This window comes from Ipomoea nil, unplaced genomic scaffold (genome assembly GCF_001879475.1).
Source record: "Ipomoea nil cultivar Tokyo-kokei standard unplaced genomic scaffold, Asagao_1.1 scaffold2921, whole genome shotgun sequence".
Taxonomy (NCBI): domain Eukaryota; kingdom Viridiplantae; phylum Streptophyta; class Magnoliopsida; order Solanales; family Convolvulaceae; genus Ipomoea; species Ipomoea nil.
In genome coordinates this window covers 1,902,846-1,962,451 of record NW_017619349.1, presented here as the reverse complement: position 1 = coordinate 1,962,451, position 59,606 = coordinate 1,902,846, and the positions used below count along the sequence as shown (strand labels likewise).

The window sequence follows — 59,606 nt, the reverse complement described above, 5'->3', positions numbered from 1 at the left end:
ATGTACATAATTGTATAGTAGAATACACATAAACTCCTAACATAATATACATAAACCTTTAACATAATACATAATATACATAAACTCTTAACATAATACACATAAACTCTTAGAACGCACAATGCATTGTGCACCCTGGTGCATGATATAATTTGCTTAATTATACATAGTATTTACAAAAATTAGCCAAATTAAACTTCATTCGCACAATAATAAACAAGCAATGGAAGATCAACAAGTTAAACGGATCAAAAGTTTACATAATTTAAATATAGAAAAAAGTGTCAAGTAGATCATTAAACTTCTTGCTTGCTTTTGTATAATTGAATCATTAAACTTAGCAAGTGTACAATCGAACAATCAAACAAGCAAAATATATGAAAATGAGACATTTTTCAAATTTTTTTGTCAAAATTCGATCATATTGCTTACCTAATATGTACTAAGAGTTGTCATTTCTTCTGCCATACTTAATGGTGAATGACTACACGTCCGCACAGGGACGGAGCCAGAAATTCGACTGAGGGGAGGCGAAGAAGTAGGACAGATTCAGAAATTTTTTTCAATAAAAGCGAAACATTAAATACAAAAGAGATGATTTTAAAAAATATAAATAAATTACCTAAGAATTTTTTTTTTTTATTTTTATAACCATTACCTAAGAAATATAGTTGTAAATATTATTGGATATGTACGAAAAATAAAACACATCAAAACTTTATAAAAATGTTCATAACAAAATATGAACCATAATTAATTTGATAAAATAATTTGAATAGAAAACACATTATAAATTACACATATTAAATAAGTGACTGTGTTGAAGCCATAGGAGAAGAACTCAAAAATATGAAAACTATTTTAATGCAAGTATATTTGAACTAAAGACCTTTCCCATTACCAACCACATGCCTTACCAACTAATCTAACTGCTTACATGTTAACTTTTACTAATTTTTTTTTATACTAATATTAAAATCTATACTATATATACATATATACATACAAAAATTATATATGGGGTGGGGGTGGGGTGAGGGGGGCAGGTGCCTCCCCCCTTTGGTTCCGTCCCTACGTCCGCACCAAAAAGTCTGTTCGCAAGAATACACTGCAATGTCTCTGTAATCTTTTGATTTTTGATAGCATTCTATCAAATTAAAGATGGACAATAATGAAGAGAATTGGAAGAAAGAAAACAAAGAGAGAATATTAGAAAGTCTTGAGTACAACAAGAAAAGCACCGAATTCATGATCGGATTTTATGAAAGTCGGGTGATAGCCGGCAGCAGCTCAAGTCAAGAGCCGGTGCCGGCGAGAAAGATTGAAGAACTGCGTGCAAGGCTTGAGCAGCTGGAGAAGGAGATTGAAGAAGTCAAAAAATTATGAAAAAATAATTGATTTCAATATGTTATTTAATTAATTAGTTGTTTGGAATTATTATAGATATTCGTTAGTATTAGAAAGTTTAGTTTTAATCTTCTATTCTACTAGCTTAGGCATTATTCACGAATAAAAATTATTCTGGTTATCTTATCCTTCTATTTCTTTCTCCTTGCATTCGTTCAGGTAATCTTAGATTATCTAGGTAATGTAAGTCTGCTAATTAATGTTTACAGACCGAATATTACTTTGTTTGGTTCATGTTATAAAATAATTACGTGGTATTTTTATATTATTTTAAAGCTGTTGTGACTCATAATAATTACACAAGTTCAATCTTTTTAAGCTCATTTTGCACCCCCTCCACTTCTTGCTCGCGTGAAAGAAAGTTTCTATGTTAAGTAATTTAAATTCGTAAAAAAATTAGTAAATTGTATTTATACTAGTGCAAACTCACATCCCTTTCCAATGTGGACCAATGATATTTTAAAACTTTTTGAAACTCTACTTTTCCAACTTAATGAATAACACTTTGAGAGTTAATTTCTCCGTTTACTTAAAAACCTTTATGAACTCTATTTTCTCTAACTCATCAATGTATACACTTTGATAATCAATTGCTCATTCACCCTTTATTCATTTTGAGTGTATAATATATCAAATTCATCTTCTCAACTAAAATAATCTGAATTTACTTTGACTCAACCCAAATCAAAAGTACCAACTAGTTTTTTTTTTTTTTTTTTTTTCTTTTAGTACTACTGATTCTGTTACAATATAATATACTATATGTTCATAACTACTTTATCAACATATTAAAGCACAAAGAGTCAAAACTACCCCCACTAGGATTCGACCCATGACCTCTCATTTGGGAGAGTCACTTTACACCACAAGATCATTGATGTTCCCACTAAAATTATAAGAAAATTATATTTCCACCATCCTATTTCTATTTACAGCACCCATTTAATAGGTGTAATAGCTTTATAGGTGGTGCAAATAGAAAAGTGCTTATGACTAACGTGTAATATCTCAAAATTTCAATTTTAGTTAAACCTTCCAACAAATTTATGACTAATAAATGGTGTTGTTGATGCATATTACTTCATGTAATTATACCAATTGTTATATCGTGCACCAGGGCGCACAATGCATTGTGCGCCCTAAAAATTCTCTGTTTCAATTCTTATGTATATAATTGTGTAGTAGTATACACATAAACTCCTAACATAATATACATAAACCTTTAACGTAATACATAATATACATAAACTCTTAACATAATACACATAAACTCTTAGAACGCACAATGCATTGTGCACCCTGGTGTATGATATAATTTGCTTAATTATACATAGTATTTACAAAAATTAGCCAAATTAAACTTCATTCGCACAATAATAAACAAGCAATGGAAGATCAACAAGTTAAACGGATCAAATGTTTTACATAATTTAAATATAGAAAAAAGTGTCAAGTAGATCACTAAACTTCTTGCTTGCTTTTGTATAATTGAATCATTAAACTTAGCAAGTGTACAATCGAACAATCAAACAAGCCAAATATATGAAAATGAGACATTTTTCAAATTTTTTTGTCAAAATTCGATCATATTGCTTACCTAATATGTACTAAGAGTTGTCATTTCTTCTACCATACTTAATGGTGAATGACTACACGTCCGCACAGGAACGGAGCCAGAAATTCGACTGAGGGGAGGCGAAGAAGTAGGACAGATTCAGAAATTTTTTCCAGTAAAAGCGAAACATTAAATACAAAAGAGATGATTTTAAAAAATATAAATAAATTACCTTAGAATTTTTTTTTTATAACCATTACCTAAGAAATATAGTTGTAAATATTATTGGATATGTACGAAAAATAAAACACATCAAAACTTTATAAAAATGTTCATAACAAAATATGAACCATAATTAATTTGATAAAATAATTTGAATAGAAAACACATTATAAATTACACATATTAAATAAGTGACTGTGTTGAAGCCATAGGAGAAGAACTCAAAAATATGAAAACTATTTTAATGCAAGGATTTGAACTAAAGACCTTTCCCATTACTAACCACATGCCTTACCAACTAATCTAACTACTTACATGTTAACTTTTACTAGTTTTTTTTATACTAATATTAAAATCTATACTATATATACATATATACATACAAAAATTATATATGAGGTGGGGGTGGGGTGAGGGGGGCAGGTGCCTCCCCCCCTTTGGCTCCGTCCCTACGTCCGCACGAAAAGGTCTGTTCGCATGAGAACCAGACCCTATATATAAAAACACACAAATTTTAAAAAGAAACTATTATTGGTAGTATGTAATTATTTAACAAAAAAAGGTTTCTTAAAAAATTAAGAACTCTGTCTTATAGGTTTCCCCGACCTTATTTACTAAAACCATGCACCATAATTAAATATTATTATATAAATATAAGATACTTAATTGTAAAAGCCTACGTTTTAGCATCTTCCAATAATAGGATTAGGAAATTTTCTATATGCATTAAATTTTACTTATTAATTTACTAAAACCGTACACCATAATATAGTATAAATATAAGATACTTGTAAAGGACTAAAGGCACCGTAAATCTCTGTAATCTTTTGATTTTTGATAGCATTCTATCAAATTAAAGATGGACAATAATGAAGAGAATTGGAGGAAAGAAAACAAAGACAAAGAGAGAATATTAGAAATTCTTGAGTACAACAAGAAAAGCACCGAATTCATGATCGGATTTTATGAAAGTCGGGTGATAGCCGGCAGCAGCTCAAGTCAAGAGCCGGTGCCGGCGAGAAAGATTGAAGAACTGCGTGCAAGGCTTGAGCAGCTGGAGAAGGAGATTGAAGAAGTCAAAAAATTATGAAAAAATAATTGATTTCAATATGTTATTTAATTAATTAGTTGTTTGGAATTATTATAGATATTCGTTAGTATTAGAAAGTTTAGTTTTAATCTCATATTCTACTAGTTTAGACATTATTCAGGAATAAAAATTATTCTGGTTTATCTTATCTTTCTATTTCTTTCTCCTCGCATTGTTCAGGTAATCTTATATTATCTAGGTAATGTAAGTCTGCTAATTAATGTTTACGGACCGAGTATTACTTTGTTTGGTTCATGTTATAAAATAATTACCTGGTATTGTTATATTATCTTAAAGAATGTTCCAAATGTCCTATGAAAGTCATTGACTTGTTTGGAATGATTTTTTTCAATAGTTTTTCTTATGAATCTTCTTTCCTTCCGATGAACTTCGAACATCTTCCAGCTCAATGGATTCTGGTTAATTAACTTACAAATACAAAATAATTTATAGCAAAGTTTGAGGGGTTTACAAGGACTATACATTTAATTTAACATCATCAAAATATAGAAACATTTATTCCTACCAGTAGGTTATAATATTGTATACTTTATAAAGTTGTACATTGTGATTTGACATAGATATATAAGAAGAGAGTACAACTTGTAAAATATAAAGTACAACTTTGTAAAATATATACACTATAAGGTGCCCCTCTGTCCCATTTTGACTGTCATGTTTACTATTCATTGATCAATCCAACTTTTTCTTCATTGCTTATTTTCTTTGGTAATTTTTAATTATTTTTAAATTTAATTTTTTATGTTTAATAGTTCTTTTAATGTAGTTTCTAAATATATAAATTTTATATACTAAAAATAAACTTAATGTTATGAAAAATTGAATTAAAAATAGGTTCAGTCAAGCCTCGTTAACCGAACCGGACAAATAAAATGGGACGGAGGGAGTATCATTTATTGAGTTTTCGTTACTACACGTCTAACCAAACCCACGACGGGTATTATATATTTTATTTAAACTCAAGTATAAATTATTTAAACTTGTTTTTGAAAGATAAATTACATGAAATTATGGATGTCACTTTTAGCTTGATAAAAGATTAGCCCAATGATTCAAACGAGTTAGTCCGAAATTTAGTAGGTTAGCCCGATAATTTGAACAATTTAAGACTATTCGTTGTTTCACAAGTGATGTTGAACAAAATATACAAAGAATTTATATGTACGCACATTTTTACTAACTTTAATTATACAAAATAAAATATATTTTTATGTAAATAAATAATGAAAGATTAAAAAAATATTATAATTATTATTTATAATGTAAATATATTAATTATTTTTAGTTGAAATTTATAAATGAATGATATATAAGTTTAAATTTATTATTGTAAATACATTAATTTATTACAAGAACTCTAACCAAACTGTGATCAATTACATGAAATTACCCGACAGCCGCAGCAGCTCTCTCTTTCTATGCTCACAGCCTCACCTTGCGACACTACTGAAAATTCTGAAATTTCCGACCACCTGAAAGTGATCTTAAATCAAGTTGAAAGTCTTGTTTCCGACCACTTTTGATATCCGGAAAAACCTTTGCTGTTATTTCCGACCACTTTTTGCTTTCAACTTGATTTAAGATCACTTTCAGGTGGTCGGAATTTTCATAATTTCCAGTAGTGCGATTTACTGATTTAGCTTCCAAATCCCAAATCTTCAGCCTCAAAAGTGAGCACTCAAATTCTATTTTCTCCTACTTTTCACTGGTTTAGTGTTTTACCTGATTTGTGGTTTTATGATTGATTTGTTTTTGTAAATTGTATGCTTGTATGTGTAAATTTCTCTGTTTAAATTTCCGTTTTTGTTTGTTTGTCTTTTTGTTTTTTTTTTCAAAACTCTTTAAATCTTGCAAAATCCCTGAGAAGTACCAATGTGCCCTATGCCCCTTGGTAACATTGTATGCATTCCCTTTAATCCATCATTTTTTATACTGTTTCTTTGTCAAGGCTCCCCTTCATATCTTTGTTTTTGTAGCATCCATGTTGTACATTAGTGACCTTTTCTCTTGAGTTTTAATGTCTACTTTTGCTTGCAATTAGCTGCAACTATTCTAACTACATTCTCAACTCCCTTTGTCAGTTTATCGAGGATATATACATGTTTTCTTGGGCCATCTAGTTCGAGTTGATCCTTTACCAACTTATGAAGATTGTTGTCGGGCGAACAACTGTTCGTGCTATGATTTATCTCCTCAATTGATACAATCAAACACTGCAATATTTGATTAATGGTTTGGTGTAGGAGATTCAAAGTATTGGTGTGAATACTTTGATGTGGACTAAAATTGAGAGCTTTGTTACTAACTGATTTGTCTTGGAAGTATGTGAACAAATCAATAAGTTAATTTCAAGAATTGTAATATGAAAAGAAAATGATAATTATGGGGGGAAATTATGAATATGCAAGGAAAAAGTTTGTAGTTTTTTTTTTTTTTTTTTAATGTGGAAAAAAAAATTATAGGGGATGCTTACACGGATTCTCTCAATAAAAACACCAATATTACATATTGAAATTTAATGTGCAATGGAAGAAATCTTTCAAGTATGCTTCTAGCTCCAATTCGTATTTTAATTACGATAACTCTAAAAGAAAAAAAAAAACAAAACAAAACAAAACAACCAAAGAAAACGAAGAACTCTTCAATTGATTTCTAGATGCCTTTAACGATACATAGAATACCTTATATATAGTACCACACTTCCTAAATTAATGCGAATATAATATTAGAATGACTAATTATTTTCCTAGATACTGAATCAAATGAAGACAGGCCTTTTCGTGGGGCCATACGAATTGCTCCATTAGGTATGCACAAATGCACCACAAAAATGCAACACATGCTGGTGCATTTCTGAAGACATTGCAGTGTATTCTTGCATACTTAATGGTGACTGACCACACGTCTGCATGAAAAGGTCTGTTCGCATGAGAACCAGACCCTATATATAAAAACACACAAATTTTAAAAAGAAATTATTATTGGTAGTATGTAATTATTAAAAAAAAAAAGGTTTCTTAAAAAATTAAGAACTCTGTCTTATAGGTTTCCCTGACCTTATTTACTAAAACCATGCACCACAATTAAATACTAGTTTTTTTACGCACTTTGTGCGAATGCGATAATGCCCAATAATTATTTTTAAATAAGTATTCCAAAGTATATCAATGCAATATTTATATAGGAGATTTTCATGCATATGTAAATAATAGTTGATTTTTTTTTATTTAAATCGGTAATTTAAAGTATATAAATGCAAGATAATATATGAGAGATTGATTATAATTGTCACTAAAATAAATGTTTGCAACTTTGTAATAACGCTAGTCTAAATACTTAGTTTTAAAGCGATAGTCTAAATAAATACTACTTTTGGTTTAAATTTCTCTAATTCTTCTTAATTCTTTTTTGGGTAGCATTGTTATTGTTTTCATCTTCAGTACATGTCCTCTTTTTTTTCTTTTTTTTTTCTTTTTGTTTTCTTTTTATTGGTAGTGTTTCATGTGCAATTAGGTTACTGGTAGCAGCATAGAGGGATTCATCATGCAATGAGATTATGGTGTAGGAAGTTTTAAATTTACCTTGCTGTGTATATGACTGAGATTTTAGTTGTAATATGAACTCTTTAGCATACAAACACCTATTGATATTTAGTAGTGGTAGTTTTTTTCTACATGTTTCATGTGTTGTGAGATGTGTGTCGCAGGTTATCATGTGAAAGTATTGAACAAAATATTAATATTTATTATATTTGTATAAAATACTTGGTAAATAAATAAATAAATAAATATATATATATATATATATATATATATATATAACATGTTTTGTATTATAACTTTGATATTTAATTACAAGATAATGTAAAAAAGAAGACAATGAACAATGTAGTGAATATAATAAATTAATAAATTTGAAGGTAAGGAATCTTTGAATTGTAGAAAATAAAGATAATATAACTAATGAAATTAAATTTCTTTTAAATTTTTTTATAATGAATAATTTTTTTTTAAATAAAGCATTATAGACATCTAATTCTAAATTAATTAAATGCATATGTATTATTTTTTGTTGTAGCTACTAATTTATTTAATTAATAAGAGTAATAAAGTGTCGTACATACTTTTCTTCAACAATAATGAAATCAATGATTTTTTTTTAAATTTCCATTCCTTGTTGAGACAAATTGTTTTGTGAGTTTGTCCATAACAATTGCTACAATTGCTGTTAATAGAGGATGATAATAAATAATTCAAAATATATGGTTACAATAGATATTAATATAATGATATAGTAAAAATTAACTTACAAATTTTTTTAGAAGTTTTCATGCATTGATAAAATTTTGATGTGTAAACTTGTTTAATTGGAGCTAGTAGGATGTTAACATTGTCAATTATTTGAAAAATGTTCCTACCGTTTTAGAGTCCATGTGTAATTGTATTTATGATCAACAACTTTGTAGTTAGGCCGCGCAGGTCTGACAATGATGTAAGAACATTGTCCGATAAAAAAATAATAGTATAATATTAGTAATGTAATGTACAATTGTACCATTATAAAAAAAAAATACAAAAAAATATTAATACCATAATGGCCTAAATCATTCCAATAATGCAAAAGCATAATGGAAATATTAAGTTTTGTTCTAAATAATCAGAAGAAGATTAATTTTAAAAATAAAAAAAAAAAAAACTTAACATAAATTTGTTTTTTTTTTAATAAAAAAATTCAAGAAAATCAAATAATTTTAAAGTAGTTCCTGATTTATAATATTTGATGCTCAACTTTGAATGCTATGTATTTAGTCGAGCTAATTATTTGACCAAAGTTTATGTTAAATTTTATATTATATATTTTTTTAATACATTTTAACATATTCATAATATATGTTTAACAATTATGTCAATTATACTTGGGATGAGGTTCGAACCTAAGACCTTATATAAATTAAGAGTATGTTAAGAATAATAAATAGTTAACGGAATATATGTTTAACAATTATGTCAATTATACTTGGGATGAGGTTCGAACCTAAGACCTTATATAAATTAAGAGTATGTTAAGAATAATAAATAGTTAACGGAATATTCCGTTACAAAGTTTAAACTAACGGAATTTAGGGTTACTTAATGGAAGAAAATAATATAATAGAGGGTAAATAAGGAAAATCATTAAAAGATACTAAAATCAAAATAATATGAACCATTCATTTTAAGAAACAATTAGTACCGACATTTTTTTTGTTCCAGTTAAGGGCTTAACATTATTCGCTCTTATTAAATTTGTATTTGTAGATTTGTAGATTGTAGATAGATTTGTAGATGTAGATTATATAAATATAAGATACTTAATTGTAAAAGCCTAACTTTTAGCATCTTCCAATAATAGGATTAGGAAATTTTCTATATGCATTAAATTTTACTTATTAATTTACTAAAACCGTACACCATAATATAGTATAAATATAAGATACTTGTAAAGGACTAAAGGCACCGTAAATCTCTGTAATCTTTTGATTTCTGATAGCATTCTATCAAATTAAAGATGGACAATAGTGAAGAGAATTGGAAGAAAGAAAACAAAGAGAGAATATTAGAAAGCACCGAATTCATGACCGGATTTTATGAAAGTCGGGTGATAGTCGGCAGCAGCTCAAGTCAAGAGCCGGTGCCGGCGAGAAAGATTGAAGAACTGCGTGCAAGGCTTGAGCAGCTGGAGAAGGAGATTGAAGAAGTCAAAAAATTATGAAAAAATAATTGATTTCAATATGTTATTTAATTAATTAGTTGTTTGGAATTATTATAGATATTCGTTAGTATTAGAAAGTTTAGTTTTAATCTTCTATTCTACTAGCTTAGGCATTATTCACGAATAAAAATTATTCTGGTTATCTTATCCTTCTATTTCTTTCTCCTTGCATTCGTTCAGGTAATCTTAGATTATCTAGGTAATGTAAGTCTGTTAATTAATGTTTACAGACCGAATATTACTTTGTTTGGTTCATGTTATAAAATAATTACGTGGTATTGTTATATTATCTTAAAGCTGTTGTGACTCTTAATAATTACACAAGTTCAATCTTTTTAAGCTCATTTTGCACCCCCTCCACTTCTTGCTCGCGTGAAAGAAAGTTTCTATGTTAAGTAATTTAAATTCGTAAAAAAATTAGTAAATTGTATTTATACTAGTGCAAACTCACATCCCTTTCCAATGTGGACCAATGATATATATTTTAAAGCTTTCTGAAACTCTATTTTTCCAACTTAATGAATAACACTTTGAGAGTTAATTTCTCTGGTTACTTAAAAACCTTTATGAACTCTATTTTTTCTAACTCATCAATGTATACACTTTGATAATCAATTGCTCATTCACCCTTTATTCATTTTGAGTGTATAATATATCAAATTCATCTTCTCAACTAAAATAATCTGAATTTACTTTGACTCAACCCAAATCAAAAGTACCAACTAGTTTTTTTTTTCTTTTAGTACTACTGATTCTGTTACAATATAATATAGTATATGTTCATAACTACTTTATCAACATATTAAAGCACAAAGAGTCAAAACTGCCCCCACTAGGGTTCGACCCATGACCTCTCATTTGGGAGAGTCACTTTACACCACAAGATCATTGGTGTTCCCACTAAAATTATAAGAAAATTCTATTTCCACCACCCTATTTCTATTTACAGCACCCATTTAATAGGTGTAATAGCTTTATAGGTGGTGCAAATAGAAAAGTGCTTATGACTAACGTGTAATATCTCAAAATTTCAATTTTAGTTAAACCTTCCAACAAATTTATGACTAATAAATGGTGTTGTTGATGCATATTACTTCATGTAATTATACCAATTGTTATATCGTGTACCAGTGTTGTTTCCGACCACTTTTGATATCCGGAAAAACCTTTGCTGTTATTGTTGGAAAAAATAGCTTAAAATGGCATAAAATGACATGTTAAGTGGCTATTTTGTGGTACAATTATCAGTGGGGTCCACTTCCGATTTGGGTCGGGTCAAAGTGGATTCGGATTCTTCGTAGTGAGACGAAGAGATCGATATATTGTACGCTCAAAACGGATAATGGGTAAATGAGATATTGATTCTCAAAGTAGACCCATTTGAGTTGGAAAATGAAGGGAAAAAAGTGAGCTTTTTGTCCCACATTGCTTTGGAATGAAGATTTTCCCCCCTTATATACAAGAGCTCTTTTGAAGCTTGTAGAATTGTATAGCATAGAGGCTCTCTCGCGCGCGGGGGGGGGGGGGGGGGTGCAAATCAAATTCCAACTAGCAGAGATTGAGAAAGGCTTGATTCAAGCCCGAGCTCGTGTGCGCCGGCACCTGGGGGCACGAATGTCGTCCGGAAATCGGCTGGTATAGCCACTTGGTTCGGGTTCGGCCAGAACCGAACCGAGAGCACACCCACTCTCGTGCTACAAGAGAGCACGAGAGGTTGTGGTGCACCGAGAGCACGAAAGGTGCAAGGGCCGAAACTGGATGAGGTCGAAAGTTGAGACCGAACCCTGTACGCCAACGGTCAGGAACCCCTGACCCGAAAGTTCTGACTGTTGAGGGGATTGAATTCATCTGTTACGGAATTAATTGTCTATTAATTCCAATTTTGAATTCTGAATTCAATTCCCAGGTAGTGGCCTGCTGTTATAGCTGTTGGAGGGCAGCTTTAATGTCATTTTTAATTGCCATAATAAAGGCTATTGGCTCCTTCAACCCTATATAAGAGAGGGTAGAGGCAGTAGAGTTTTACACACAGCTTTACACAGCACGAAAGTATACTTTTCCACCTTCAAAAATCTCTGCTTCTACTCTTTCTTTAGCTATACTGTGTTCATAGCCATTGTCTTGCTCGCCGGATCCTTTGTTTGAATGCTCAAACATTGGATCATAGCAAGTTTTATCCTGGGAAGCCTAGGCCACAACGCTCCTAGCATCTACGGGAGGTGGCAAATAAGGTTTTAAGGAAAGAGTGATCACTCGACTCTTGCAAAAACCCAACACCAAACACTAGCCAAATTTCTTCATCTTTTCTTCCATTCTTTCCAGGAAAATAATAGTCAATTTTATTTGATTATTATTTGTTTTTCTACCAACGGTACCAACAGTTATTTCCGACCACTTTTTGCTTTCAACTTGGTTTAAGATCACTTTCAGGTGGTTGGAATTTTCATAATTTACAGTAGTGCGATTTACTGATTTAGCTTCCAAATCCCAAATCTTCAGCCTCAAAAGTGAGCACTCAAATTCTATTTTCTCCTACTTTTCACTGGTTTAGTGTTTTACCTGATTTGTGGTTTTATGATTGATTTGTTTTTGTAAATTGTATGCTTGTATGTGTAAATTTCTCTGTTTAAATTTCCGTTTTTGTTTGTTTGTCTTTTTGTTTTTTTTTTCAAAACTCTTTAAATCTTGCAAAATCCCTGAGAAGTACCAATGTGCCCTATGCCCCTTGGTAACATTGTATGCATTCCCTTTAATCCATCATTTTTTATACTGTTTCTTTGTCAAGGCTCCCCTTCATATCTTTGTTTTTGTAGCATCCATGTTGTACATTAGTGACCTTTTCTCTTGAGTTTTAATGTCTACTTTTGCTTGCAATTAGCTGCAACTATTCTAACTACATTCTCAACTCCCTTTGTCAGTTTATCGAGGATATATACATGTTTTCTTGGGCCATCTAGTTCGAGTTGATCCTTTACCAACTTATGAAGATTGTTGTCGGGCGAACAACTGTTCGTGCTATGATTTATCTCCTCAATTGATACAATCAAACACTGCAATATTTGATTAATGGTTTGGTGTAGGAGATTCAAAGTATTGGTGTGAATACTTTGATGTGGACTAAAATTGAGAGCTTTGTTACTAACTGATTTGTCTTGGAAGTATGTGAACAAATCAATAAGTTAATTTCAAGAATTGTAATATGAAGAGAAAATGATAATTATGGGGGGAAATTATGAAAATATGCAAGGAAAAAGTTTGTAGTTTTTTTTTTTTTATGTGGAAAAAAAAATTATAGGGGATGCTTACACGGATTCTCTCAATAAAAACACCAATATTACATATTGAAATTTAATGTGCAATGGAAGAAACCTTTCAAGTATGCTTCTAGCTCCAATTCGTATATTAGTTACGATAACTCTAAAAGAAAAAAAAAAAAAAAACAAAACAAAACAACCAAAGAATACGAAGAACTCTTCAATTGATTTCTAGATGCCTTTAACGATACATAGAATACCTTATATGTAGTACCACACTTCCTAAATTAATGCGAATATAATATTAGAATGACTAATTATTTTCCTAGATACTGAATCAAATGAAGACAGGCCTTTTCGTGCGGCCATACGAATTGCTCCATTAGGTATGCACAAATGCACCACAAAAATGCAACACATGCTGGTGCATTTCTGAAGACATTGCAGTGTATTCTTGCATACTTAATGGTGACTGACCACACGTCTGCATGTAAAGGTCTGTTCGCATGAGAACCAGACCCTATATATAAAAACACACAAATTTTAAAAAGAAATTATTATTGGTAGTATGTAATTATTAAAAAAAAAAGTTTCTTAAAAAATTAAGAACTCTGTCTTATAGGTTTCCCTGACCTTATTTACTAAAACCATGCACCATAATTAAATATTATATAAATATAAGATACTTAATTGTAAAAGCCTAAGTTTTAGCATCTTTACAATAATAGGATTAGGAAATTTTCTATATGCATTAAATTTTACTTATTAATTACTGAAATCGTACACCATAATATAGTATAAATATAAGATACTTGTAAAGGACTAAAGGCACCGTAAATCTCTGTAATCTTTTGATTTTTGATAGCATTCTATCAAATTAAAGATGGACAATAATGAAGAGAATTGGAAGAAAGAAAACAAAGAGAGAATATTAGAAAGTCTTGAGTACAACAAGAAAAGCACCGAATTCATGATCGGATTTTATGAAAGTCGGGTGATAGCCGGCAGCAGCTCAAGTCAAGAGCCGGTGCCGGCGAGAAAGATTGAAGAACTGCGTGCAAGGCTTGAGCAGCTGGAGAAGGAGATTGAAGAAGTCAAAAAATTATGAAAAAATAATTGATTTCAATATGTTATTTAATTAATTAGTTGTTTGGAATTATTATAGATATTCGTTAGTATTAGAAAGTTTAGTTTTAATCTCCTATTCTACTAGTTTAGACATTATTCAGGAATAAAAGTTATTTTGGTTTATCTTATCCTTCTATTTTTATCTCCTTGCATTCGTTTGGGTAATTTTAGATTTTCTAGGTAATGTAAGTCTGCTAATTAATATTTACGAACTGAGTATTACTTTGTTTGGTTCATGTTATAAAATAATTATATGGTATTGTTATATTATCTTAAAGCTGATGTGACTCTTAATTCAGTTGGTCTGGTGCAAACGAGAATTTAAAAGTGTCTCATATATTTATGGCATACTCAAGACACCTCGTAGTTTAAAAAATAAATAAATAAATAATCGACCATATATGATACATATACATTGTGTTGAAGTTTATCACAATATAATGTTGAAGTTTATGTAATTATTTCCTAGTTAAGTTGGTCAAGTTGATAACTTGGTAACCATACGGTTACAAGTTTGACTCTTACTAGTGGGAACGACCTATTGCTTAGGTTAGGTTGTCGTACACACAAGTTCAAGCTTTTTGATCTCATTTTGCACCCCCTGCCTCCACTTCTTGCCTCGCTTGAAAGAAGGTCTCTATGTTAAATAATATAAATTCGTACAAAAATTAGTAAATTGTATTTATACTAGTGCAAACTCGCATCTCTTTTCAATGTGGACCAATGATATTTTAGAACTTTCTGAAACTCTATTTTTCCAACTTAATGGATAACACTTTGAGAATTAATTTCTCCGGCTACTTAAAAACCTTTATGAACTCTTTTTTTTTTTTTAAACTCATCAATGTGTACACTTTGATAATCAATTGCTCATTCACCCCTTATTCATTTTGAGTGTATAATATATCAAATTCATCTTCTCAACTAAAATAATATGAATTTACTTTGACCCAACCCTAATCTAAAGTGTCAACTAGTTTTTTTTTTTTTAAGTGCTACTAATTCTGTTACAATATAGTATCTGTTCATAACTACTTTCTCAACATATTGTGAAGCGTAATGAGTCAAAACTGCCCCCACTAAAATTCGACCCATGACCTTTCATTTGGGAGAGTCACTAATGCCACAGACCACAAGGTCATTTGCGTCGTCCCCACTAAAATTATATCTCGAAATTTCACTTTTAGTTAAACTTTCCAACAAATTTATGACTAATAAATGGTGTTGTTGATGCATATTATTTCATGTAATCATACTAATCGTTATATCGTGCAATAGAGCACACAATGTATTGTGCACCCTAAAAATTTCATGTTTCAATTCGTATGCACACAATTATATAGTAGAATACACATAAACTTCTAACATAATATACAAAACTCTTAACATAATACATAATATACATAAACTCTTAACATAATACACATAAACTTTTAACATAATATATAACTCTTAGGATGCACAATGCATTGTGCACCCCTAGTGCACGATATAATTTGCTTAATTATACATAGTATTTACAAAAATTAGCCAAATTAAACTTCATTCGCACAATAATAAACAAGCAATGGAAGATCAACAAGTTAAACGGATCAAAAGTTTCCATAATTTAAATATAGGAAAAAAGTATCAAGTAGATCATTGAACTTCTTGTTTGTTTTTGTATAATTGAGTCATTAAATTTAGAAAGTGTGCAATCGAACAATCAAACAAGCAAAATATATGAAAATGATACATTTTTCAATTTTTTTGGTCAAAATTTGATCATATTGCATACCTAATATGTACTAAGAGTTGTCATTTCTTCTGTCATTCTAGTTTATTTTTAACCCAAATTGCATTAAAAGAAATTTTAAAAAAATGTATGTGGAGGCGGCTACTGCTGCTACGGGTACGGCGGCTACTGCTGCTGCCTCGGACTGTGGCGGCAGCTGTTGCAGTCATTGCATTCCTCTGCCATACTAGTTTATTTTTAACCTAAATTTCATTAAAAGAAATTTAAAAAAAAAAAAAAAAGTTTCAGTTCAATGACCTAGTTACTCAAAAATGATAAATTTAGTGAATTCGGAGATTAAATAACATTCTAAGAACTTATTTGGGATAAGAGTTCAAAAGGAGATTAAAAAACATTCTAAAACTCATTGGGATAAAATTTTTCAAAATGTGGAAAAGGGCCTTACTGGTGACCTCTTGATCTGCAGTCAAATGGTAGGATAAAGTTTTTCAAAACGTGGAAAAGGGTTTTACCGTTGACCTCTTGATCTGCAGTTAAATGCTCTACCACTGAGCTAAGGACCCCTATTCAACTTTTTTTTTTTTTGCCAATATATTTTATTCCAATTTTAATCCTATACTGAAAATATCACACCAATATCATTTTCCCCCTTTTGCATATAAGTTTTATATATATATATATATATATATATATATATATATATATATATATATATATATATATATATAACAAAATAAATCAGCCATCGGCTGTCCGCACCGGAGAGCCGGTGGCTGTCACAAACAGTCGTGCCTGTCCGACTGTCCTAGCCGCTGCCCTCGTTCTAAACGGCCCTGACCGTCTAAAAAAAATTCGACGTCAATGGCCTTTTCCAATGTCTATACTGTTATATCTTCCCTTCTATTATGGACAAGAAAAATGCTCATTTCTCATCAAATTATTTATTTCCATAGATTTTGATGCCCTTTCTTATTGACAGGTTGATAAGGAGATTCAAATTATTGGTTGACAGGTTGATAAGGAGATTCAAATTATTGGTGTGAATAGTTTGATGGTGGACTAAAACTGAGAGCTTTGTTATTAACAGATTTGTCATGGTAGTATGTGAACATATCAATTAAGTTAATTTCAATCATTTTAATATGAAGAGAAAATGATAGTTATGGGGGGAAATTATGAATACGCAACGAAAGAGTTTGTAGTTTGTTTTTTTTTTTTTTAATGTGGAAAAAAAGAATAAATTTTATAGGAGATGCTTACACGGATTCTCTCAATAAAAACACCAATATTACATACTGAAATTTAGTGTGCAATGGAAGAAACCTTTCAAGTATGCCTCTAGCTCTAATCCGTATTTTAGTTACGATAACTTTAAAAGAAACAAACAAAATAACGAAAGAAAACGAAGAACTCTTCAATTGATTTCTAGATGTCTTTAGCGATACATAGAATACCTTATATATAGTACCATACTTCCTAAATTAATGTGAATATTATATTAGAATGACTAATTATTCTCTTAGATACTGAATCAAATGCGGAGAGGCCCTTTCGGCCGTACAAATTGTTCCATTAAGTATGCATAAATGCATCAAGATTGCATTAGGGTGAAATGCACAAATGCACCACAAAAATGTAACACGCGCTGGTGTATTTCTGAAGACGTTGTGGTGTATTCTTAAATACCAAATGGTGAATGACTACACGTCCGCACGGAAAGATTTATTCGCATGAGAACCAGACCCTATATATAGAAACACTTAAATTTTAAAAGGAAACTATTAGTGGTAGTATGTAATTAGTAAAAAAAAATAAAGGTTTCTTAAAAAATTAAGAACTCTGTCTTATAGGATTATTATTGCTGATTAATATAAAGCATTGCTAATACTTAATAAAGTTCCCTGGTCTTATTTACTAAAACCATGCACCATAATGAAATATTATATAAATATAAGATACTTAATTGTAAAAGCCTAAGTTTTAGCATCTTCCAATAATAGGATTAGGAAAATTTCTATATGCATTAAATTTTACTTATTAATTACTAAAACTGTACACCATAATATAGTATAAATATAAGATACTTGTAAAGGACTTAAGGCACCATAAATCTCTGTAATCTTTTGATTTTTGATAGCATTCTATCAAATTAAAGATGGACAATAATAATGAGAATTGGAAGAAAGAAAAGAAAGAGATAATATTAGATGGTCTTGAGTACAACAAGAAAAGCATCGAATTCATGATCGAATTTTATGAAAGTCGGGTGACAGCCGGCAGCAGCTCAAGGCAAGACCCGGTGCCCGCGAGAAAGGTTGAAGAACTGCGTACAAAGCTTGAGCAGGTGGAGAAAGAGATTGAAGAAGTCAAAAAGTTAGAAAAAATAATTGATTTCAATATGTTATTTAATTAATTAGTTGTTTGGAATTATTATAGATATTCGTTAGTATTAGAAAGTTTAGTTTTAATCTCCTATTCTACTAGTTTAGACATTATTCAGGAATAAAAATTATTTCGGTTTATCTTATCCTTCTATTTCTTTATCCTCGCATTCGTTCGAGTAATCTTAGATTATCTAGGTAATGTAAGTTTGCTAATTAATGTTTACGGACCGAGTATTACTTTGTTTGGTTCATGTTATAATTACTTGCTATTGTTATATTATCTTAAAACTGATGTGACTCTTAATTAGGCCGGTCTGGTGCAAACGGGAATTTAAAAGTGTCTCATATATTTAAGGCATACTCAAGACACCTCGTGGTTTTTTAAAAATAAAAAATAAAAAATAAAAAATTGACCATATATGATACATGTACATTGTGTTGAAGTTTATCACAATATAATGTTGAAGTCTATGTAATTATTTTCTAGTTAAGTTGGTCAAGTTGATAACTTGTTAATTACCATAAAGTTACAAGTTTGAGTCTTACTAGTGGGAACGACCTATTGCTTAGGTTAGGTTGTCGTACATACAAGTTCAAGTTTTTTGAGCTCATTTTGCACACACCCCCCCCCCCCCCCCTCCACTTCTTGCTCACGTGAAAGAAAGTCTCTATGTTAAGTAATTTAAACTCGTAAAAAAATTAGTAAATTGTATTTATACTAATCCCTTTCCAATGTGGACCAATGATATTTTAAAACTTTCCAAAACTTTTATTTTTCCAACTTAATGGATAACACTTCGAGAATTAATTTCCGGCTACTTTAAAACTTTTATGAACTCAATTTTTTTCTAAAAACCTTTATGAACTCAATGTTTGACACTCTAAACTTAAATTGAGAAATTTACTATTTTGAATAGTTGCATTTTGTTATACTCCACTCTAATCTAAATGGCCCATATTACTTGCAATGTTAATCTTCAATCATTATTTTTATAGACCATGGTCCACATAATTATTTTCTAATCATTATTGTGTGGATTATGGTCCACACAAGTTGTGTAGCCCATATTTTGTTTACTGTAAAATAATGTACATTTAGTACAAAAATAATGTACATTCAGTACAAAAGTAATGTATATTGTATTTAGGGGATGTACATTATTTTTGTTCTGAGTGTACATTATACTATATAATGTACATTCAATACAAAAATAATGTACATTTAGTTTATAAAAAATGTACTTTTTGTTATGATCCACATAACATTGTGTGAGCCATGGTCCACACAATAATTTGTCATTATTTTCTTCTCCCAAAAGGTTTAATTCTAATCTCAAGGGACCCTCACGCGGTGCCCTCAAGGGACCCTCACCCACACGGTGCCCTCAAGGGACCCTCACACGGTGATCCTCACACTGCCGCTGCTGAGGTTCAAACATTGATCTCTTCTCTCAAATACTATCTAATGAACCAGTGAGTTAAGTCCGTACAAACCTACACAATTATTTTTTATATACTAAAAGTGCATTATTTAAGTATTGAAAGTACATTATTTATTTATATTGTATATTATCAAATGTACATTCAGTGCAAAAATAATGTACTTTTAATATATTAAAATATATCTTATATTCCTGATCCACACAACTATGTGGACCATAGTTCACCTAAAATTTTGCCGTTTATAAGTTAATTTTGATAAAAGGTAGTATACAATATTTATTATGATCAGAGTTAATACCATTTTTTATACCCAAAAAAAAAAAAAAGAGTAGAAAACCAGAGGCTGCAAATTGTTCTGTCAGGAAACAGCAGCTACTAATTGGTAAGTGAGAAAATGGCAGAAAACCATTCTTCCATTCTCAACATAGTACATACATTCACATGGCACAAAACCAAGTTCTAGTTTACTAAGAAAATTAAAGAAATAACAACTCTATCAAGGGGGATCGAGCGAAAATACGAAAGAAATTATACTCCTTGTCATCTAAAAACAAAAACGAACCATCCCGCTTTCAAGAATTCGAAACTGACAACCTGAAATACAGCTATGATTGACAGACAAGCTTCGAGGCTAGAGGGTGTTCATCTTCTAACCTGGAATCAGCTTTAGTATGTGTGTGTGAGAGGGAGAGAGAGAGAGATTACTTATCCCCACCACCAAACATGCCCATCATATCCTTGGCAGAACCCATTTGTTTCATCAAGTTTTGCAAGCCACCCATGCCGCCTATCTGTTTCAACATCTGCGGGGGAAGAACTTTGCTCATGTGCTGTGCATTCATGTTTCGGGACAAGGCACTCATATCTCCCTTCTTTGGGATTTTAAGTCCCTTCATCTTGCTCCATATCTTGGCCAATCGCTTGTACTCTTCCATCATTTCCATCACTTCATGCACCAAACGACCAGATCCCCTTGCTATCCTCATGATGCGCGATTCAGTCATAAGCTTCGGGTTTGTGCTGTCCAATTCTGCGAAATATGCGTGAAATGAAATCAGAATAATAGACGATGACTAGATATTCGAGAACCAAACTAAACATCAGTGTGTTACTGTAGCCCACTTGCCTTCATTCGTCATCGAATCCATCATTGTCATATAACGTTTAATTTTTGTCTGGCTTTCCTTCTCACGCCCTTTTGGCATTAGTTCTTGACTAAATCCCGGAAGCATAGAGAAGACCTGAACAACAAAAAGAAAGGTTAAACTAGTTTGGTTGGCGTGAGTGGCCGTGCACTCTCGTCCCTTAACTGAGGTCGGGAGTTCGAACCCCCTCTCGTATGGAAAAATCAATCTGGCCAGCACTTTGCCCCTTAATTGGGCCGGCCCGGTGCGAACGGGGATTAGTCTGAGTATGGTACGGGCTTAAAGGTGCCTCCTACCGTTAGGGCCTGCTCAGGACACCTCGTGGTCTGACAAAAAAAAACCAGCTTGATTGGCGTGAGTGGCCGTGCACCCTCACCCCTTAAGAGAGGTCGGGAGTTCAAAACCCCCTCTCGTATGGATAAATCATTATAGCCAGCACTTTGCCCCTTAATTGGGACGGGCCGGTGCGAACAGGGATTAGTCTAAGTATGATACGGGCTTAAAGGTGCTTCCTATAGTTAGAGCCTACACAGGCCACCTCGTGGTCTAACAAAAAAACAAACAAACAACTAAAATAAAGGTTCACACCAGTAAGGAAAACTGCTCAAGTTGTTTATTGATTCATTGTAAAGTAAAATGTGGATGTACATGTGGAAATGACTATAAGTAGCAAGAACAAAAAGTTGAGCACGAAGAGAATAACCCCAGAACTAATGCCCAACCACACAAATAATTCACAATGAGCGTTTAAACATAAATAAATATATAAGAGGTAAGTGGCAAACCTGCCCAATGGGACCCATTTTAAGTATATTTTGGAATTGTTCATACATAATCCTCAAGGTAAAATTTCCCTCGGAGAGTTTTTGAAGAAGCTCAGGCTGTTGATCCATAGGAACAACCTCATGTATCTTGTCCATGAACCCAGACCAATCACCCATGCCTGAAGAAGATAGGACACGTATAAAGCCAAAAGGCAGTCAAAGACAAGAAATTTCCCAAGTTCTTGCTAAGGGGGCACAGACCTAGAAGTCGGCTGACAAACGGTTTAACATCAAAAACTTCAAACTCGTCCATGTGTTCTCCAGTACCAATGAAGATGACAGGACTTTTTGTAGCGGCAACTCTGCACGTGAACAAATTAAATTTTCATATAGCCATCCATCAATCACAACAATTGTCAAATAAAAAATATTAATCCAAAATAAATGCTATATTGTGGTTTTAATGCTTATGAGACTTACGCACTAAGAGCACCACCACCCTTTGCATGGCCATCCATTTTAGTAACTATTACAGCCCCAACTGCAACACTTTGCTTGAATGCTTGAGCTTGATCGAAAGCGGCTTGACCAATACTACTATCCATAACAAATATCACAAGATCTGGTTTCTAGAAAACCCAGCAAAAAGATAAGACTATGGTAATATAGTAATTAAATGCTGTTTACAAAAATGAAAAATTAATTACATGCTAAGCATACAAGCACATACCGTAGCTTCAGAGACTTGACGCATCTCTTCAAAGAGGGCAGCTTCTTGTTTGTGGCGTCCACTGGTGTCAACAATAATGAGATCACAATTTTCCTTCTTGAATCTTTCAACACCTTCCACTGCTATTTTCACAGGATCAGACTCTGTGTAGCTGTTGCAGAAATATATCATGTACATTAGATGCCAAACGGTAGTGATGGTAAGAAACCAATTCTTTTCCAGGAAAAAGACTGATATACAATACTTATATAGATAGTCTGTGGTGTATAGCAAAGAGCACCCAGATTCTGTACTAGATGGTTGCCAGAAAAATATGCAGTCTTTGTTACACTTAATCCTCTTATTTGGCAAACCCATGAAGAAGAACGTTGACATAACTGGAAATTTTTTATTTTGATTTTAGACAAATAAGCTTTAAGATGATAAAACATATCTTCGCCATAACATCTTGACCAGTGCCTTTTGACATTAAGAAAAGTTAACATTCAACTAGATTAAGAGTAGAGCATATGCCCCATGGTTTAGATTGAAGAATCACTTCAAATCTTCAATGGAACAGCTCCTTTGATCTTCTAGAGTTTTCATGAAATAAAAAACATAACTTTGGAAAATAGATAATAATAGTTCGATTTACAAAATTTATACCTCCCATAGAAAGGTATTTTAGCTTTGGTTGCATTCTGTTTCAGTTGATCAAAAGCACCAGCTCTGAATGTATCTGCACAAACTAGAGCTGGTTTCCAGCCCTTCCTCTGGTGGTAGTAGGCATATTTTGTACAAGTTGTTGTTTTCCCGGAACCTGTGACACAATAAAATCCAAAATAAGAGGGAGAAGGAAAGTGGGAAATAATGAGACTATTAATTTGAAAAACTCAACATTAAGCAAAATGATATGGCAGAATTATCTTATGCTCATCCTAGCTCATAAAAGTGAAAATATAATAATAAATAAATAAAAATTCCAGATATTACTTCTCTTGCAAAATAGAAAGACTGTTAGTCCAAAAATAAAAGAGATTACTTGCCTTGCAACCCTACAAACATGACAACACTAGGCTTCCCTTTCTTTGGTGTGAATGATGGTTTTCCAGGATCCAAAATCTTGCAAAGCTCGTTAAATACAGCCTAAAGCAATTAATAAATAGTGTCACTGTAGATCATGCAAACAAAAACTGACAATTAAACCTTCATCAAGAAGTAATTATCAGGGACATTGGTTCTTCAAGGCTTGCAATGTACTATAGAAACAGGAAAACAGTCAGTTTTCTTGATATTATACATCTAGCCATGTTGGTTGCACTCAAAACTACAAATAAAGCTGAAATATGCATTTATCACATTCTTATTAGTTAGTCAGGCATATGTTCAAGAGGAATATACTTTAAAAACTTCTGCCTCCAGCCATTTTTTCATTGATAATGAATTTTTTAGGTTGTTCACTTGACAGTTAACAGTTCCAACTGGGAGTCAAGGTGTCTGGGACTGACTACCACATCATATAAGCATTTGAAGCCAAGAACTCTCTGTTATACTTTACACAATCTCCCGGTATCTTCATCACCTCTCGCTTTCATATTCTCCTTTCTTTGTTTCATAATATCCATGCATTGCATTACAAGAACTTGCTTTTCATTGAGGTGTTGAACAATGGAATTAGCAAGTTGCTTTGAATAAACTATACATGCTAGCTAGTGCCATCAGGACCACGGCATTCATAATTACACCAAACAAAACCAAAAATACATCACAACCTACTGACAAAGAAAACCTTTACCTTTTCTATTACTAAATCTTTTCTCCTTTATTTTTTTAAAATAAGATCCACAAATTTTCAAATGAACCAGGAAATGTACGGTGTTAAATTCACTCCTAAGTCCTAAAGTTCTCACATTTAAACAATTCCAAATTCAATATTCAAGGTAAAATAATTGAATACCACAGCAGCTAATATTATCACGGATTCAGCCAAAAACCAACAAATTAAATTCAAACTTTACAAAAAGTGAAGAACTAACAAACCTGTTGGATGATCTTACGCTTGTTGTGTCCAGCAGCTAGGTCATCAAGGTTGACAATCCGCTTGATATTGGTCTGCATATCACGGACTAGCTTGAACTGAACATCAGACTGGAGAAGAGCGCGAGTGATCTCGTTGAGGCATTCATTGAGAACCTTCTCGTCAATGATTGTCGCATTGCTCATCTGCTGGAGAGCACGCGAAATGCTCCCTCCTAACTGTGCCAACACCATCTTGAAGAATGTTGAAATTCAGAGTCTGATGATAAGAGAATTTGATTGAAGAATTTCCAGCGAGTGTTAGGGCTAGGGGTTGAAGAATTCTGTCTTGGGTGTCAGGTAAGCATTTCAATTGTTATGAAACCAACCACCCACCAAGGATATCAGAACCGCACTGGGATAATCTAGATAATTCAAACAGAAAAATCAGGAAAAAAAAAAAAAAAAAAAATTGAACTTTACACATGACACACAAGCATAGATAGGCAGATTGGCAGAATAAGATTTGCAGCTACGGGTAAAGATTTACAGAGAAAAATAAAACATTCAATCCTACTTGTACAACACTCAACCAAACTAGTCAGACATGATTAGATATTAATAAAACATTAAGGCCATCCAAACACAGCAGAGAGTAACAGGAATAAAAGGAGATGAAGCATAAAGCATTGTGGTCTCATCAATACAACAGAACTTCAAACAACCAAATAATACAATATGAAAATGCTTCCATCAATTGTTATTTATAAACTTTAGTTATTAGAGTCATAAACATATCCTATAGAACTTCAAGTGAAAATCTAAATCATAACATGAATACCTACAATAAGGAAACATATAACATGTTTAAACAACATAACAGAGGTTTAATTCTCCAGTCCCAGACTAAAACAGACTCAGCAAAAATGGGAAAAAGTAAACATCGATATCAAGGTACCAATGAATAAAGATCTGTAAAGGAACCAATGCAAGATTATAAAGTCGAGCACAAGGTTGTAGAATTTTACATGCAAATTAACCTACGAAACCTAGAAACATTTCTAGACACCAAATAGAATATTAATAAGCAAAATTCACTACAAAACAAATCGACAAATATGTCGAGACGGGAATTGTACTTAAAACATCAAAGTTGGAATTTTTATGAAACCAGAGACCCCTAGGCTATCTGAACCGAGCTCATATCAATCTAGATCATTCAAAAAGCGAAATCAGAAAAAGAAAATTAGAAATTTGCACGACAAACACAAGCATTTAAAAAAATAAGAAGAATTGAAGCTATGGGTGAGCACTTACAGAGAAAAATGATATGAAGTATTTCAGGTTCGTGTCAATATTTCTGGTTAGGGTTTGTTGATTTCCCCTTTCTTTCTGAGGTTTCTGGGAAGACGACGGAATTAGCTGTATTTACTACTCCGTAATTCTGAAGTCTTATCTTCTATTATTATTATCAACACAAAATTATACTCCGTAGTATATGCCTTTTTAAAAATTTATTAAATAATAAATATATAATTAAAATTATGAAAAATGGTCAAATAGGTCCTAAAATTTACACCAAAAATCAATTAGGCACCTAAATTTAAAAAATGTACAATCAAACTATTAAACATGTCAAATTGAGTCAATGAAACCCATAAACCGATAAATGACATGTGATTATAGATCATTTAAATTCCGACAAAAAATTCAACGACAGCCAAGCTGTCGTCGGTCGCCACATACGGCTAAGGTCGCCTTCTTCGGGGAAGACCACCAGAACTATGCCTTCCCCTTCTGGTTGCCTTCCCTGAAAGGCGACTTCTGGTGGCCTTCCGCCGTATGGCCTTCCAGAGGAAGGCAACCACTATGACTTGGTCCATTCAATTTAATTTGATTTGGTTTTGGAAAAAAATATATATATATATTGTCAATTTAGTTTAGGAATTTCAATTCCCAACATTTCATAGTGCTCTAGCTTAAATAATTAATTATTTATTTATTCATATTAATAATTTAGCATTAAAAAACCCGTTCGGCATCTACATCTACAATCAAATTTAATGAGATTATAATATCTTTTTAAAAAAAAAAAAAAAAAAACTTTGGAATACAGATGGACCAAGTCAAAGTACTTTTATAAGTTACTTATATAGTCTAGCAAACTTTATTGTTCAAATCTAAATCAACCAGCAAAATCAAAAATAACTGAAATAGAAAGGAAAAAGAAATCACACAAATGAATAACACATGACCATAACCATGAACAATAGTGTTTCACTCCCATATGTAATATTTTCACTTCGAGCGTCATAAAGTCACATTTCATATACATACAAAAAAAAAAAAAAATTAAGTTCAAATTTTATTGAATGCATGAATTATGTTGAATGCCTAACTTTAACTTAGGGAAAGACTCATATACATATGCAAGTATATAAACTTAAGCGAGGAGGGTAGCATGTGAGACTTGTTCAATTGTAGACTTGCAGATTAGGCAAGATTGCCCAAGCGAATGACTTCGTTTGTGATTAGAAATTTTAAAATTATAGATTTGGGTTACGCCTTTATTATTATTATAAAAAGAAAAATTTAATCAGTATTCAATCCGATATACAATAACCCATTATCATTTGGTATATTACCAAACCAAACTAGTTTGATTCGAGAAACCAAATTGTCCACCCCTTAGCTAGTAAAAGTAGTATAAATATTTCATACCAAGAAAATATTGCAGAGACAAAATAGTAAAAGACACAACAAATGTTCATAACATTCAAGCCTCCATAAGAAAGCTCAAACAGTACAACAAAACACAAATTGTTTCATTGTCCACAACCCAACTAATTGGACTGCACACAACAAACATTATTCAGCGGAAACACAAGAACATTAATGCAACAGCGACGAACAAACACGAATTTTTACGAAACATAAAAACAAAAAAGGAAAAAAAAACAAAAAAACAACCCTCAACACTACTACTTCTCTTCTTTATCCTCCTGTTTCCAGGAGCTTTGAAGAACAGACTTTGGTGAGCCACAAGCATAAGCATCCCTAACAAACTTCTGGTAAATAACGGAACCACAGCCAGTTCCAAACTCCTCGGTGCTTCTCTCATCGAGACAATACCCTTTAACGTCGAGACAGCAATTCTGGTCGAGCAGCTTACCAGCAACATCAGCATGAACCGCAACAGAAAACTCGCTCGGTTCAAAACACCCCAACGCCCTCTCAATCAGGGCCGATAGTTTCACCGCTTCAAGATCATATCCAACGGCTTCAAAGCTCGCGTAACTAAACCCGTCTTCCGGTGTCACGTGAATGGTCGAGAGCGCACCTCCTTCGATAGAATTCATGGAGTACCCACACGGTTCAAAGTCATAATCGCAGATGTCAGACTCGGGGAGGATCTTCCTAATCCCGGAGTTAACCGTCATGACAGCAGCAGAACTCGATTCGTCCTTGTAAAACACACGAGCCTTCTCGTGATCCAAACCCGTCATGCACATTTCGACCGTGTAAACAGGGTCCATTCCTGGCATTGCAACAGCCGAAGCAGTGTAAACATGCCACTTTTGCGGGCCATCAGACTTGCCCAAGACAATCGCCTTGCTCCCCGAGCCAAGATTACCAAAATACCCATCGAGGACAGCAACTTCTTCGGAGAAGCTACGATGAGGATACAACTGAGCCCCAGGGAAAATGAAGCTCCCACGGGTGTACCTCACAGACTCCACCGAAAGAGAAAGGGTCTCCGCCAACTTCAGAATAGGCGGGATAGCTCGAAGCAATTTCGTGGTTCCACAAGTCTTAATAATGATCTTGTAAGCATAAACAAAGAGGCTCGACTCCGAGAGGACATAAGAGTCCACAAACTCATTCGACAACGAAGAAACTATCGTACATTCAGCAGGGCCAAGAAACTCGTCCAATTGAGCTCTCGAAAGCAATCGAAGGCCCTTTCCATTAGGATCAGCAAAGATTCCGGGTTCAGAAAACACAATCTCGAGCCTCTTCTCATACCCTTCGAATCCAATGGGAGACACAGACACAGACAACGCCATTTCCATAACGCGAAATAGACCGAAAACAATTATTTAGGGGGACAAAAGCAGCAAAACAAAGAAGAAAAGGAGTGCGAGGGTTAACAACAATGCGAGAAAAGAAAATCCTAAAGGCAGCACACGTCTTGATGAGACGTGATAAGAATAAGAACAATTAAGGAATATCAGGATGGTTTGCGGGCGCACTGCAAAACAAACAAGCAAAACAAACAACAATGTCAAAACACACAAAAAAAGAAAACATAGAAAAACATTGAAAGAACAATGTAATCCACAGCAAAGAACTCACGTTAGAGTAAGCAGCAGATCTGAACTTCTTGATTCCTCCGTTTGGTCGAATGTCTTCAATGCTGTAACCGAGGGGAGCTTCGTAGAATAAGGACGATTTACTACTGGATTTCTTACCACCTTTAGACTCCATTAGATCATTCAGTCTAATCTGTTCAACAATGGCCCAAATCAATTAATCAAACAGAGCTAGATATAATTAACAAAGCAACAAGATTATCAAAAAACATGAAAAATAAATCATCAGACTCTCTTCAACCCAGCAGAGACATCAAACATCTAATTATAACCAAAACACATATGAATCCATCGATTTATAAATTTAGTATGTGACTGAGGACTCTGGGTCATAATCATACCGCAAAGAACTGCTAATTATCAAATACATTATTGGGGAAAACAATAACTCAACAAAAATTGGGGAAAACCAAAGATCTATACCAAGGGTGGCAACAAATAAAGATCTACAGGGTTTACAATGCAAGATTAAAAGCAGAGCATAAGATTGCAGATTTAAACATGCAAAATATGAATTATCACACGAAACCTAGAAGAGTCTAACAAAACCAAAATTCTCAAATCATAAAACGTAATATAAATCCGCAACGTTCACGACAAAACAAATCGATTAACACATCCACGAAAATTCGTACTTACAATATCAAAGTTGGGATTTTTATGAACCCAGTGACTCCCCAAGGCTATCGGAACCGCGCCCAGATCAATCTACGATAATTCAAACAGCAAAATCAAAATTTAAACCAAAACAAATAGAAATCTAAACCACAAAACACGGGCATATATCATATATGGGTAGAAACAAGATTTGAAGCTATCGGGAAACACCACTTACATAGAACTCTTTTCTCTACAAAGAATTAACACGCAATTCCGTAATGGGTTTGCAGATTTCTTCGAGAGAACGAGAGATTTCAGGGGAGATACCAAGAAAGAAGGGATTGTTATGAGCGTTGCGGCGAGGAGAGAACCTCCATATTTATAGTAGTACTGTGACGGTTTTGCCCCCGTTCTTGATTTATTATGACATTCCAATCCTTCTGCCCTTGGGCAAGTTCGACGTACTGGCGGGGCCCACGTGCCACGTAATTCAGTAAATACGGTGAAGATTCGCATTTCGTGGTCTCCGGTTTTTCTAGCTTTTCCATTATGACCTTTTAACCCTTTAGGAAATTAACGGCAGATTTCCACTGCACATCTCTCAAATTGTGTGGCTATGCTTTAGCCATATTTTCTGATTCTCAAAATGTGTGCTGTCATATTTAATGAAACTTTATATAATGGGCAGTAAATAAATTATTTGAAGAATAAAAGGAATTTTGCAAAATATTGATTGTGTGACGCATTTTGGGTTGGGGCTCACTAGACTTTCAACATTCTTAGGAATTTAATGAAATGTAGGAAATATTATTTTCATATTTGGTTGGTGTCAAAGATTGGGTCAATTAAAAATAAAATATTTTGATATCAATGAAAGTAAAAGATAAGATTTTCGGGTGGATAATAATGTACAATATTTATTTATTTTTTTGAAAACCTTACAATATTTATTTAATTACATGTTTAACATTTTAGTACCTTGGATTAAAGATATGTATATATGAAATGTTTAAGAGGTACTCTAGAGTCCTAGTATAGTAATTTTATCTCGTTTAATCATAAATTTTTAAATTGATTACTCATGATCTTTTGAATTTTAAATGGTTACCGTTTATGGTCCAAATTAAACACACATGGTCATTCAACTTTTAAAATTTAATTAGTCATGGTTCTCCTAAAAGGACTACGGCTTGTTAACTTGGACCTTATGCCGATGGGTTGGGTCACCCCCCACGAGGTCGGGTGGATAAAGTTAATGTGACACAGTCAGCTAGGGTTCTAATTGCCCATTCTGGACGGGCGGCAACCGAATCGCGGGGGCAATTGATTGAGAGTTTTGTATAAATTGCCTTATACTTGTCTTGTTATAACATCCTATATCGTGTGAAAACACAACTTGTAATCTTTGAGCAATCAACACAATCAAAGGTTATCTTGTCTCTTTCAAACACTTTATTGTCTTTTACATATCTTGTCATTTATCTAATTATGTTATAATATAGTAACATATGTAATTATAATACAGTATTTTATAAATTATCATATTTTAATTTATAAATTATTATTACTTTTAATAATAATAAAGAAGTAAATCGTACCCCAACCCTAAGGGCCCCCCACACTCCGACCCGACAGAGCATGTGGGAGGATGTAAATCACGATGACTCAATGGGTTAGTAGACAAGGCCAACTGTCGGTGCGCACAAGGGTCCCACACTCCGGCTGGATAGAGCATTTGGGATGATGTAAATCACGATGACTCAATGCATATATTCACTTTGGGCATAATTCCTACACTGTCGCTGCCGACGTTCGAATATTGGTCTCTTATTCCAAATAATGCTTATTGAACTAGTGAGCTAAACGCGTGCAGGCAAAGAAAAATTATTATTGAATTACTGCAAGGATGAAGTGTGCATGTGAATGGGTTGAAACTTGGAAAGACAAGACAAAAGATAAAAGTAACATAATAATAATTATATTAATATAATCAGAGTCAATACCACAAATGGTCATTTGACTATTAGAGTAGTACTTCTTTTAGTTCTTAATTTTTAATTCGACCAAAACACATACATTGACTTTCATTTTTTACCACAAATAATCTTCCGTTATGATTTTTGTCAAATGAGTGTTAAATGTAAGGGTAATATTATCAAATCTAAAAGTATTAAATATTAAACCAATAGAAAATCTATTTGTGGATGACTATTTGTGATTAAAAATGAAAATCAAGATATGTGTTTTGATCGAATTGAAAGTCGAGAACTAAAAAGAATACTACCCTAATAATTAGAGGACTATTTATGGTATTAACTCATATAATAAAAATGATAGAGTGGGGTTTTGTCCTTGCATTCATAATGTCAATCTTTACACCGTACTCCATTAATTCATGCACATATATATGTCGTCGTATACGTAAACCATAAAGTGTATAATAATTTAAACCTTTTGGCCCTCCCATTATTTCTGCTTTTCCTCTGCTTAGTCAAAAAGTTCCTCCACTTCTTCAAACAAATTTATTATATAATCTTTAATTATTTCTTCAATAAGAAATTGTGAAAGATGATTGGGATCAATTTTAAAAAGATGAAAACATTATTTTACAACAATAATGATGAGATGGGATCAGTCAAAGGATTAGACTAAACGTGTGAGCTAGTCTAATAAGACAAATAATTGGCCTAGAAGTGATGGGTGGAGGCCAAGGATCTTGGCATCCGTGAAGGCATAGGCATAGTTTTTGAGAAATGACTAGGAAAGAGAACATGAAAGAGATAAGAAATGGAAAAAATGATAAAAAATAATTTTAGTATTTTTCAAATCTTACTCTTTGATGTGATAGGGTTTAATAGGTTATTTTATTTATGTGGGTCACCGTAAAAGTGTCTACACCAATATTTTAAGTATGAGAGTGGAGAATGAGAGTACATATAGTATTTTCTTTAAAAAAAAAAAAAAAGTAGCAAAGGAAATAACGTTAACGTGTGGAGTGCACGCGTCCGGTTGGGCACTTCTGGTGCGCCTCACTCGCACCAGGGAGCTTCTTTGCTTTTTTTGGTGGGGTTCACTGTTCCTGCAAAACCAAGCAGATCCACTGTGGACACTCTTTTTCGTATTTCTCTCTAATCCACATATGCTTTAAAATATGCAAAAACTTTTCAAAAACTACTATTGCGGATGCTCTAAAAAATTTGAGATAAGTTATTTTTATCCCTTCAATCTCATTTTTCTATTTATTTATTTATAACTCATAGATTCATCAAACTATATTCTAGATCTTATAAATACGTCTCTAAAATCATGACAAAAATAAATTAAGTTTGCATAATTTTGAGTCCCACACTAAATTATATCACTTTGTCCACAAAGAGTTCAACGCCAACTCTAACTCCCATACCAAATTGGTGAAGCTCAAACTATATCCTTTCAATTCGCTTTCTATACTAAAAGTAAGTTTTACTGTCATATTATATATTTACAATTTACTACTATAATTTTACATATTTATAATTTCAACTCACTTTCAAAATATATTATTATTATTATTATTATTATTATTATTATTATTATTATTATTATTATTATTATTATTATTATTATTATTATTATCATTATTAAAATATAAAAGGTATACAAAAGTTTTTTTTTATAAAAAAAAAATGGAGTCACATAAATAGTATTTGCAATTTTATATATTTTGAAAGCTTGTAAATACTATTTGAATTATGTAATATATATATATATATATATATATATATATATATATATATATATATATATATATATATATATATATAAAAGCAAATATTATCAAATATGTCATTAATCTTTATACAAAGTTTCTTAAACTTTAAAAAGTTACAATTTAATACATTAATTGTACTTGTTATTTTTGTGCACCTAAATTCAATAGTCAATTATCAACCGGTAAAAAATAACAATAAGAATATTTTAGGCTTCCGGCGACACGATTACCTGTCGCTTATGCAAACAAAAGGCGACCAACTTCTTCTTTAGGAAGAAGGCGGCTGACAGTCACCTTCTTCATCTTCAAGAAGAAAACAACTGGCGTCACCTTCTATTCTCGATTTGAAGAAGGTGATTACTGGTTAGAACCCTAAAATATTCTCTCATTACCAGTTGATAATCGATTGTTAGGGTTAAATACAAAAAAATAACAAGCTGATGTATTTAATTGTAACTTTTTAAAGTTCAGACTTAATTACTTTTTTTGTATAGAGTTCAATGACATATTTATCAATTTTCTCTATAAAAAAATAATTTTCTCAAAAGTAAGTTTGGTAATATCGGGTTGAATCCAAATCATGTATAATATACACTTTTCTTAAAAAAAAAAAAAACAATTCTTTCTATTAATGGTAGGAACGTTGAAGCGGATAAAATGAATTATTACAAAATATTCAAATGCTCATATTGTATACATTGGGTCATGAATATTAAACTCTATAATATCTAAAAACATAACTCTCAATCAAAGTTATATCCCTAGTTTATGTCCATGTTTTTAGTGCTAATCATTTTGTATATTGTGCTTTTAGAGTTGTACTATATAATTGTTTGGTAAAAAATACCCCTACCGTTATCTTTTCCATTATTGTTACCATGGGCATGCATCCACCATATATTTTCTTATATTATTTAATGATAATAATATTTTTAGACATTATATATTGGATTAATATAATAAATAAATTTGATTTCATATAGATTTTAGGGAAAATGGCACTTTTTCCCCCTAAGTTATATACTTATAGCACTTTTTCCCCCTGAATTATTTAAGTGGCTCTTTTTCCCCTTGAAATGTTAAATGGACATATTTGCCCTTAAAATAAATATTTCATTTATTTTTATTCTCCAACAAATTATTACTATAATTTGGTTCAAAACCCTAAACCCTAAACCAAAATATTCCAATTACAATTTATAATCAAAACGCGATATTTAGAGTTTATTAAAATCGCGAACCGGAATGGCCGGTTCATGTTCCGAACTGAAAAAATAAAATACATTTATTGTTGAATTTAAACTATTTTAAAATAGAAAATAAAATTTTAAAATAAAGACGGTTTAAAATCGCGAACTGGATCCGGAACCGCCGGTTCACGGTTCATGATCCAATTTTTTTTATTCTTAAATTTAATAAATTGAAATTCAAATATTGGGTTCTAAATCTGAATCATAATTGGAAACTTTTAATTCGATTGCTATAGTGTCTGGTTCAGTTCGAACCGAACCGTGGTAATCGCTGTACATATACGCAATAATTTGTTGGAGAAGTAAAATAAATAAAATGTTTACTTTAAGGGTAGAACTGTCAATTTAATATATTAGGGGGGAAAACCATCACTTTTAAAATAATTGAGGGGACTAATGTGCTTACATAAATAATTGAGGGGGGAAAAGTGCTATAAGTATATAACTTAGGGGGAAAAAGTGTCATTTTCCCTAGATTTTAATTAGTAAGGTTTTTGTTAGTTATTTATAAAAAAAAAAATATAAATATTAGGCATATGTTTTTCTACATCGCGCATAGAAAATACTAGTAGTATTATATGTATCAAATCTTGTACTAATTTCAATTAAAAAATAATTGGTATCAACTTCATTTCATTAACCGTAATAAATTCAATTAGTTCAAAATGATTAATGGCGTCCATAAATTAACCATCTATAAAGAAAGATTAATAACAAAAATTGATTTCCTTTTCTTAAGAAGTTAATTCCCAATTTAGTAGTTTGACTAATAAGTTTGCTTAATTTTGACATCAACCTAATGGAGTTGTTATACCATGGGCCAAGGTCCATCTTACAAGGTGGACCCTGGTTCTTATAAATTGTGTATTTTAGTATTGAAATTGTGAACTTTTAAAATATTAATTGTGTTTCTAAGTCAAAACACATAACATCTGTAGAAGAAAATTTATGAATACAATACAGGGTCACCAAATCCTAATATGTTAATATTGTGTAACTGCAGCATTTAAAGAAACTTGTGAATACAGAACAAGGTAATCAATTACATATATATTAACATTGTGTGTTCGCAGTATACAAATTGTGAACATTTGGACTCGGGTCCACCTTGCAAGTGGATCCGGTCCACAAAATAATTTGCCACAAAATAATGGTGGTGTCTAATTTCGCACTTTGACTACAATTTTGTTTCATTTTGCAATCAAATGTACCCAAAAAAAAATAAAAAAAATAAAAAAAATAAAAAAACCTTTGAAATTACTCTTTAATCAATAAATTAGTAATTCAGAACTATTTAAGTCCAAACATAAATTCTATAAAATATATAGGTTTAGAGGGTGAAGAAATTCATTGAAAGAAAGGTTTCACTCTTATTTACATCTTGAGTTCCTTAATGATTAATTAGTATGATATATGTGCGTTGCATGGACTAAATATTGTAAAGATTATTGTTATGTTATGATAATAAGAAACATTTGTATATTATTTTAAGTTTATTTTGAAAGACCTAATTTAATTTTAGAGGTTATTATATAGTTTATTCGAGAATTTAGATTAAAAAAAATAATATAAATTACAAATTATTAAAAACTTCTTACTAAACAAGTTAGTAGTTGAAGTACTAACTCTATCCGAGTGACTACATATTAATATTTTTAATCGTTTTGGATTGCTAGCTAATTCGAGAAGCTGCAACGTATAATTGACCATGTACAAAAAAATGGTTTCTTCAGTAACAATTCAACATGTGATAATATTTGTCTTCGGCCCTTATTAATGGTCATTGCATATGACATCATAAAAAAAATTGTCTTATCTGAAATTTAAATTTGACGGTGTCATAATTATCATTTTTTTTTTGATCTGGGTCTTTCTCTGTCCGTTTAACGGAACAAGTCCACCCAGTTAGCTCCAAGAGGCACAGAAACTGGCCCAAAGAGAATCATCACTTGTAGGAATTGAACCCGAGTTATCCCGAAATTCTCCCTCACAAAGAGAGCTCATTTGCCACTTAAGCTACCCTACTGGGTTACGGTGTCATAATCATTGAGGAACCAAAACATTTCCTAGGTTCCTGCGTTGCTATAGAAAATGATATTTGCTCAAAATATCCCTCATTAGGGGAACCATTTATAAATCCATAATCATATCTTTGGAATAGTTTATAAAGATTAAAGAAGCCCCTGGCCTATCATATGGGGACATTTCCTTTTGAAAAAAAAAAAAAAAACAAAAGAGAAAAGAATAATGATAATATTAACAATGAAGGCATTTGAAAGGAAGACAAAAAGTAAGATTGATTGCATTGATGGGTGAAGATAAGTGGCCTTTGGAGATTTTGAGTGGTCATTCTTCTGAGTAAGATGCTCACTGTATGATGGGCCAATATCTAATCTTTTACACAAAATCTGGTTCAATATAAATATTTTTTCTCTGTCCGTTTAACAGTCCAGGTTCACTCGATTCGCTCCGAGAGGCACAGAAGCTGGCCCAAAGGAAATCATCACTTGTAGGAATCAAACCCGGGTTATCCCAAAATTCTTCCCCACAAAGAGAGCTCATTTGCCACTTGAGCTACCCTGTTGGGTTCAATTCAATGTAATATAATATAATATAATTTTGTTTGATTAATTTATAAAGAGATCAATAAAATCACAATTTTTTTATTCTGATTATATGTCATTATTAGTCAATAATTCCAGCAAACGTCCTCCGACTATATTGATTTTCCACAATTAATTCTCGACTTTTAATTTGGACAATTTAGGTCCATTGACTTTCGAATTCTTTTCAATGTTGGTCCTTCTGTTAAATGAAGGTTAAGTGGATGTTAAATGAAGGGGTAAAGTAGTCTTTTCGGTGTTTTTAATTTAAATGCACGAGGAGAATGAAAGCCAGTTGCAGTTTTCCAGTCTGCAGGTGGCCAATTAGAATTTATCCTTGGTTTCTTCTTGAATTTGACTAGATTTGGTTCATTAGTTGCTCCGGGTTCAAAGCTAGTCATCACTGCCTCCTCATTTTCCATTGAAAACGCGCTATCTGAAAGGGACCAAACAATTTCTCCTTCAGGAAGTCTCGACATTTTCTGGCTATTTATAATGAAGAATTCAATCTGCTCCTCAGTTGAACCTGATTCTGCCATGGTTGTGATCATGTGAAGAAAATTGGCCAAGTTGAGATCAGGGGTTCCACCACCAATGAAGCGAGAAAGTTCCATAAATACAGAGTGTGAATCTAATTCTCAATAAACATACAATACAGTGTCATGTAAGTCACCACATAAAACATTAAGAATTTAGATCAAATATATACATTTTTTAACATTGCAAATTACTATCAGATTGTACACAAGCACCTCCAATAAAACTCACTCTAACACAGAAACTTACGCAGATGGATACATTGTTTTCTCTTATAGTTTCTAACTTCTATATATCTTCATATCACATTGTCCATTTGTAGTTTTAGAGGTAAAAACGGGTGTGTTGTGTGTAAAAGAACTGCAACGTAACTTTAGTGTCTCAAAGAATGCAGTGATATACATACACACATACACATACATATGTAAATACATACATATATGAGAGACATACCAGCTTATCCAGAAAAGAGTGAGGTTATGAGAAAAGGCGACCAGGGATTGCATTCAGTTTTAAAATGGAGGGAAGACACATAATAGTTGGCAGAAGTGGGATTGCATTCAGTTTTAAAACTACACATGGTTTTTATTCTTCCCGTGCATTTAAATTAAAAACACCAAAAAGATTACTTTGCCCCTTCATTTAACATCCACTTAACCTTCATTTAATGGAAGGACCAACATCGGAAAGAATTCAAAAGTCAAGGGACCTAAATTGTCCAAATTAAAAGTCGGGGACCAATTGTGAAAAATCGATATAGTCGGAAGACCATTGCTGAAATTAACTCCTCATTTTAATCCTGTATTTTCAAAAGTTACAGGTGTCACACTCAATTTACAAAAATATTATAATTTTAGTCCATAAAAAATAACTCTTTGAAACATGTCTACCCAAAAGAAAAAAAAAAAATGAAAATACTCAAATACTTATATAGAATGCAAAAGCTTAAAGTATTAAAAGATTCCATCCATTGATGATCAAAACTGCAACATTTTTCCAAAGTTAGAATCGATAGTTGTGATCTCTAAAAATGTGAAACCAAAATGACTAATTACATATATAATTAGGGAATTTACTAAAAAGAGTATTTTCCTCTATTTTTTTTAAAGTGTTCAATGAGAATATATGACATAAGATTTAGACTTGGGGTGCGTTTACAAACTCGAAAAATGACTTTCAAAAAATATTTTCGCAAAAAAGATTTGGACTTAGTTATACTATTCAAAAAAAGGTATAGTTTACTACGAAATTACATTATGAACTTAACTCTTTTTGCGATTAGTTTAGTTTAAGTGTTTAACACTAAAAAATTTATGATTTTTTGTTTTTTGATAGCAAAAAGGAAGTTTAATTTATTAAATTGGAATGAATAATTCAGAAATACAAATAGGATGGGTCAAAAACTAAGTCCCTGGACCAAGTTGAGAACCAATAGCTCTAACTAGCACACAAGCTAAATGATTCATAAACCTACGAGCATGACGATATTAAAAAACCAATACGGTCTATTAAGAAATTAACACAATTCATAATAACTAAACTTGCATGGGATAAATGCACACAAGCTAAATGATTCATAAACCTACGAGCATGACGATATTAAAAAACCAATACGGTCTATTAAGAAATTAACACAATTCATAATAACTAAACTTGCATGGGATAAATTCACATAATTTATGATTAGTTATTCAGTAAATTAGGTTATAAAAATTTGGTGCAGATTTATCCTAAGTGATTATATCTATTAATTATAATTAATGTAATTCTAGGTGATCAAACAAATGTATATGTATGAAAAATCAAGTAGCCCTTAGGGTTGGGGCAACCTTTTAGAAGAATGAAAAATCAAGTAAGAATAATTTACCATCACTAAACCAATTTAACAATCAAATCAAGTTACATAAGAATAAGGCAACATCAAGGCAAATTATTGTTTGGATCATGGTTCATAACAAAAAGTACATTTTTAATATACTAAATGTACATTATTTTTGTACTGAGTGTACATTATTTACAGTAGACAAAATATGGTCCACACAACTTATCTGGACCATGATTGCAACAAAGGCATAACACAATCAAAGTTAGAAACCTCTTATTACTAGGTGATATATTCTTTTAAACACTTTTCATTTGTCCTAAGTGTATGCAATTAATAATAAAAGGAATAAGGTTCAAATTGGCCACTGAATGTAACCTGAAAATGCAATTAGGCCACTGAACGAAAAAAAAAAAAGTGCAATTAGGCCATTGAACACTCAAAAAATGTGTAATTAGGCCACTGAACTCTCCAAACGTATGCAATTTTACCGGATAGCAGGTTACCATCAATTTTAGCAGGTTACCTGCTTACGTGGCAGTTTAGTTTGCATTTTTAATAATTTTTAAATAATTTTTTAATAATTAATTTTAATAATAAATTTTATAAAAAATTGAAAAAAATTAAATAAAAAATAAAATAAAGTCGTTTTTATTTTTTAAAAAAAAAAATTTAATAAAAAGTTATTATTAAAATTTATTAAAAATGCCAACTCAGCTGCCACGTAAGCAGATAACCTGCTAAAATTGAAGGTAACCTGCTATCAGGTGAAATTGCACATTTTTGGAGTGTTCAGTGGCCTAATTGCATTTTCAGGTTACGTTCAGTGGCCAATTTGAACCTTATTCCATAATAAAATTAAGGAAAAAGTGTCAAATTGTCTCCCTATGTCGATTGGATAGTGCAATTGAGTCCTCTAAGTGCAAAAAGCTCCATTCAAGTTCCCTAAACAGTAAATTTGTTCAATTAAGTCCAATTTAACTTGTTTATCAGGTTAAATCGATACGGTGTTGAAACGTGTCCTCCTTATTTTATTTTTTAAAACAAATGTTTTTATTTATTAAAAATTTAAAATATTATTTATTATAAATAATTTTAAATAAAATAATTAAAAAAAAATTATTTGCCCTTCTCATTTGCCCTTGTTAGATCTTCTGCGCAGTTCTCTCCTCGCAACCAGATGCTCTCCTCGTAGCTCTCCTCGCAGCTCTCCCTTCTCTGAGGTAATCTCTATCCCTCGCAGCTCTTCTCTATCACACCCTTGCTTGAAAACTTAGGGTTTATGTCACATTCTCTGAGATAATATAATCTCTATTACCTGTACTCGACCAGCGACCAAATCAGACCAATGAGGCTAGAATAGGTGTTGGAGTTTTGTTTAAGCTTGTGCCAAACCATCCATGATTAAGATTAGATGAATGAGTAATAAATAAATATTGTAGGATTCGCTTTACTGCGCATGAAGAAATTGTATGCCTTCATCTCCAAGATGGAATATGATGGAACCTTTTGAGCGCAAAGACATTTCCATTTGTTAACAAATAGAGTACTGCTCCTTACCCCTGGCCTCACAATCTCCTCAGCTTTAGAAATATATATCTCTCCAGGATTGCTGGAAGAGGTAATTGTTTGGCCTACCTCAAAGATTCAGAGTTCAGACATACACAGTATGGTTAGTTGTTTTTTTTGCAAAAAGGAAATTGAGTTTACCCCCATTTGGTGCCACTATGTTGCTCTCCAACCAGAGAAGTTATTATACTTGTATAATTTGATTATGACTTATATGAGTTATATCATCATATATTCATATGTATAGCAGACTGCAGAGTGTACCTATGCTTCTGTATGGTCTCTGTTTAGATTTTTTTTTGTTTTTTTTTAAATTTAATCTTCTTGCTTCTTGTAATTGTGGTAGAATATTTGATATTGCCTTCCTCCTTCTTATGATTGTGGATCCTTTAAATTGCACCATTAAAATTTATATTAACACTAAGCTTCAGATATTGTTTGTGAAATTTTATGTAACATCTAAACTATGATTCTTATTTGTTAATATCTAAAATGTTAAATGTATTCCTGTTCACAAAGTGATCATTTTATGCTTGTGTACTTGTCCTCTATAAATTCTAACCTCTATTCTTGAATCAAAAAGTTACTTTATATGTATGTGTGGCCAGATGATGAGTGTCATACTATTTTAAACCATCATTAGAAAAGGAAACATAATTACTTTTGATTTTCAATAATGTTTTTTTAGATATTCCATTATCTGCCAAACACCTTGTGCTCAGATGGCATGTAGTGACCTCTTCCATTTGGGAGGTTATGAGATCGAGCCTCAGTGGAGGCGTTGTTGACTCTGTGTGTTTCATTAGGTTGAGAAAGTATGTAATAGAGTCACTAACATTCAAAAAAAAAAAAGATATTCCATTATCTTGAGCAAGAACTTGGTTAGGTTATCAAGGATGGAAAACCAGATATTCCATTATCTTGAGCAAGAACTTGGTTAGGTTATCAAGGATGGAAAACCTGAGGCAACAAAAATTAAGGCTACATCCATACAATTCTAAGGGTTAGGTTATCAAGGATGGAAAACCTGAGGCAACAAAAATTAAGGCTACATCCATACAATTCTAAGGGTTAGGTTATCAAGGATGGAAAACCTGAGGCAACAAAAATTATGGCTACATCCATACAATTCTAAGTTTGTGTTTTCTTTGTTGTCTTTTTCTTCATATAGCTTGTCTCTCTTCACAATGGAAGAAGATATCTTCGACTCATCTCTGAATCTAGAGGACACGCATTACAAGCAAGGATACTCTGATGGTTACGCCGACGGTCTAGCCTCCGGCATAGAGGGAGGCCGTGAGGTGGGCCTCAAAACCGGGTTTGAAGTCGGATTTGAATTGGGGTTCTACAGAGGCTGTATCGACGCCTGGATCTCTGCGAGTCGCCTTGATCCTACTTGTTTCTCGCCTCGAGTGCAGAAAAACATGGTGCAGATGGATGAATTGGTGCGGAAGTACCCTATATCCACCCCGGAAAACGAGTGTGTTACTGATATCATGGAGTCTTTGAGGATGAAGTTCCGAGCTATCTGTGCCACACTGAACGTGAAGTTGGAGTATGAGGGTTACCCTAGGGCTTCCGGTTTTGAGAATACTGGATTTTGACGGGTGTATATTGTGGTTCTAAATCATTTTGTAGTTTAGTGCTTGTCTTTCTAGTTGAATGTAATAGTTAGAGCATCTACATCAGTGGATATTATGGAGATAATGTCAGATGAATTATCTCGGGTGGGGATAATAACAAGTGTGGAGTGGAGTTATTGGTTGAAATATTTCTCCTGCAAATTCAAGGAGAATGCAGAAAAAGAAGAAAAAGGAGGCTGCTGTGTGCGTTTCGCGCACAGCAGCCCGCCTACACGGGCGCGTCAAGCGCGCCGAACGGCGCGCCTGACTCTTTTTTTTTTTTTTTTTTTTTTTAAAGTTTTTTTTGTTTTTTAATTTTTGATTTTGATTTTTTTTTTCCTCCCCTTCCCACATTCTCTCTCCTAATCACTCTTACATTATCCCCTATTCTTCCCAACCATTGTGGATGCTCTTATAGTTCTCAAACAGAACTACTTTGTTCTCTCTTTATCAATTTAAGAATATTAGTTCTTGCTTGTTCTGAAAATTGAATGACATTCAGCATTTGAACATTGATTTTTTTGGCTGAAAAAATTGAAAAAAAAATCACGTGTTTCAAGTATATATATATATATATATATATATACACTTTATGTCAATAGTCTATAAGGTAAATCATAGTTTATGGCACAATGTTTGTAGCCATTTTAAGGTAAACCATGATTCAATGATTTGGTAAAAAACCAATAATTTATGTAAAAAGTAAATACAATGATCCTATAATTTATGTAAAAAGTAAACGCATTAATCCTATAAATTTTCTTACCGTTGTATTAAACAATTAATTGTCAACTACTATGAAGTGTTATGACTCCATTATTGCCATACCTTTCTAAATGGGTCGTCACAAGATCAAACTTTGGTGGTGGGGATATTGATTGAAAAATATTAGAAAAGTATATAACAGATACTACATTGTAAAGAATCGAGTGCTTCAAAAAAAAAACTAGTTAGAAAATGAACATTGCGTAGAAATTAATGTTCAAGCGGAATATGTATATGTGTGTGTGTGTGTGAGACATCTTCCCTGGTAAAAAGTGTAAATATATCTGCACTTTTCATTTTGAGAAATTAAATGCTAAGATTTTATAATGTAATAATTATAAAATGAATCTCGACTTTTAAAAATTTTCAGTAATTATAAAATTAATCCTCATGCATTTTCACCAGAGTTCTTAATCATTGATAAATTTCGATAGACCGTTGATATCAGTCACATCATTTACATTTTATTTTAAAAATAATTGTAAAAAAAAAGGCATATACGGTCGGCGAGCAAATATACGGGTCGAGAAGCCTCACCGAGTCATCGGGCGGGAGCGAATACGTCTTCATCTTCCTCTTCTTAACACACGCAAAACTGCAAAACTCCTTCTTCCCCTTTCTCTTTCATTTCCTGAATTGGCCACAGGTAAAAATTGATGTATATTCATATCTGTAATTCTGTACGTATATTCGCAACCGTTTTCTGATTCCTCGCTGTTTGATTTCAGAAAGAATTAAGGAGCATCGTTTTATGCCTAGTCTCTTTTTGTTTGGAATATTGATTGAAGTGTTGACATTTTCCTTAGTTTTTTTGTAGGATTGATTTTTAGGTGCGAGAGGGAAAGGATGGGGTACATAGGGGCGCATGGAATAGCGGCGCTGCATAGATACAAGTACAGCGGAGTAGATCACTCTTATTTAGCCAAATATGTGTTGCAGCCCTTCTGGAGTCGCTGTGTTAATTTCTTCCCTCTTTGGATGCCGTAAGCATATATTTGTTTCTATTTTTATTTTTAAAATTGTAATGTTGCTTTTCCATTTTAGACATACAATTCTGTTTTTTTTTTTTTTTTTTTTTTTTTTTTTTTAAAATTTTTTATTTTATTATTATTATTATTTTTTTAGTGGAACTATGGATTTGATTGCTTCAGAACTGACAGTATATGGTTCTGTAGACTTGGAGTATCTTAGCATTTAGTTGAAGATTATTGAATTGAAGTAACAGAATCTAATTGTGTGGAATTCCCGTGAAAGTAAATATAGTGGATTAGCTAATTTGAGAATAACTTGTATTCACTGTAATCAATACAAAGTTTTGCATATGAAATGGTTTTAACTGTATATCCATTTACTTTTAATAAATTCTGTAAGATGTTTTATGCTAATTCTCGCCATTTTTCTCAAAATTGTTAGCTAATTGTTCTTTTATCTATTGTGCATGTGCTGGATACGTTAACTAGGCCAAATATGGTAAATATACTCTATAATCAATCTTGTCTTGGATCAACATAAATGCGGATTGTTACCTGATGCATTAACCTTTTTTTTTTTTTTTTTTTTTTTTTTTTTTTTTTTTTTCAGATTACCCTTACTGGATTTATGTTTTTGGTCACATCTGCTTTCCTTGGATATGTAAGTTGGACTCTCTCCCTCACTTCTTCTGTCTCTCCCTGTACTACCCCCTTGGCAAAAGAAAAAAAAATAATAAATAAAACCTCCCTCTACATACTCTACATATACAATATGCATACAATCATACATCACATATTCTCCCCTAGCTATATAGTATCTGCTTTATTTATTAGTGTTGTTTGCTATTGTTGGTAAGCTGGTATTGTTGTGTTTTTTGGTCTTCTGCATTTTGGCTATATCTTCTTGGTCAGAGTATCAGGTGTTCAAAGTCACTTTTATAGGACGAAGTGGCTAACACATAAGTCCTTTGAATTTTAATGTCTCATGTATTGTTTGTTTTTTTATGGATGGGTGAAAACTGTATAGTCAAGGTAGGTGAGGCTTATTGACAGGGATACTCATAGTAACACATTGTGGCAGACCCTTGCTGTGTGTGGAGTAATATTAGTCTTAAACTATTTTGAATATTGAACTACAATATCATGGTTACAGTGTTATATACTTGATTCATCAGTAGGATACATAATCTATTGTTTTGTATTGTGACATTATTTGGATCGTAGTATTGCACTGGTTTAAACTTGGTAATCAGTACTTCCTATGCACATTATAATCTAATGACATTTGTCCAGAATACGTTATTTTATGGTTTGGATTAGATATGGAACTACCATAGGGTTCAGCAAGTTATTCCTTACTTTTGCTAGTAATTACAATCATATATTTATGACTCTGTTTTCTAGGCTAGAATTATAGAATTTTAATAATATATACTTTTGGAATTTTTCTATTAAACAGTTTATTTTATGTTTTTCCTAGAAACAAAACATTTCTTTATTACTTTTCTATTTTTGCAACTTATGAGTTCTTTGTCCCAGATATATTCCCCTCAATTGGATTCGCCACCTCCAAGATGGGTTCATTTTGCACATGGCTTGCTTCTCTTCCTTTACCAGGTTCACTTATTTTCTGTGTACAATTCACATGGAAACATATATATACATGTTCATGATTATCCATTGTGGTTCTTTTAAATAATAGACAGTTTCCTCCCTATTTATCAAATGCTAGTTCTGACTCTACTAATCTACTAAAATGCACATCAGACATTTGATGCTGTAGATGGAAAACAAGCTAGACGAACAAATTCTTCCAGTCCATTAGGGGAGCTTTTTGATCATGGTAATACTCTTTCACTATTTTCTGCATCATCATTTTATTCATTTAAAAAAAAATTTATTTTCTGTGTACTTCCTGTGTACTTCCTGTGTTACTATTTGAGTGCTGACTACTACACTTTTGATAAATGACATTACTTCCACAAACTATCCAGGATGTGATGCACTTGCATGTACGGTATGTATGGTTTTCTACTTTTCATATGGTTTCCATGGTGAATGTGATGCCTTATAGAGTCTATATTCTTGTGTTCGTCAGTTTGAAGCATTGGCCTTTGGCAGCACTGCTATGTGTGGACCTGCTACTTTCTGGTTCTGGTTTATATCAGCTGTTACATTCTACTGTGCAACCTGGGAACAGTGAGTTTCAATTGATATTTGATTTGTTACAATATTACATTACTGAGAAAATTTCAATTTTGGTCATATGACTATAGGGGCTTTATTAATTTCAGCACCTGACTTTTAAAAGTGTCAATTTAGTACCTTGACTATGCATTTTTTATCAATTTTGGTCACTCTGGTCAAATTGCCGGCTAAATTTCGCCGGAAAATTTGAACAGTTAAAATAATGAGGGTATTTTTTCTAGTGAATTCATCTTTTTCGACGAATTCATCTTTTAACTATTAAAATTTTCCGGCGAAATTTGGCCGGCAATTTGACCAGAGTGACCAGAATTGATAAAAATTGCATAGTCAAGGTACTAAATTGATACTTTTGAAAGTCAAGTGCTGAAATTAACAAAGCCCTTATAGTCAGATGACCAAAATTGAAATTTTCTCTTACATTACTGTTGCCTTTTTATCGAAGTTTACTGATTGGCTATGGCTAATTGTAAATTAGAATTTTCCAGAGGCCTCTGTTGGTATCTTTAATTTTCCTGTATGCATGTGGATATGTGTATTTTTATTTTGTTTTTATTATTTTCATAAATATGGACTGAGTATAAAATTACCAGTATATATTGCTCTGAATACTAGAACATTAAATTCTGCCCAGTTAAGAAGACACTAAATCCTTCTTCTTGCAGTTATTTCACCAACACTCTAATTCTTCCAGCAATAAATGGTCCTACAGAGGGTCTCATGCTGATATATTTTGCCCATTTCTTTACTGCTTTAGTTGGTATTTTCACTTTCCTCCATCAAACCCTCCTACCTCAGTAGTTTGGCATTTGTTTCCCATGTTCTCATCTAGTTCTGCCATTTAATTAGCTTGAGACTTCCTTCAGGTGCCGAGTGGTGGGCTCAACCGTTTGGGAAGTCCATGCCAGTTTTTAGTTGGGTTCCATTTATAAATGGTGAGATATGCATATCTTGAATGATTTGAGTTTGAAAGTAAATTCTAGCATTTAGTGTATTAAAGAAAATGGTAATTTGTATATTGTGTTCATCCTTCTTAGCGGTTCATATTTCTTGTTGACTTCAGTTTCCCTTTTGTATTATTTTTCTCTCATTCTGTCATATTCTTGTACTCCATACTCTGTAGGAACTTTGTTGTTTTGTATATCATATTCTGTAGGATATACCATATAAATGCTTTGAAATAGATGGGCTGCTTTATCTTTTTGTTTATTTTTACATTTCAGAAATCTCAACAGTTAGATCTGTGCTGTTTCTAATGATAGTCTTCGGTGTTATACCGACAGTATCATTCAAGTAAGTGCTTCTAATGGCGCAAGGATAATTTTAGTTGTCCATCAATAATTGATTCTTACATTACTTTAACAGTTTTAAGCATTTGAAATAGTTCATATTTTAAGCTGATATGTTAGTTTTATGTAGTATTACATATTGGCCAGTATGAATGCTACTTTAAGTTGGTTCTATAATTTTCAGTGTGCAAAATGTGTACAAGGTTGTCAATGCCAAAAAGGGAAGTATGCTACTAGCACTAGCCATGGTATGCGTGTAAATAAATCACTGAAGAACAATATTTTTTCCCTCCCCCTTTTGTATATCTTCCAGCCATTGACAGATGTATTGCTCCAATGACTTTGACAGCTTTATCCATTTGTTGTGCTGTTGGGAGGAGTACTTCTCTGGTAGTCTTTTTGCCTTTTGATTGCCTTTACTCACTAAATTTTTGAAGGATTTTGCTTCAATATTTATTTTTAGCTGTTATGCAGGGAATATATTTCTCCATATGGTTTGATGGGGAACTATCCACATTTGTTCATTGTGGGAACTGGGCTTGCATTTGGATTTCTTGTGGTAATTTTTTGGTTCATGCTCTTGGTTCGTTGCTTGAATATTGTGGTTTTATGAACTGAAATTGTTTTGTTTTATGTGAATTAAGAGGCAACTGAAAAAATTGTCTATTAATGAGATCTTTTATCAACAAATAGTAAAGATTGACTCAGACCCCATTATCGTGATTCATACATTTTCTATGCTACTTCCTGTATCTATTGAATGCCATGCTTTGTTGTACTCTGCATTATGTGTTTCTGAAGAGGATTGTTCTGCAGGGAAGGATGATTCTGTCTCACTTGTGTGATGAACCCAAGGGCCTGAAAACTAGCATGTGCATGGTAACTTTACTTTTCTGGTTAATGAACTACTGTAAATCATGTTGCAACTGAACTTGACTTGTGAACCTAAAGATAATTCTGAATATATACTGATTTGAAGCAGACAATTTCTGTTTTTATGCTGACCAATCATTTTTAATATTCTCCACAATGTATTCATTATTGATATTCTTGGTATCAATATGGTATGGACATTGAGTATTACTTTTCTGAGTTCAATTGAATTTTACTATTGTTAGCTTTAATTGCTCAGGCTGAATCTATCTGACTATCTGGATAAAATGTTGTTTCATCTGCATATTGATGACTGAATGAAAAAGAGTTAATTTTCTTCACTGAAATTTCTGTATTATAGTTTCTTATTTATACTTAAACCTTAAGAACCGTTTTCCTGTTGCAGTCTTTGCTATATCTGCCTTTTGCCATAGCTAATGCACTCACTGCTAGACTTAATGATGGGTAAGTGGAACCCAAATCCTGCTTCTTGAATATCAATTTTATTCATTTTTGAGTATCCTGTACTCCTTTTATTGTAATGTGTTTGTGTTTTTATTTCTGGCAGTATTCCTTTAGTTGATGAGTTCTGGATTCTCCTTGGATTTTGTGTGTACTCAGGTACTTCATTCTCTTACGTGCTCGTGATCTTTTTCACATGGGTAGACTCTGCTTTCTTGTTTGCTGTAATTTATTCCTATTGTACTTTAACAACACTTTGAACAAATAGACAATTGAAGTACAATTTTAAGGTTGCAATTACTGAGGGCTTAATGTTTATTATTTGACTTATATTATCCAACTAATACTTCTAACACCTAGATTTTGTTTTTTTCCCTTTTGGTCCTGCTTGCATTTATGTGTCAACGATTATTCTGTCTCCTGACATTGTGGACGAACACCATTGTGTTCTATGTTTTTCAGTGTCACTCTATTTGCATTTTGCAACATCAGTCATTCATGAGATAACAGCAGCACTGGGAATTTCATGTTTCAGGTAAGTGAATTTGATTAGTTCTTTCTTTAACTAATAAAAATTTGGTAATTTAACATTTGTTAGTTTTCGTTAGAGCTATTGGTTTTTGATGAAATTTTGAAACAATTGTATTTTCATTCTGTGCTGCATGCTTCTTGATTCGTTCTCCTTTTTTTCTTTGGAGTATTTTATTAGAGAAAATTTCAATTTTGGTCATATGACTATAGGGGTTTTGTTAATTTCAACACCTGACTTTCAAAAGTGTCAATTTAGTACCTTGACTATGCAATTTTTATCAATTTTGGTCACTCTGGTCAAATTGTCAGTCAAATTTCGCCGAAAAATTTTAACAGTTAAAATAATGAGGGTATTTTTTCGGTGAATTCATCTTTTTCGACGAATTCATCTTTTAACTGTTAAAATTTTCTGACGAAATTTGTCCGACAATTTGACCAGAATGACCAAAATTGATAAAAATTGCATAGTCAAGGTACTAAATTGATACTTTTGAAAGTCAAGTGCTGAAATTAATAAAGCCCCTATAGTCAGATGACCAAAATTGAAATTTTCTCTATTTTATTATTATTAGTATTATTATTGGTTGCTCCATGCATGTGCTTCTATGCATAATATAATGTTTAGACATATCAACCTTAACGGGGCGTTTGGTTGGAAGGAGGGAATTACGTGGGAAAGGAATTGCAATTCCATGGGAGATGAATTACTGGGAATGAAGTGGGAATTTAAATTCCAGTGTTTGGTTTACAAGAATAAAATTACTGGGAATTTCAATTCCAATGTTTGGTATACATGAGAATTGAAAGGGAATAAGTAGTATAAAGTCCAAAATGCCCATTGTTGTCAGACAATAATTTTAGGTTAAAAAGGATGAGGGTAATTTTGTCTCATCATTATCTTTTTTTCTTCCCAAGATCCATGGAATTAAAATCCCAAGGGGGGGCATGGGATTTTAATTCCATGAAAATAAGGGAATTGCAATTCCTTCCAACCAAACTAAGGAATAAGGTGGGAATTAGGTGAGAATGGAATTTAAATTTCCTCCAACCAAACGCCCTGTAATTTCCCATTCACATTTGTTTCCTTGTCTCCCGGAATTGTCCTAAAACAGATTTAACCATTTGACTGTTATATCCCAATTTTGGCTTGTTTTGAGAAATAATGTTGTGCAGTTGCCTACTTTATCGGAACAGTGCACTTGAAGAATTTCCAGTCTCATGAAATTCATCCCCGGATGTGTGTTAAACTAAGATTTTGCTAATGCATCCTCTTTGAATGGCAGGATAACACGAAAGGAGGCTTGAGTATATTTATTCAGTCGCTATCTCTTTGGGGTATGCTCAGGTTGTTTTGTGGATGAGCTAAAGTATGGGTATGGTTTTATATGCTGAATCTGCAATTGCTTTTAATGCCATAGCTTTGGAGCTTGGGATCACAAAAATGGGGCTTTGAAGCCTTTTGGATACATATATATAGTATTGAAAAATTTTAATAGGGTAATGAGCTTAGTTTAATTACTGGCAGTTCCATAAGAATTTTAAAGGAATACCTTGTACTGATTCTATCTTTTAATTGATGATTTTATGAAAATGCTAATTGGAGAAGGTTTTGTTAAGTGAGTGATTTGGCTATGTCATAGTTTATTTATTTCAGTACTGAAAAAAAACCCTTGAAATCGCAGCATATACACAATTATTAAGGAAAAATAATGATTTTAGTCCATTAATTATACACATAACATATTATAGACTCAGTTCATGAATTATTACTTTATACAAACTTTTTTCTTTAATGTGTAATATGACAATTTTAATCCAAGATGTATAGATTTTGTAAACATTAACAATTTGTTTTAGATTTTTAAATTATTAAACGACATATTCGTAATTTTGATTTTGATTTTTTTTTTTTTTTCAAATTCTCTCCATTGGATCTTCATATATGCACCACATACTCTTATCATAAAATTCTTACTAAATACTTACATGTCCTAATTGAGAAATCTGAGAAGCAAAAATGAAGCAAGAGATTACTTAGAATTAAAAATACACCAAATTATAAATTTAATGTATGTAGAAAGTGAATGTGCAGTGCATATTCATACGCCTATGTATACTAATTTTATTTACTGTGATAATTGCTAGTACTGTATACTAATTTTATTTATGTTTTGTTTAATACTTTAATGTTTTGAAACTTAATTTCAGCAAATAACTCCATATATAAAGAGGGAATAACTAATATTTTTTTTTTTGATTTAGAGGGAATAACTAATATGGATGTTTTGAAACTTAATTTCCCTTACTTGATTAACGATAATTGGTTGTTGGAATTTGTATGATATGAACATGATATTGGAGGATTAAAACAATGGGTTAAATGGTATAATATTCTCTCCAACCTATTGGGGATAGATCACTTATATAAAAAAGAGAATTGACTAAGTGCACTTTTAGTTCATAAGAAACCTAGAAAATGTCAAAGTTAATAAGAGTGGGCTAATATAATGTTTTTAAGCATATTCTAGAATATTTCAAAAATATAGTTACCCCTAAACAATAACATTAAGATACTTTAAGTATTTTTTTTTTTTCTAATTGAACAAATATTTACTCGAGTAATACTAGATGTGTCTTGATTATGTCCTAATTATAAGAGGTACCTTTAAGCCCATATCATACTCAGGCTAATCCTCATTTACACCGGACCGGCCCAAATAAGAGACAAAGTACTGGTTAGATTGATTTTTCTCTATAAGAAGGGGTTCAAACTCTCGACTTCTTAAGTGATAAGAGTACACCGTCACTTACGCCAATCAAGTTGGTTAATAGTTAATACTATACTTTTTTTAACACTTACATGACGTTTGGTTCACTGTAATTTAGCTGTAGTTGAATTGCAATTCAGTGGATGCCTCAATTACATTGTTTGGTTAGAGGGACATATAAATTGCAATTCAATGAATTTGAGAAAGGAAAAACATATGAAATGATATTACTACCCTTGGTTGTTATTACTATTATTATTATTATTACACAAGGGTATTTTAGTCTTTATACCACTTATTTCTTCTCAATTCTAATATTTCTATTTCTCCTTACCAAACAACGTAATTTAAATTCATACTTTATTCTCACATTATTCTTTTCGTACCGAATTATAATTCCTTTCTCCCCTAATTTCTTCTTTCCAATCAAACGCCTAGTTGTTTCTTTTAGTGGCCAAAGAACTAAAATAAGAAAAATTATTGCAGTGGAGTAAAGGTAAAATAACCTTTTTAATTTGCCGACAAAAGCTGTGGGGAATCTGGGAGGACCTAAAGAAAGGGTGAAACACAGTCTGATATTGTGTAATTAAGCAAGTGGTGAGACTGTTCTTAATGGTGAATTTTGTCCGACAGTTGTTCAGAAGCTGCAATTTTGGTTTCCCCACAGGATTATGAAGGGTCACTAATAGGGGTGACCGCGGTTTCGATTAAAAAAAATCAGTTTCGGTTCAGAATTGTCGGTTTCGGTTTTGTAAATGGACAAATCGGAACCGGAACCTTATAGTAAGGTTCTGGTTCTAGTTTAGAACCGGCTGTTTCGGTTGGAATCGCCGGTTCAAATCGGATTTATTTAAAAAAATATTGTAATTTTTAATTTTTTTTGGTGTGAAATTGGAATCGCCGGTTTCGATTTCTTTTCATCTCGAACCTTAATCAGAACCATATTGATTTTGGTTAGGAACCGAAATCGAAACCGAAATCGTACAAACAGTTCGGTTCCAGTTTCGGTTCAACAGTGCACGATTCGAGTTTTAATATAGGCACTGGATATTCGTGACCATCAGTCCATCATAAAAGGTTGGAGTTTGACTTGGAACTTTTAATGCACAAGTAAATTTCACTTTTAATTGTCAACTTATCCAACTAAGATTAAAATTAAGGACAAAATTAAAAGGTGCCTCTATGTGTGCACGCGCGCACACACAAGCACACACACACACACACACATATATATATATACACTAGTGATCAAATGTGTCCATTTTGTTATATGAGTTCGTATAGACAGATCTGTGTCCTTAAATGCTTGAAATTAATTGTTTAGATTTTGTCAACGGTGCAACACGAACTGTGCAAGTGAAGTACACAGTTGCACAATTACCGTGCACAGTTAATTAAATCTAAACCATTGATATTAAGTATTCAATGGCTCAAATCTGTCCATACGAACTCATATATAACAGGATGATGCACAAGAACAGTAGCATATATAACACAATTGATTAAAATTAGAATTAAAACCAAAAAGAGTGATGAAGTAGCAATTGCAATTGAAGAACAAGAACATACATGCACGAGGCATTCTGAGCATCACACGAACGACATTTTTGATAGCATAGTAACTTTGATGTGACCCATGCTTTTGTAGCACTCTCTTCTTGAAAACATATTTAACTACTTACCAAATTTCAAAAGGAAAAAAAAAATGTTCAACATTGTACAGTGTATATGTGGTGACCATGAAAAGACAGACAAATTAAAGCAGCCCAACATGCATGTTGATATGTACGGTAGGCTTGTCCACTTGTTAAACAAAGTGTAGCTTACCTCCCTTAATTCTCCTTAATCATCATCACTCAAATATATTGTAGATTTTTTTTTAGTATTACCGACTCGGTCACAATGCAGTATCTATTTATTATAATTATTTTCTCAACTTAATAAAGTATAAAAAGTCAATATTACATCTACTAAAACTCGAACCCACAACTGAAACACAAAAAATCAGTATTTGTTTGGCATATATTGTAGAATTGAATAAAATAAAAGTTTAATATTTCCCTCAAATAAACCATATACACACACAAACGATTAGATCAATTTTGTTTTTTAATGGTTCAAAAAGTGTTTTTTGACAAAACATGCATCACAATTAAAGATTTGGAAATGACACATGTTTGATACACCCATGCATATTGAAAAATCTCCTAATTAAGTACTTATTCATTGCATCATCCTTAATTGTGTCACACAAAAAAAAATTGAAATCTTTTGTTTATTATCACACCTCAAACCCGGCCTTTAATAATAAATTTTTAGGTATGTTTTTTCCTACTTTTTATATATACACAATAAGTGTGTTTGCCCACATTTAATTCATGTTTACACACACTTAGGTTCTGTTTGGCAAACTTAGCTGAAAAGCTATAAGCTAGGAGCTGAAAGCTGAAAAGGAACTGAAAGCTGAAAAGCTATAAGTTCGAAGCTGAAAACTGAAGAGCTGTTATGATTGAAAGTGTTTGGTAAAATTAGCTTTTTGATAAGCTGATAAATGTAAAAAGACTAAAAAGGACATTTTCATAAAATTTAAACTAGTTTGTTTACATATTAAAATTTGTCATTTTGTCTTTTAAAAAAAAATTAACATTTTGAAATAAAACTATTAGCATAATCATGATCTAGCATCTCATAATGAAGTAGCAATATTGTTGCAAATCTCATAATAATAATAATAATAATAATAATAATAATAATAATAATAATAATAATAATAATTGCGGTAAAAGTTGCGGATAAAGGAGAAGAGAAAAGGGTTTTAATTTGAAAGGGTAAATTATGTCATTTCTTTAAAATAATAAGGATAAAGATGGAAAAAAAGTTAAGAAACTTGGAGCTTATTTTGAAACGCTACCTTAGATAGCGTTCCAAAATAAGCTATTATTTTAGGAACATTACCAAACAGAGCTTATAGCTTTTTAGTAGCTTAAGCTCCTAAATAAGCTTTGTCAAACAGAGTCTTAATCTAATTTAGACAATTAAAAAAAATTTGATAGATGCACATGATTTGTTCTCACGTTCTCACCTAAGCAAGTGTTCTCATACCGGAGCCCTACTCTATATATGCAATACGTATATATTCCTTATTAGTTATTTTTTAAACTTTATTTTAATTCTCTTTTTTTTTTTTTTTAATACATCGTGTTGCTTTGTACTTTGAATATTCTTGTTGCACATTAGAATTTTTTGACATATGAATTATTAATTTATAAGTGATTTATTAAACTCTCAATTATTTCTTATATTTTTTTATTATTAATATTTGTTATGTTCGTCCATACATTTTGGATGTGTTCACTTCTCGTCCATAAACTATAACTGACATTATATTGCAAATTTCGTCATTTTTCTACAAAACATTAAGGACGAAATTTGCAACGTCATTAATAACTTAGGGACGAGAAGTGAACACGATCAACAAGTAATTACGAATCTTACAATTATTCTATAACTTAGGGACGAAAAATATAATTTTTCTTATTTTTAACTTATCGTGTTTTAAAAATATTTTGAATATAAATGGTTTAGATAAATTTCGATTTTAATTATACTACAAAGATTTTTGTGAGAGAATTTAACTAAGAAAGGAGTAAGTGATGCACCCAAGCATGAAGTCAAAGGGGAAGAGAAGGAAGGATGAAATGGAATAAAACATAATGATTAGAACACACTTTGGAAAGTTTAAGAATGGGAATGGGAGATTGCTTAAAACAATTGACTTAGGCATGAATGAAGAATGCAAAGGGCGTGCTCGGCGCGTGCGCCCTTCCCCATCATGCCCTACACTAAATTAACTATATTATTAATTATTGGTTCCAAAAAAAAAAACTATATTATTAATTCCTGCATATATATATAATATAATCCTAATCATATGAGAATCACTCACCAAGTGAGAACGTGTGGATAAATCCAAATCATTGATCTACAAGGTCTGATGTATGAGAAATCAAATGAAGACAGAGTTTCATGTGCAATTGGTGCGGATTGTACCATTGGATATGCATAAATGCACCAGAATGAAATACAAAAATGCACTCCACACCAAAAAATGTTTCACGTCAAATAGTGCATTTTCGAACACTTTGTGGTGCATTTAAACCTACCTAAAGATACGTGACTGTACGATCGCACAAAAAACACGGTCTCACGGGAACCTGATCATATATATATATATATATATATATATATATATATATATATATATATATATATGTATGTATGTATGTATGTATGTATGTATGTATAAGTGTATATAACTTGAGCATTAAGGAAAAGCAGGACTAGTGGACTGGTGGTACTACCATTGCTGCAACGCCAGGCGTGCACCCACTTATTCACTCATAACAATAAAAAATTACGAGAAAACAACAAAATACTTATAAATTTAGTAGCATACAGGTTTGAGTAATTTACTTATAGAATTTTTATTGATAAATTTAATTTTTCTTATAATGAAATACATAATTATTAGTAATTGTGTAAAAGGAAAATATTTCTATGATATTGTAAATGTTCGTAGACTCTTAGTGTGCAGTTAGAGAGTAAATTTTGAATAGAGTATCTTAATCTATTTGAATAGATATGAGAATCTGATTCCCTTCATTTTAAAAAATATTATCTAATTTTACTAGACACAAGAGTTATGAGATTATATTTAATGTATTAATTGAGTGATAGTATATACTTGTGACAATTTGATAGTATATACTCATCATTTGTGTAGGAGTTTTTGTAATGGACTATAATTACTTGTTAATGGTAGATAAGGTTGTGGTTGTATTTATGTATTAATAGAAAATTATGATAATGTTGTTGTATTGATGTGAAACATGATTCTCTAAGGTATCATTTGTACACTAGAGAGAAAAATAGAACATCACTAATAATATTTTATAAGATAATAAATCACCATTTTAATAAATATTGATGGAATAACGGTGTCTAGCTTAACTCATTTGGCCCAAATTATTGAGTATCACTGAGAAAATTATATTCGATACATATATTGGAGTTCATAGTCATACATAGGGGATATAAGATATCAATGAGACTTGAGATGACTCTAATGCAAGAGTAGTTTTCGATGAATAAATTTGTAATTAAGAGGGTATCTTTACACCAAATATCGTTCTCATAATAATTGACAATAGGAATTGAGTGATTTGGTCCTCAAGCACAATGTATAATCTCCACTATAGGAAATCTACCTAAACAAAGAGTTGCGAATGCACAATGGAAGCAATTAAAAAGAAAATTGATAATAACAATTAATAGAAAATGGAATGGGATTATGATTTTCAACTAGGGATAGGAACCGTGGTCAAATCAAGAATAAGGGAAGATATTCAATTGAATAGATGAAGGATGTCATATGAGTTAAGAGGAACATTTCACAAGGTCATTCCACACCCTTAAAGCACTTAAGGTTTATCATATCTAAAAAATTGCTAAAGGGCATGTTATCAAACACTTGGTGTTCTAGACATCTCATACTCTTTTTTTTTTTTTTTTTTTCAAAGATGGAGTATGATTGATCAACCCCTCGAGCCTAGATTAGATCGCATTTTCACTTCATAATCAGGACACAATCATGTTGATCAATATCATCACATCAAGTCTCATCTCCCTAATCAACCAATTCAAGATCATATTGGCCTCAAACCCTAGTCTACATTCTTATCACCCTTTTAAGAATCTACTCACACACCCTAATGAATGAAATGACAAGGAATTCAACAATAAAAGCACAAATTATCATAAGCACAAGAGAATAAAGCAATTTCATCAAAGCACAATACAATAGTGCAAGAAATGTAAAAGTAAACTTATCTATTGAATGAGAATTCTTTAAATCTTGGATCTAAATGTGCAATAGAAAGTTAATCTTGAAATTGTAAAGTGTAACTAACAAGTATTGAAATAAAGCTAAAGTATTTGAAATTCAAAAAGAGAAAAAGAACTCCACAACTAGTCTAAGAAGAAATCTAGAAAGAACAAAAACTCCTTTGAAATTTCTAAAACTCTTCCCTTTTATAGTTTTCAGATTTTCTTGCATTACAAGGACAATTATGTGCGTGATGAGCCTCGTAACAGCAAGTTCATGATTCTGATGATGACTGTTACACGAGCTATGACGAGTGTAATGTTATTCATAATTGCAGAATCAGGTCTCTGATGATCTCTGCTACGAAGCCTCCTACGCACATAACTCCATTCGTAGTAGCAGATTTGACTTTCTAATGCTTCTTGCTACAAGCCAAGCTACTAGCGTAATAGCGCTCCTAATAGCAGAATTAGGTTTTTGATCATGAGTGTTACGAGCCGAGTTACGTGCGTAATAGAGCTCGTAATAGCAGGTTATAAGTTTCTTTACAATTTTCACTCCTTTTTGTCCAATTCACTCTTGTTTTAGTCCAATTTTCCTACAAAAATATAATCCTTAAACACAATTCATCACAATTCAAGACATTTCATCCACTAATAAAAGAACAAATTCAATCCCAAAATCGTTACAAAAGATCCTAAAAAGTATTGAAATTTGACACTCATCAAACTCAACAACCACTCCATTGCCCCGAGTAGTCAAATATGTTCTCCTTATTAATATTGTATGCTATTTATTACTCCGTTTAATATGACATTCATACAAAGTATGGCATCTCTATCTCTATTAATATAAATAAATAGTGAGTGTTAGGACTAACCTAACTATGGTGTTTTTTTTTTTTTTTTTTTCCTTTTATTTTTGCTCTTTCTCCCCTTCCTTCCCCCACAGGCACAGGGTCTCTACAGGAGCAATTTCCACCTACAGTTTCCTAACAAGCCACCATGTACACACGAGCCCCTACACACGACTACTACAAAATAGTAGAATCTCTTTTAGTTCAATTTTTTAAAAAAAGTAACGATGATATATTATTAAATCAAATAT

At 32.1% G+C, this 59,606-nt stretch overlaps 4 protein-coding genes and 1 long non-coding RNA gene across 19 annotated transcripts; 2 read left to right on the top strand and 3 right to left on the bottom strand.

Moving 5' to 3' along the window:
- Positions 1-17,929: 17,929 nt before the first annotated feature.
- LOC109160973 (S-adenosylmethionine decarboxylase proenzyme-like) lies at positions 17,930-29,949 on the bottom strand. Of its 4 annotated transcripts, XM_019309256.1 has the most exons (5): positions 29,833-29,949; positions 29,637-29,705; positions 28,981-29,130; positions 27,592-28,876; positions 17,930-17,941 (listed from the first exon to the last, which is right to left on the bottom strand). In XM_019309256.1, exon 4 carries the CDS (start codon positions 28,695-28,697, stop codon positions 27,606-27,608), a length of 1,092 nt encoding a protein of 363 aa, XP_019164801.1. In that variant the 5' UTR covers positions 28,698-28,876; positions 28,981-29,130; positions 29,637-29,705; positions 29,833-29,949; the 3' UTR covers positions 17,930-17,941; positions 27,592-27,605. The 4 variants fall into 4 exon arrangements, with proteins under 4 accessions (XP_019164801.1, XP_019164800.1, XP_019164803.1 ...); XM_019309255.1 differs by lacking the exon at positions 17,930-17,941 and having other exon boundaries at positions 27,375-28,876; XM_019309258.1 differs by lacking the exon at positions 17,930-17,941 and having other exon boundaries at positions 27,375-28,876; positions 29,633-29,705; positions 29,833-29,942.
- LOC109160970 (signal recognition particle 54 kDa protein 2) lies at positions 20,349-26,083 on the bottom strand. Of its 3 annotated transcripts, none has more exons than XM_019309248.1 (10): positions 25,942-26,083; positions 24,649-25,049; positions 23,655-23,754; positions 23,275-23,428; positions 22,630-22,780; positions 22,380-22,528; positions 22,161-22,261; positions 21,921-22,078; positions 21,117-21,231; positions 20,349-21,020 (listed from the first exon to the last, which is right to left on the bottom strand). In XM_019309248.1, the coding sequence occupies exons 2-10, from the start codon at positions 24,877-24,879 to the stop codon at positions 20,692-20,694; spliced, it is 1,488 nt and encodes a 495-aa protein (XP_019164793.1). In that variant the 5' UTR covers positions 24,880-25,049; positions 25,942-26,083; the 3' UTR covers positions 20,349-20,691. The 3 variants fall into 3 exon arrangements, with proteins under 3 accessions (XP_019164793.1, XP_019164795.1, XP_019164794.1); XM_019309250.1 differs by having other exon boundaries at positions 24,649-24,904; positions 25,942-26,073; XM_019309249.1 differs by having other exon boundaries at positions 24,649-24,920; positions 25,942-26,069.
- LOC109160976 lies at positions 26,408-46,277 on the bottom strand. The gene is made up of 3 exons (XR_002050847.1): positions 46,192-46,277; positions 39,778-39,781; positions 26,408-26,418 (listed from the first exon to the last, which is right to left on the bottom strand). It is a non-coding gene; the product is annotated as an uncharacterized LOC109160976 (long non-coding RNA).
- On the top strand, positions 40,686-42,898 carry LOC109160974 (oral cancer-overexpressed protein 1 homolog). Of its 7 annotated transcripts, none has more exons than XM_019309259.1 (3): positions 40,690-40,783; positions 41,168-41,232; positions 42,317-42,898. In XM_019309259.1, exons 2-3 carry the CDS (start codon positions 41,230-41,232, stop codon positions 42,731-42,733), a joined length of 420 nt encoding a protein of 139 aa, XP_019164804.1. In that variant the 5' UTR covers positions 40,690-40,783; positions 41,168-41,229; the 3' UTR covers positions 42,734-42,898. The 7 variants fall into 7 exon arrangements, with proteins under 7 accessions (XP_019164809.1, XP_019164804.1, XP_019164808.1 ...); XM_019309263.1 differs by lacking the exon at positions 41,168-41,232 and adding an exon at positions 41,380-41,420 and having other exon boundaries at positions 40,691-40,783; XM_019309265.1 differs by lacking the exon at positions 41,168-41,232 and adding an exon at positions 41,377-41,420 and having other exon boundaries at positions 40,691-40,783.
- Positions 44,057-51,460, top strand: LOC109160972 (choline/ethanolaminephosphotransferase 1-like). 4 transcript variants are annotated; one of them, XM_019309252.1, is made up of 19 exons: positions 44,057-44,162; positions 44,334-44,499; positions 44,977-44,986; positions 45,098-45,148; positions 46,027-46,104; positions 46,255-46,330; positions 46,482-46,504; positions 46,586-46,686; positions 47,358-47,452; positions 47,559-47,627; positions 47,916-47,985; positions 48,166-48,229; positions 48,331-48,371; positions 48,456-48,540; positions 48,798-48,860; positions 49,261-49,319; positions 49,423-49,475; positions 49,779-49,851; positions 51,131-51,460. In XM_019309252.1, exons 2-19 carry the CDS (start codon positions 44,363-44,365, stop codon positions 51,150-51,152), a joined length of 1,170 nt encoding a protein of 389 aa, XP_019164797.1. In that variant the 5' UTR covers positions 44,057-44,162; positions 44,334-44,362; the 3' UTR covers positions 51,153-51,460. The 4 variants fall into 4 exon arrangements, with proteins under 4 accessions (XP_019164797.1, XP_019164798.1, XP_019164796.1 ...); XM_019309253.1 differs by having other exon boundaries at positions 44,324-44,499; XM_019309251.1 differs by lacking the exon at positions 44,057-44,162 and having other exon boundaries at positions 44,186-44,499; positions 46,255-46,331; positions 46,468-46,504.
- Positions 51,461-59,606: the final 8,146 nt, after the last annotated feature.

What these genes read in the sequence shown, in the direction of transcription:
- LOC109160970 (XM_019309248.1), bottom strand. Translation starts at nt 24,879, where the DNA reads ATGGTGTTGGCACAGTTAGGAGGGAGCATTTCGCGTGCTCTCCAGCAG. An exon ending in GGTGGTGGTGCTCTTAGTGC is followed by an intron (nt 22,262 to 22,379) that starts GTAAGTCTCATA and finishes GTTCACGTGCAG; the next exon opens with AGTTGCCGCTACAAAAAGTC. An exon ending in GGATTCGATGACGAATGAAG is followed by an intron (nt 21,021 to 21,116) that starts GCAAGTGGGCTA and finishes CATATTTCGCAG; the next exon opens with AATTGGACAGCACAAACCCG.
- LOC109160973 (XM_019309256.1), bottom strand. Translation starts at nt 28,697, where the DNA reads ATGGAAATGGCGTTGTCTGTGTCTGTGTCTCCCATTGGATTCGAAGGG.
- LOC109160972 (XM_019309251.1), top strand. Translation starts at nt 44,363, where the DNA reads ATGGGGTACATAGGGGCGCATGGAATAGCGGCGCTGCATAGATACAAG. An exon ending in GGGGAGCTTTTTGATCATGG is followed by an intron (nt 46,332 to 46,467) that starts TAATACTCTTTC and finishes TGACATTACTTC; the next exon opens with CACAAACTATCCAGGATGTG. An exon ending in TGGATTTTGTGTGTACTCAG is followed by an intron (nt 49,476 to 49,778) that starts GTACTTCATTCT and finishes TATGTTTTTCAG; the next exon opens with TGTCACTCTATTTGCATTTT.